The sequence below is a fragment of the Sebastes umbrosus genome, chromosome 18, assembly GCF_015220745.1.
Source record: "Sebastes umbrosus isolate fSebUmb1 chromosome 18, fSebUmb1.pri, whole genome shotgun sequence".
In the NCBI taxonomy this organism is placed as follows: domain Eukaryota; kingdom Metazoa; phylum Chordata; class Actinopteri; order Perciformes; family Sebastidae; genus Sebastes; species Sebastes umbrosus.
The window spans coordinates 15,011,788-15,083,876 of NC_051286.1; the positions used below are offsets into that span (position 1 = coordinate 15,011,788).

The window sequence follows — 72,089 nt, forward strand, 5'->3', positions numbered from 1 at the left end:
TTCAGACTCTGTATTCTGTGCTTCTTCAGATGCATTTGATTTGACAGACATGGCACTTGATTGATCTCTTTGTATCCCGCCTTCCTCTCCGGATTGGGCCTTGATTTGTCCTTTTGTGTCATCTTCAAGATCTTTAGACACTCTGCAATTACAAGCGTATGATTTGGGGGATTTTCTCGATGCTGTAGCTAACACTGCACTTCCAGCGGTCTCTTCCCTTTCAGGTCTACTAGTTCGAGAAGATGCTCTTGAAGCACTCAGTGGGACATCATCCTCATGGTCTGTTAACACCTCAGAGGAAGCACTAGAAGCAGATTCTGGTTGTTCGTTTTGCTCTGGTATTTCAACATTGACATGATCATTTGGGAGACTGTCAACACACACCTCACAGTTGTCTGGTGCGGAGGATTGCACCTTGCACTTTGGTGAGCAAGTATCACTCCTGATGGTGCAGAACTCCATAATTTCAGCTGCCTCAACAGTCTCCACACAAGTTTCTCTCTCCACCACTTGTTCTATATGCTCTTCGCTAGTTTGCCTTTCAACCACTGTCTTTGTAGAGACCATCGTATGTGAAGATGTACTTGAGCTGGAAGTCCGAATGCAGCGAGTCGCTCCCTGTGTCCCTGGGACGTTTTTCCAGATGTCGTAATCCTGGCAGTGTCTGCAGCAGCGAGCACAGTGAGGCTCCTCTGCATGTCTTCGCCTCGCCATGTAAGCCTCGTCTTGCTCACCAGCAGAGATGTTTTCAGATTCTGAATGGCTTATATCGCTAACCTGTGCAAAACAGGGGTTATTGTGTCCTTGCAGGAACTCACAGGTCTCGTCCGTTGTCTTTCTCACTTTGGTCGACCAATGCAATGTTTCGGCGTTTTGTAGCCGGAAGCGGACTTTCATTTCCATAGACAAACTGCCATCTTTATTAACGCGAACCCGTTTCTCTATATCATCCTCTCTCATTCCATCAGCAGTGTGCGAGCAGGAGTCCATGTTATCCAGAGAGTTGGTTCCATCCGGTAATGACATGTCAGATGACACCGACTGCCTGGTGGATCTGTTGTCAGATTCCTTCTTTGTTGGAAGTCCTTGGTTTACCATCAAGACACAAAAAAAGACAGAAGAAGAGAAAAAAGATGAGATAGCTCATTGTGTTTAATAAAATTATACTGAATATTGCATTGAAACACTGATCAGAATGTAACTAGTAATTAATTTAAGAAACAAAATTCAGAAATGTGACAATTAACTGTTTCTCCTACCTTCGTGTCCTTCATTGCAGCCACCGGAGCGAGACGTCACACTCGGAAGTTTGTCGTCTGATGTTTTCCCAAAGTTCTCCACGATGGACGAGTGAGACGGCTCACGTCCCACACAGACGAGCACACTGGGGCACTGCATGAGACTCTGAACGTTGTCAATCTGGAACAGAAGAACAGAAAGTATAAGTTAAGAGTGAGCCGGTTTACTGAATCAACTTCTATATAATAGTAACAATTTTTAAAAAAGTGATAAACTGAGGGATTGCAAGCATGTTTGATTTGAAACAGTTCGGATTAAATGGCATTGACAAGCCAACATTTTAATTAGATGGGGAATTTTACCAGGTAGATTTCTGGCTGAAATTAAATATTATTTTTTTTCTTTTGACTGTCAGTCCTTGTCAGCCTTTATAGGCACTGTAGGTGTGAGTAAACTGAATGCATAACACTTAAAGCTAGGGTTTATAGTGTTGTTCCAATGCAGTTTTTGTTATATTTGTTGAAATTCTCATTACATCCCGACAACAATCAATAACTCAAATGGTCTAACAAAAAAAAAGAAAAAAAAATCCAGTATCTGTGGCTGTTGCAGGAGAAATAAAGTAAGTAAAGTAATAAACCCGCTCGATCTAGTTGGTAACACTGGGATGGGTTTTTCGGTTCAATCGTTTTTAAAAACTAAAAAGAAAAGAAGAAAAAAACGTTAGTTAGCTAGTTTCTCAGGATTACCAACCCTACCTTTAAGGAAGTAGAATGAGGCGTATCTAGAGTTTTACAACCTTTCGACCTATTACTGTTCCTGTAAAGAGGCCTCCTGCATTAACAGGGACAACATGTATACTGTTGCCTTGTGTTTCTTATATAGTATAACATTTGCCATTGGGTGGACATTTGTAACCCTAAAACTGAGTGCATATTTATGAGACTGAGGTCATAGTGGGACTAAACGCTGCAGTGTTGGTGCTGTATTTTACCTACTGATCTGCAGAACCTGTCCTTTAATGCCCCCTGTTTTGTGCAACTCAATGCTCTAAATCCCTGCAAAAGGCTGTGAGTCAAGCTGTGAGTCAAAGACAAGATAACAATCCTAATCCAGGATGATCTCAGGGAAACGTCACAATGACGGTGCATTATTGCAACAGTGAGCTGCCATCGTCACTTGTAAGGGCAATGGGTAATGAATGCTCAGCAGCATTTCAGGAATGCTGAGTGCGAGAAAGTAGTAGGCTAAATGATATAGACAAGAAGACACAGTGGTCTGTGAATTGTAATCCATTAACACAACATAATTACTTTGATTTACTTTGCTTTAGGACACCTCGTACTTCTAAAATGTATAGTGCAATAGAAACACTAAGTCTCTCTTTATGCCCGTTGGTATTGCCAGGTGATTAACAAAAGTGGATCATCATCATCATCATCATCATCATCATCATCATCACAGTGGGGTGAATTAAAATATAAATCTTCTGTCTCACAGGTGATTAGCCTGAATGACTGAATGCTAATCTAAGGGGTGAGTGTGCACTGACCTGTTTTCCCTAGCATCTCCATGCAAAGGCCTAATAAAAGTAGCTACTGTATTTTGCAACACATTTTGCCATCTGATAAAAAACATGCATCTCTAAGTTTGCCGATTTTTTACATTTTCAGAGCATGTCATCTTTCAGGTTTTAGGATTACACATTTTTGCTAATTACTCATAAATCAGTTGTTTAAAAATGCACCATCACAGGGTTAAAAAGATGCTACTTCTACATCTTAAACTTCTTCTACATCTTAAAATAACAAGGAAACACAGATAATACTATATTAAATCAATATATATGTATAATTTCTATTGCATATTTTTATTTTTTATGAGGGTGAAGTAGTAAATAGATTGTATAAAACACTGCTCTTCCTATTTGTTTCATTTATTTAAGTGTGCTTTTGCATTTTCATGACAGACAATATTGAATCCTGCTGCTTCTGTTCACTAATACTGACAGTTATGCAACTCAGAGAAACACGCAGACTAAAATATTGAGAGTTTTGTTGATTTTTATTTTTTGCTTGTAAGCAGTCAGTTGTGATGAAAGTGCAGTTTTGAATTTTAAATCCGATGCCGGTGAAGGCAGATGAATGGCTTCATCCGTGGTCACACAAAGCCCAGGTGAAGATAATTAATTGCCGCTGTGGAAGACACATTTCTGAGACACCTCCGGTATCAAAGTAGGGGAGTGGAGTTTCAACGTTGACCTGTTTTCCCTTTCTCAAAAATAGCTCTGATTTGACCAAGATTAATGGGGTTTGGAGAGATACCCACAATCTGATGCATGTATGTGTGAGGGAATATCCCCGTTTCATTCCCTCATGCACACGCTCAAAATGTTTATCCTACTATACTTAGATTATAAGGAACTACTAAGTGCAAACTAAGTTAAACTAATATTGTATATTTGTTGTGTAAATGTCAACGAATTGCACACATCTAGAGTGGCGTTTCCTCGTAGATAGAATTATTACCAGTGTGATAAAATAACCTTAACAGCCAAACACAAATAAAACAGAATAAAATGTGGATTTGGATGGTAATAACATCAGTTATTGGATGTTTTCCGTATATTTTGGTAGGATTTTAGAGCACCACGTAGACTTTCCTACTTCAGAAATGAAAAATAGTTACTTGGAGATAACAATGGATTTCAAAGTAAGCATAAATCATCATATTATTGTAAAAAAGGGTGCACCTTTTAGAAGGTTTTAACAATCCATTGTCATTATTTATTTCCATTGTAAAAGATGCAGTAGTCTGAGTAATCTATTTTTATATTTAATGTCCAGATGAGTATTTTGTTTCAATACAGAGCCAATAAACATTTTATATATGTTTATAATGAAAATCCACCCAGGACATTAAAATGCAGTTGGAGGATATGTTTCAAAAATTGAATGTTGTTATAAAATAACTTTAAAATAGTGTGTTTGCAGTGCAGTAGGGCTGATGGTGGACAAAGCTCTCAACTGGGATTTAGTAGGGAATCGGTCCTGTCACTAGAGGCCTCTCTTTCACTCTTGTTTTCAATCTCAGGCATGAAAAAACAGCAATGTGTTACAACACTTTAAACCCACATACTTCTGAGAGTACTTTTTAAAGCCACGCAACTTGTAGTACTACTGTTAATTTTAGAATTGGCCAACCTTTTCAATTCAGTAAAACACAAGGGACGGGTATTCAGTTCGGGGTCAAGCACAGAAACTTCCTCTTGGAAAAAGAAGTTTCCTGAACACATAATAGTGTTATTAAAATCTCATACAACCCCTGTACTCTCGATCTCTGCACGTTACGTGAGAGAACTTCAAAAGAGGATGAAAAGTAAAGCTATCTTTTCATAATCTTCTAGTTCCAGGTGTTTATGACGTTACCTTGCGGCCCTCCAGAGTGCACAGCTTCCTGATGTGGTACTGCATGAGCTCCGAAACTTCCTCTAAGAAAAGGCCGAAACTGCGAAGACTCTTGCGGTGCAAGACGATGGTCTTCCTGGATGAGGGGTCGCTGTTCTTCACCAGCACCACCCTCTTATTGTACCTGTGATGATGGATGTGGCCTGAATGGGCCACAGGGTGCTCCTCCGGCCTGGTCGGTCCCCTGAGAACATACTGGTGAGGAGGATGATGGAGGTGATACGGTGTGTGAGTGTGACACAAAGGAGTCTCTAACGCTTCCAGGGCCTGAGTATGTCTATACTCGGAGCAGAGGTAGCATTCCTCAGGAGGTTCATGATGGGCCACCATGCCGTGGTGGTGGATCCTGGGGAGCCAGCTGGTGTGCTGCTTGAAGGGGAGAGAGGACTTGTGAGAGCCTTCGCCACCTACGGCATTGAAGCACTGGAAGTTGCGTTTGTGGGAGGACATTTTTGGGTGGTGGCGGTCTCTCTGCTCTAGCTGAAGGATGATCTCAGGTGAGCAGAAGTAGAGGGCAGGTTGTCAGGGGCTTGTCATGTTTTTCCTGCGCTGCCCAGGCAAAGGTGTTGCACCACACATCTGCATGGCTCCCACTCGTACCAGGCTGAAAGAGAAAACACGAGGTGAAAAAACAGAACAGGTCGAAGAACAAGCTAGAACGTAGCGATTAGTCAAAGGAAAAGTGTGTGACATCTGGCAGCATCTAGCAGTGAGGTTGCAGATTTCAACCTTTCCCGTGTGCCAAGCGCGTAGGAGACCTATAGTGGCCGACGTGAAAACTGCGAATGGTCCTATCTAGAGCTGTTGTAAGAGTAGCGGTGAATGTGTGTGATGTTGTGAGCGAACAAGGCAAAGCAAAAGAAACAAAAAGATGACAAATTCACGTGTCCTTTACAGACTTTTCTCCTGCGTACAGACGGTGGACTTGCCCATTTTAGCTTTTCCTGGTAAACCAGCATGGCTCCTCAGTTCTTAAGTCTAAATAAGGAACTAAATATGTGTTGGCGACTGGCATAAGGTTCGTCTGGAACAGAAAATCCTTACGAAGAAACACCTCTAAGGCTGTAGGTGTAATCAGCAAAATACTGTTCTAAGTTTATCTTGTGTCTAGAGGTCAAGGCAACTGGATTTACTTCTAGATATCTTAAGATAGTCTTTGTAGACATTAAGCCGGTGGACAATTATTTTGTTGGCATCTAGTCAAAGACTAACATGCTCTCAAACACTCTCTCATATAGGCTACTTTTCATACTAAATATACACTAGGCCTATCCAATTGACAGCCTGTGGGCCAAATCTGGCCCTTTAACAGCCTTAATTTGTCCCTTTGATCATTTATAACTATGAAAACTATGAAAAAAGTATTAAAAAAATTTATAAAAATGTCTTCCAATAAGACAGTTTATTACTGTTCATCAACGTTACCACTCACCCTGTTGAGAAGGTTACAGACTGTTAAAAGCAATACTGTTGTGTTTTTATTTAAATAACCTGCTAGTAGGCTAATTGGCCCATTCATTAGTTATGTCTTGTTAAGCACATCAATACTTATTTTGTTAAAAATGGTTTTAACCCAGGCTGTGTAAGCAGAGGGAATTTAGGAGAATCAAGCTGAATAAAAAAGATGTTAAATGCAACATAACATTGTGTTTATCAAAAAAGCCACCTACACATATTAAAAAAGTGTATTGATTTCACATTTAAATTAGGAAAATCTGAAATGTAAATTTCCGGCCCCCTGACACTTCACTGATTTTCAAATCTGGCTCTTCTAAAAAGGTAACTGAATAGGCCTGTTATACACCTTTTTACGTACACCGTGCTATTATATTGGTTGACACAAAACAGACAAATAGACTAAGAATAGAGTTATTCACAGTTGAGCAGCTGTTGAAATCACTCACCACCATTGCAGATGTCTCCTACATTTTAAAGCTGGATACACATGACAGGGCTGTTACATACTGTATGTACAGACTGCTGACAAGATCAAAGAGTAAATGAAGACAGGGATAATGAGGATACAGCCGCAAATAAATCCTCCAAGTGACTTTAAATAACAAGCTTAACTCTGTGCTAGCAGTGAAAGTGGACATTGCCTCGGTGATTGTCACTGTCACTGCAGAAAATACATCCTTAGCCAGCTTTTCCTGCAATCAATAACGCAAGGATTACCCATAAAAAGCAGCGATATCTGCAATAAGGACAATGCTTTCTCACTGTGACAGTACTAGGAGGTAGAGATAATTCATTGGGTGCAAGCCCACTAGGAAATACAAAATAAAAATGAGGCAAATTCTGTGGCTATAAAATAGGCTAAGCTTGACTGACGCATATAAAGAACAGGTTTGGCTGTTTTCCTTGTTCTTGTATTAGCAATGTTGTAGACAAGTAAAGCAGCAAGTGTTTTCTCTAGCCGAACATCTTGGCAGAGTAATTGATTGCTGTAAATACTCTTATATGTCAAGTTGCCAACCTTGGCCTTTTTGATTGTCTTCTAATTTGAATATTTTGTCCTCAGTTCACTGAATTCAGAGTTTTGAATATACTCTTCTAAGTGATGTTATAATATAATTCATATCATCTGTGTCCTACAGTAAAGCAGCCAAGCTAAACTTTTGTTTCATGACCTCGGGATTAAGCCAAAGCATAACATCCAATATGAAATTACAAAAATGCATGACTACCAATCTGTAAAAATATAATTTTACAGATGCTTTTTGTAGGATGCCAACATTACAGGTGGCACAGGAGGGTTTGTGATCATAATAAGAAAGGTAAAGGGAAGGTATATACTTATATGTAAAGATAACGCACCATACTGTAAGGCAGTTGCAGAATATAGTTATTTCAAAAACATTGCAGAGACAATTATTCTGCAAACTAGCTACTACTCAGCCTATTACAAATGCAAAAAGTATTTCTCTTTTTCTTTATTTGCCATGACCAGGAAACATATGTGGCCTTGGATCCCTAGAATAATGCTATTTATCCCTAAGGTGTCATGTTTGCCAACATGAGGCTCCTAAAAAAAAGTTCAAACAAGGAAAATAAAAATCACATCCTGCACACAGGCCAGCCTGAGTTCATCCAGTTTAACGTGGATCATTGCATCCTTTCTTTGTGCGAATCACACAAACAAACTCTACTACCCAACATGACTTTAATAATAACTTAATTGGATCTTTTGCAAGTAGAGATTCCAGTGTCATTCCTTTAGTTATAAGTGCATATTTATGTTGCTATGCAAGATAGTCCAGCCAAAATACACAGTATTTAGACTAAGTATGTATACTCACATGATCCACAAGCATAGAAGACTGAAAATAAATAGTCCCAAAGCCGCAGCATGTAAAAGATGTAAACTCCCAGAGAAACAGCAGAGCTGTTTGCAAGCAGAGAAGCGAGAAACCAGTTCAAAAGCCTCCCTCCAGAAGCAGGCCTACCTGCTAATCACACACATGGGAAGCTAAGGATAGAATGAAAAGCCCTGCTAATCACTCTGAGATTGGACTGAGATCTGCTGAGGCTTTGGACACATGACTTGGACTTCACCATTGCATAAAGGGAGTTAAACACGCTTTTAGAAAGCAGTTGACGGCTCAGTGATGATCTATGACTGGGCATAATGCTCCTTCATTCATCTGTCACCATTTATCCCTTCAATCAGCATTATACAGCTGCAGTTTCTGCTGGGTTTTTTAGGCTATACTTTTTCTGTGTTAAACCTGATCAAGATAGAATAGAATATTTTTTTTTTATTTATATACCAACTTGTCTTGTTATAATGGGAAATGATTCTTGTTACAATAATTTCGTATGTTGATATACAGTAACTAAAATGTACGTAATTTCAGGAATTCTAGTATGCTGTTGTAGGATATAGGTTAGTATACAGGTTAGTTGATAACCATGTCAATATGAGAGTTAAGAGATTGTATACTGACGTAGCCTACTTTTTCTTTTTTTAGTGTTAATGTAATTATCTGATTTGAATAGACTAATACACCTACATTTAACGTGTTCTTAATGTAATATAAAAACAGTCTTAATGTGTTATGTATATACATGTGTTAGGTGATTCATTGTTTTTCAAATAGGCTAGTTGTCCTTTTCCTTAAAAAGACAAATTAAAAAGACAACTTTAAAAGTGTTAAATTCCAAAACCTGACATTTTGATGATGTTTCAGGCTTTCACGTATTAAACTCCATTGTAGCTGTGCTTCGTTTATCTCTGTGACATGATGTACAGTTAAAAATGTGTCAGTGAAATATAATAAAATACAGCGCAAAAGTTTTGAATTAAGCTTTTAATGTTTGATTTATATCCTGCACTACTTTACACATGTATCGTGTTTTAGTATTCTAGATTGTTTTATTTAATTTGTCACGTAAAGTGTCTTTGAATAACTTGAAAAGTGGTCAATAAATACAATTTGATATAGTTATTATTATTATTATTATTATTATTAATAACAATAATAAACAAAATGTGTTACATTTAGCAACCTGATCAACAGCATCAGATCGACAAGCTTTCAAGGTTTTTTTTTCAGTCCCTCGCTTATTTCACGGCAGCTCTCCTAATTGCTGTGTCATGCCGTGTAATCATCACCAAGAAAGCAAAGCGGATACAAATTTACATATAACAAACAGAAAACAAAAGAGTCATCTCAAGGGTCATATTAAGACAAATGGGGGGGAAAGATGGCAGCGTTTAAATTACCTATTTTGTTTTCCATGGCACTGTGATACTAATGAGAGAGGCACTGCCCCACGGCTAATTGGCCTACATCCACACAGCTGTCTGGTTGGCAAAGCCTCCTCAAACAGACAGCCTGTTGTGACAGAGCTGGTGATAAAAGGCTCACAAGGCGTTTCACAAGATGTGAAAGGTACAGTGAGTGAAGACTGTACTTCCCTCGTCTAAATATCACTCGGGGTCAGCTCGCTCTTTTTTCAAGGACAAAGGAACTGCCACAGAATACACAAGGGGTTAACCCTTATCAGAGGCCCACAGACGGCATTGCTGATCCCTCCCTGTGAGTTTCAAGAAGTGCTTCATCACAGCAGCACCCACTCCCACAAAGCCTATACACAAACACACGCACAGCGGGGGCCAAGTCCCACCGTGCTGCTTCAGTCTTAAGGAGCTTGATGTGTCATGTCAGGGTGAAGGTGACTCGAGGAGGGGCAGATTTATCGTGTCCTGGACTCCTGACTCATGGGAAGAAAATAGCAGAAAGACCCTCCTGCTGAGTCATGACTGCAAGTGCTGAGAACGTGGTTTTGGTCCTCCTGTGGGCTTTTCCTGTGCGAGGAAGGTACCTCCCCTCACTTCTTCGAGTCAACTGTTTACGACCAGTCTGAGTCAGCTGAATGGAGTCATCATGAAGACGTGATTTATCTTTTCATTAAATTCTGAGGAAATATTTTTCCCCATACAAGGGCATTCACTCATCTGTCATCAAACTACTCCATCCACCGCCCCTGCCTATCAGAGCTTAATGTGCCACAAAGAAATGATTGCCCAGAAACTGTAGTCTGCATTAAATTGAATTAAATATGATTAGCAGGCATTTTAGTCTCCTGTCAGCTGTCCAGCCTTCCACCATGCTATTGAACACAGTCACAGCAGGGAGCCCTGAAGCTTATCATCCGTCAAGCTCACACGTGAGCACCGATGCTCCGGCTTAGCACTCCCCCCTCCTGGCTGCAGTTAAAATATCAGGGCTAATTAGTGTGCAACCTGCTGTGCAGCATATAACTCCTGCTACTGTATGTTAGTTACAATCCTACTAAAGCTCCACCACACACAGGAAGTTAAAGCATTGATAAATGGCCCCAGTTAAAGGGTAAGACTTGGAGGTTTAATCCCAAGTTCAAGGATGAATATAAGATGTCATGAATACTCTTACTTAAATGGTACACACGACGGTGGTCACAAATACTGCATTAATTTAAGCTAAAATAAAGTAGAAATTGCAAATCAAAAGTAATAGAGTAATTACAGACACTCACAACAAATACTAGCAACTTAATTTTTTACAGCAAAATAAATACAAACAGAACAGTTCTAGGTTTCAAGAAGTGTGTTTATCTGATACCAATAGTCTGTACACTGTAAAAAAAAAAAAAAAAACTCATTTTTTTTTTTACATTTTATTTCAAGAAATTTTACATTTTTTGTCTGTATTTGAAAATGACAGAAAAAATGTGTGATTTATATGTAAATGGTCTTAGATTTACAGTATTTTTTGTAATCACAATCGGAATTATCTGTATTTAAGCTTTTTTTGATCATTTTTAAAGAATTATTCTGTTTTTTAGACGTTTATGACTCTATTTTAAGGATTTCATGGAATTCTAAAAATATTTCTTGTAAAAATACAGATTTTTTTTGCAAAACTTCTGAGAGTTAATGTAAATTTGGGCTTTTGCAACGTAAAATTATATGTATCATTTGTGATTTATATGTAAATGGTCTTAGATTTACAGTGTATGACTATTCTAACAATAAATATATGTTAAAAGTAAATTATTTCTTGTAATATTACAGTAATAAAAGCTAATTATATAAAGATAATTACTGTTTTGTTTTTTGTTTTTTTTACAGTTTATTTATGTTAATTAACTGACAGTATTTTTCCGTTTTTTAACAGACACTTTCTGGCGCCCCTGCTGCCGGAAAATTTCCGTTATTTTACACTTTTTCTTTTTTATTGTGTATCTTTCCACGTTCAATGCAGGTGCCTATCTTAAATGTGATTTAAAAATACTATTTAGAAAAAAACAACACTTGCCAATATGAAAGCTGTCCATCCATCTGTTGTTTCATGTACTGTATACCTCTTGGATCATCTGTCCCTGCATGATAAAAAAAAGAGATGATGAATAAGTTTAAGTAAACCAAGAAAATACATAAGGAACAAATTCATTCATTCAGTGACAGAGTTTAATATATACGATTAAGAACCTGTGCCAAGCTCATGGTCATTACGTGCCCAGACAGGCTTTACCTCTGTTTACACTTTAACCTTTACCTGTCACATTTGAGGTCACAGTGAGGATCACAGGGACGGAGTATAAATATAACCAAGAGAAGGAGCCTTGACCACACATTTAAACACCGAGCACATTTGTACAATCCTCCAGTAGCAGGCCCTGGCTCTGTTCAAATCCTATTATACTTACAGAAAACCTCTGGAGAAGGCTAATTTTAATGTCCTGTTATTTTTATCCATGCTGTTCTTATTTCTAAGCTGTACAGATCTGTAAGTTTGGGGTTTTGCCAAGCCGAGGTAACAGATTTGCATGTGTTTCACTAGTTTGCTGTAATGAGGTTGATGCCATGCCATCAAAGGTTAACAGACAATATTGCTCCATGTGTTTAACACCACCTCCACCATAAATTTAGATATAACAATGTGTTAATGCATGTGTGTGTGTGTGTGCCCTGCATGCCATGGAGATATTGTGCATCTGTGTGCATGTGCAATAAATGTATGGCCATCACTATTTATATTTTCAGAACAAAAAGGCAGTGTTTTTACAACCTGCTAACATAAAACATGTAAGTTGACAATCCTATTAGTGAGAAAGTACTCACACAGCTCTCTTCAAAACAGGCAGTGAAGAATATAGTAAATATCTATGCTTTTATGCATCTCTAATAAGAAGAAATTGTTACAAGATGAAACATTTTTTCAACATAACTACATCTACATATCTCCATGGCAGTAATACTCATATGTTGAAATTAATGATTTCAGACAGTGCCTCTGGCTGCATTTTCTGCTCATGGAAATGGCATCTAAATAATGGTTTCTCTGGTTTTACTGCAAATATTAACAGTCTGCCCTGACCCAGTATATATGCTGTGCTATCTACGTTTGTTTTTTGAGTATGATAAACTAAAATAAATGACTATATAGCACAGGCTACATAATGTCCACCTTTTTTTTTTAAAGTAAGCCACTAAAACTTTTACATTTATTATCTTTACTATTCAAATAATAGTCATCAACGTTAGCATAATGACAACATCCTCTTTTAACACCATCTTTTGTGAAATACTGAAGCAGAGGTGAAACTGTGCTTAAAAAACATGTACATAACTGAAACAGTTGCAATGGCTTGGCATTTGGAAATATAATGTGTCAACATTGTGTTCTCCTTGTTTCATATCCGCTGATCAGTCATTTAGTCTCGTCTGTGGTGAGCGTAATGACGTGCATAACAAAAAACACTTGTCAGAAGTGGGATTCGAACCCACGCCTCCAGAGGAGACTGCGACCTGAACGCAGCGCCTTAGACCGCTCGGCCATCCTGACTGTGCGCGACAGACTGCCATCTTGATATATAAAGGGTGATATGACTACTGTTAGATCAATTTATAAAACTAAATATAGAACCACCAAACATATGAATATACATGCAGAAACGGTATGCATGATACTTTAGCTTAACTGAGTTAGCAACACAGTACCCAGCTCTGTCGTGGCTGTATGGGGATATGTCATGGTTAGAAGTGCTGCAGGCTGCAGCTTCTCTCATGGCCACTAGATGCTGACTCCTAGAAAACAATCAGTTCAATGGAAGAATCCACCAACTTCTCCACGTAGTCCGTTTTCAAGTGTATTTCCTTGTGTTTTGTCGCCATCCCTGCAAAGACATGTGCCCCAGTTGTGAATGGCAAGAGTCAAACCAAACTAATAAGCTTTTGATTGGTTCAAAGGTCAGACAAATCAATTTGCAGCTGTAGTTGAGCTAGTAACACGCTAGCAGTTAACTAATCAACACATGGGTCAGTAACACGCAAATTGAGAAACTCGTGAGATGGTTATGGTTATGCATCAACCTCGAATAGTTATGGTTATCCATTTACCTCGAATAGTTATGGTTATGCATTAACCTCGAATAGTTATGGTTATGCATTAACCTCGAATAGTTATGGTTATGCATTAACCTAGAATAGCTATGGTTATGCATTAACCTCGAATAGTTATGGTTATGCATTAACCTCGAATAGTTATGGTTATGCATTAACCTAGAATAGCTATGGTTATGCATTAACCTCGAATAGCTATGGTTATGCATTAACCTCGAATAGTTATGGTTATGCATCAACCTCGAATAGCTATGGTTATGCATTAACCTCGAATAGTTATGGTTATGCATCAACCTCGAATAGCTATGGTTATGCATCAACCTCGAATAGTTATGGTTATGCATCAACCTCGAATAGCTATGGTTATGCATCAACCTCGAATAGTTATGGTTATGCATCAACCTCGAATAGGTATGGTTATGCATTAACCTCGAATAGTTATGGTTATGCATTAACCTCGAATAGTTAAGGTTATGCATCAACCTCGAATAGTTATGGTTATGCATCAACCTCGAATAGTTATGGTTATGCATTAACCTCGAATAGTTATGGTTATGCATCAACCTTGAATATTTAAGGTTAGGCATTGACCTCTAATGGTTAGCCCAGGGGTCTGCAGCCTGCGGCTCCGGAGCCACATGCGGCTCTTTAGCCCCTCTCCAGTGGCTCCCTGTGGATTTATAAAAATGGAAATGAATAACTGTTTTTTGTTTACAGTTTCATTTTTATTTATCATTGTTGTAGGTCTATGGTACGACGGTACAACGGAGTATTAGGGCCACATTGAGGAAAAAGAATAAATCTTAATATTATGAAAATAAAGTCAGAAGTTCACAAGAAAAAAAGTCGTAATATTATGAGAATAAAGTCATAATATTATAAAGTAGTAATTTTACATATTATTTAATTTTTTTCTCGTAACGTTATGACTTTATTGTAATATTACGACTTTTTCTCTCTCAAAGTCATGACTTTATTCTTGTAATATTACGACTTTTTTCTTGTTAAGTTATGACTTTATTCTTGTTATATTAGGACTTTTTTTCTTTTAATATTATGACTTTATTCTGGAAAGCTCAGGGTTTTTTTTCCTCAATGTGGCCCTAATACTCCGTAGTACATTTGCTCTTTGGCCCTCACTGCATTAGACATATATACTATATACTTAGACTATAAACTGTGTTACCTTCATCACAATGCTCAAATGTTTTGCGGCTCAAGACAGATTTTTTGTTTATTTTTGCCTAAAATGGCTCTTTTAATAGTAAAGGTTGCTGACCCCTGGGTTAAGGTTAGGAAAGGTCATCGGGCAGCAAGTCTCGCTAGAGTTTTCGCAAGTTTTTGCAATTTGCGGGTTATCTTCTAGACAGGACATAACAAAAGTAATTGAGCCTTAAAAAAGTTGCTAGAAAAAATCTGAGCAAAGTTAGATCAACATTGTTGGCCACATTCTGCAGAAAAACATGACAAATTGACCGAGTTTAATAAATTAAGACTTATATCAATTTATCTATCTTCATGTCACTCTACCTTTCAATTAAGACAATAATTGCATCAAAATAAGTTATGGTTCAAACATATTTTTCTCTTAAAATTGGCTTCACATGCCATTGATGGTGGTGATAGTGTAGCCCACATATCTTATGCTAATGTTTAATTTTTATGTCTGAGAGGCACTCTCGCCTGTAGAATTATTATCCCACTACTAAGCAGAAATTGGTCAGTTTATAGATGGCATAAGTTAGCCTATAAGGTCATGGGCTATTGTAATTAATGGGTTTTTATTAGGTCCAAACATCTTGGGAAAACTGCCCTGTGAAAGTGCAAACTGTGTAATATTTTGCAAAAGCACAATATACTTAGCTACAGGGTCAAGTCTTGCAGTTAGTATAGTCTGCTTAAAAGAGTGATTCTAGAAAATGTCTTGATATCAGTTTATTTACTGTTGGTTTTGGGGTGAAGAAACATTTGAGGTGTCCAGGGAGCCTAAATATGAAATGGCTGTAGCCCATATATTATATTTTTGAATGTTGCCTTGTGTAATATGGTAGCATCTGTGTTGGAAAATGAATACTGACACTGTAAGTTGAGACCAATGGTTGAGAAGTTCAGGCTTTGTGTCCACGTGTAGGTCAACGTGGATACGTGACTGTAGCTGTTTTATTTGCTTATCACTTCTCTTATGTATTCCGCCATCTGTAATAAACATAGACCGATCCAGCTCATATCCTGTTTTGAACCTGTCAACATGGTACTTCAGTTGAAGTGTCTGAACTCTGGGGAGAGCTGTGTGAGTCATTTCCGTGTGTCTCATTTTTGATGTTGAGTCTTTAAGGAAACAGGGCTGTGCATCCAGCAGGAAGGGATTCCTCCGAGCTCAGACATCAACAACATCCCGAATATTACACCCATAATGTAAAGGTCGGAGGAATGGGAGTGAGCATGGAAATGATGCCAGAGTGACCCGTTGCCAAGGTCAGTCAGGAGCATTCTTACCCAGAAATTCTGAGTATAAACAGTGCACATCAAGGCAGCGGAAATGCTGTGTGTCATGACTGACGCACTTTATCTCTGAATAAGCAGTTGTAATGGGGTTTGTTGTTCCTGTACGGAGGAACTTGCATCACTGATCAGTCATCTTACATGACTCTTACTTCAGGCCCCTGGGTGATGGAGACTTAAAATTAAATTATCTTTGTGCACTTGCTTTTTTTCTGATGAATACTAATAAATATGAATTAAGGGCAAACAATTATTTTAAGTATCGACTAACCTTATTATCTGGGTTAATCTAGAAAAATTTCCAGAAAAAATGACAGAAAAATAAAATAAAATTGTCAATCTCAATTTTACAGAGCCCAAGGTGAAATTACAACAGTCTAACACCCAAAGATATTCAGTTTATAAAGCAGCATTTTTTCATATTTAAGAAGCTGGAATCAAGAAATGTTTGGCATTTTTGTTAAAAAAGGAATAATCAATTATTAAAAGATATTTTAAAAGTTGTTTTTCTTGTTGTTGTTCGGTTGTTGATTTTATGGTGATTCTCAACATATTCAAAATAATAACCACTCAAACTGAAAGTAATACAAAGTACAAATGTACAGTAGGCTTACATGTTCTGAAACCAGATCCACATGAGTTCAACATGAAAACTTTTCAAATATGAAAGAAAGGGGTCCTGAAATCTTACAAATATGGCCACATTTTTTGATAACTTTACAAGTGTATGGTAGCGCATGTAATTAAAAGACTTTTTTCGACATACTATAGTATGACTTTTTTTTTTACTTACTGTACTATGACTTTTTTCTAAATACTATACTGTGACTTTTTTTCCAACATACTATACTGACTTTTTTCGACATATGATTCAATGACTTTTTTTCGACATACTAAACTATGACTTTTTTTTTACTCTTTTTTTTCAACGTACTATGACTTATTTTCGACATACTATACAATTATTTTCCGACATACTATACTATGATTTTTTTCGACATACTAATCTATGACTTTTTCGACACACTATACTTTGACTTTTTAGATATGCTATACTTTGACTTTTTTTTGACATACTATACTATGACTTTTTATCACTCTTTTTTTGACATTCTATACTAAGACTTTTTTTATCGACATACTATACTTTAACTATTTTTTCGACATACTATTGTAGGACTTTTTTCACTCTTTTAGATATACAATACTAGGACTTTTTTCACTTTTTTTTCGACATACTGTACCATGACTTTTTTTCACTCTTTTTTTTACTTATTTTCCGACATACTATACTTTGAGTTATTTTCTGACATACTATACTATGACTTTTTCGACACACTATACTATAACTTTTTTTTCGACATACTATACTATGACTTTTTTCACTCTTTTTTTGACGTACTATACTATAACTTTTTTTATCGTCATATTAAATTATGACTTATTTTTTCGACATATTAAATTATGACTTCTTTTTTCGACATACTATACTATGACTTATTTTCAACATACTATACAATAACTTTTAACAATTGGTAACAGGCAGGCAGGTAACAGGCAAACAAAACTCCAATGATGAAAAACAATCTGACAAAGAACAGAGGAACTGAGGTGGTAGAAATAGTGGCTAACTGGGGAAGTGAGAAAAGGTAAGCAGTCTGAAGTGAGTGCAGAACTAATTAGGGACAGGTGAACCTGGCAGACAATCCAAAAGGTGGGAAACCACAGACAAGCTTAACATGACACCAGAGAAGAGTGACTTTCAAAATAAAACAGGAAACAAACTACAACCAAAACCCAGGACCATGACAGTCTATACTATGACTTTTTCATGACAGTTTTAATGGCATAATGTACTATGACATATTTATGGCATACTATACTATGAAATTTCTTTAATGACCTTTTAACATCATACTATGACTTTTTGTACTTTCTTTTTCAACATAGGCCTACTAAACTATGACTTTTTGTACTTTCTTTTTCAACATAGGCCTACTAAACTGTGACTTTTTTCAACATATGATACTATGGCTTTTTTATGACTATTTTCGACATACTTTACTGACTTTTTTTACAACATTTTTTTCTCACATACTTTACTATGACATTTTTTACAACATGCTATACATTTATGGCATACTAAACTATGACAGTTTTTATGACATCTTTACGGCATACTATACTATGACATTTTTTGGGAAATTTTTATGGAATACTATATTGGGACAGTTTTTTTAATGACATTTTATGGCACTATTCTATGACCTTTTTATAAAAAAAATGTCTGACATACTATACTATGACATTTTTACAACATACGTTGACTTTTTTAAGGCACATTTATGGTATACTAAACTATGACAGTTTTTTACCACATTAATGGCATACTATTCTACGACTTTTTTTGACATACTATACTATTACATTTTTCATGACATACCTTACTATGACACTTTTTATGAAATTTTAATACATTTTACTATACAATGACCTTTTTATGACATACTATTAGGATAATAAAGTTATTCAACTCAATTTAACTCATTGCGATTAATCACATCTGCTTCACAATATGATATAACTGTAAAATGGTATTCACACAAATTTTATGAATGATAATTTGTTGAAATATTTAAATCTTAATGGCTCTCAGAATTTCTCACAAGCTGTCATCAGGCAGCCTGGCTTGCTTTGACTAACCTACACAGTAGCTGTTAAAAGGGGCTCTCTCACACTGCTGAATTTATAACATCACTCATCTAAATCATTAGTGCGTCTGCGTTTCAGGATGCACGCTGAGTAAACTCTGTTGGTGCAGGATGACGGGGCCAGAGCCACGACGGCAATAGTATGCCCACTAAGATGGAAAAGATGGAGAGTGATTTAAGATCAAAGACATGGAGCCCCTTGCCCTTTTAAAGAGCAATATCCAAATTCACTTAAGACATGGTATTAGCTCATGTTTTTCAAAACTGTGAATGAAAAGAGAAATCAGCAACATCTCAAGACAACCAATTTTGAGCTTTCCAAACCTCGCAGGAATTAGCCATATCCTTTATATTAGTTTAACTGTCATGTCACATCCCAGTCTTGATTAAACAAAGTTGTCAGAAAATGAAAAACACTGCACTAAATATTATAATTAGCTCAATTAAAACATGAATCAAAAATACGTGATGCCTCTTCCAGTTATTTCCCACAATACGGGATCACACGCGGAACAGATAAGGTTGTTCTATCTCTTAAATGGAACAACCACATTGTAATTAGGAAGCACAATAGGAACATCCTCCTCCACATTGAGGTGAAGAGTTACACCACCCCTGGGAGAATCTGCAGCAGTCAAAAACAAGCCAGATATCGCTGCAGCATACACACACCAGTGCAAACCATGCTATTAGAGAGAGAGAGAGAGGGACCAATGCGGGCCAGGCTGTAGAAATAGGACATACACTGCAATTTTTGCATCACTTGTTTTAAAAAAATATTAAATCTGTGCTATTTTATAAGTTTATAAGTTTATAAATCACTTGACTTTTCAGTGTTGTTTCTAATTTGAGTAAACCTTTTAATGCACAATCACAACGCTCTTATTAAAGTGGGGAGTTTACTGAAATGCACATAGTTTTGGAAGACATTTCTCAATCCTTTTTCTTCCTGCAGAGGAGCACAAGCTTTAGCGTCTGTGCCGATTTGGTAATCAGGCCGCGCTTATGGGTAAATGGAAATCTAGCCTTCTCCTTCCCTGGGTTGGCAGCCATGTGTGCTGGCCTCCCTCTGCGCTTTTTGCTGGTCGCCTGTATCTGCTTAGAACAGGTGCCGGATCCCGTTCAGCTGCAGCATTCACAGCACAGGTACGGGTGGGAGGCCCTTGGCTGCTCGTACAGTCCCCCAAGTTTTCCAGGGGTCCCCATCTGTGTCCCCGCACATCCTCTGCCACATGGCACCTGTCCCTCGACGAGTCTGGTCCATTCTTCGTCCGGCGACGTACACGCCTGCCTGCCACCCCACACTCTGCCTGTTGTTGAGCCACAATGAGATGAAGAATAGCTGCACCCATAATCCCTTGCTGTGAGATGTGTGTGTGTGTGTGTGTGTGTGTTTTTCCCTCCTTCTTTTCCTCCTTTGGCCAGATTTAGGGCCAAGTACAAATTGTAAACAGGTTATTATGCTGCTGTAACACACTCCAACTGGAAATGCACTCCGACAACATTTAGTGTTTACTGATGTAAGTGTGTCTTTATCCGTCGCACAGAGTAGTTTAATTTGGTGTAAAGTTCACTGCATTTACGCTGATGAGAATGTTGTAATGGGTTTGTTGTTTTCTATTTGCAAGGCTTAACAGGAAAGACATAATTATTCTACCAGAATCACTTGGAATGGATAACTTTGCTTCATCTAATTGCAAACTTGTGATTTGTGCAGCTGCATATATCAAGTTATATAATAGTAAAGTAAGCCAACTGTCTTCATGCAGCAACAATACAATATAACTCAAACACACCACGACGTACACACAGTATCCATGGTATGTAGGTTTAAAGGGCATGTCAGTCTCAAGCATTGATATACCTTAGTCACGTAGTACAAATCAGCCACTTCCTCTTGACCTACAGTTAATACGCAAATAACGTCATATAGCACAAACGGTCGACCTCCAAATGTGACGCGATTGGACGGTTCCCTCGCCGGCTACACAATGGACGCTGGACCAACCAGACAGTCAGCCTCCTCCGTGCCTCCGGAGGACACGATATTTAAAGTGATCACTGCTCACCCCCGGCCCCAGCAGATGGATAATACTTTACACAGCTGTGCAAGCTCTGCGCACCCGTCCACACACACCGAGCCTCACGTTGTTACCTTGGTGTTGAGTTAAACCGCCGAGTTGTTTGTTTGCCCAGGGAAGTGACATGACGGCAGAGGAGGAAATAGGAAACATAACAGACTACCTGACAGACTCATTCCACGGGTTTGACCTGAGACTGGAACTGAGCCAGTCAGCAATCAGAGAGAAATAACAAGAGGAGGCGCTTTTGTTTGTTCAGCCTATATCCTTATATGCGCAAATATTGTAAATCTTATGATCCTGCAAATGTGTGAAAGATTCAATTAGACAAATTAAAGAGGTCACATCCCTTCTCACAGAAGAAGTGATACAGATAATTCCTGCAAGCGCCTGTGTATAAAGTGTAAAGTTTATACAGTTCACATCAATGTCATGCCGGTGTTTGTTGACACGTTATTTTCTCTTTCCTTTCTTGTTGATTTATTGCAGCTAAAACAGCAGCGATGGCTGTCTCAGGTTTTCGGCAGAAGCCTCTGACTAAAGGTTACGATGACTCAACTTCTAGGGAGGAAAGGATGGAGGCCGACAAGTTGAGTGTTTTGCCCTCACTTCCCCGAAAATGTAAAAGTCACAGGATCCACAAATCTTGGTAAAAACTCCTGTAGAGTTCTCTTCTGGGCATTTTGTCAAAGAGATTTTGGTGCACAAGTGTTATTATCCACAGGAGATTAGTGCTTATTAGGGTAGCTTGTCATTGGAAACTACTGTGTACTTAATGGTTTAGCGACCAACTTGCAATTACTTATCACTGCGGAGGAACCTTGATAAGAAGGTTGATCACATTTTTTTAAAAACAGCAGCATCCTTATATATCATTTTAGTAGGAAATGCATACTGTATATTATAGCTTATTATAGTAGCCACTGGGAAAAGATGTAACATGTATTTGATGGATTCGCTGTCCTGTGAAATCTATCTCCAATTTTGATTATTAAAATTGAAGTGTTCCTTTATGGCTTCAGAAAATTCACCTACTTCATCGGCTGAATAGAATTGGATTATCTGAAAAATCTGTTGTCACCAAGCTGAAAACAGGACCGTTTTTCTTAGTTTACATTGTATTTTTATTCCTAGCACAAATCTTTGTAATGGCCGTAATGATTTTCTGACTCATTTGGATTTGAAACACTATTAAAATATCAAAGTGTAAGGGAACAATAATGATATAATGATGAAAACACTTCTTTATTCTACAATTTATGTTCAGGTACCGTCTTATGTGAACTAGTCTGAGCCTAATGTGATGATGCTTTGTTGACGCTTGAGTCTTTGTCCTTGTCCGTGTTACAGTGGCCTACCCTGAGGTGGTGGATGTGATTGTTGAGACATTGCAGTGCGTCTTTACCAAGGGAGTCTGCAGTAGCACCCTGAGCTGACCCCGACAACTCTGGGGCTGATGGCGCACCAAAGACTACTTTCTCACCCCGTGTGCCTGGGGCCTCAGATCACACATCCAAAAAAATATGGTCGCACTCAAATGGACCCTCCGCAGAGTTTTGAACCCCCGCAGGCACAAAGGGTAATGATCTAACCCCGAAGAAATGAGCACGACATCGGCCCGGCTGCAAACACTGGTGTTTGATGAATGTTGTCATTCTGGTCTGTTTAATCACAAGGTGTGTCAAAGCACACGATCATGGTTGGGTACAGAGAGAGGTCATTTTAGGTAACCTATATATGTTCACCACAAGTGTTGTTTTCTGGTTTCAGAGTAAGAAAGCGGCTCATTGCTGTATGGACGTTTGAGGTGTGTCAAGGTACGACAGGCCAGGTTGACAAAGCCTCTCCTGAAAAATGGTTGGGTAAGTAAGGACGGGTAAAGTAAGATGCTAATCAGCACGGCAGTGTTTCCTCCCGCTTGCTGAACAGCGGGTTCCCTTCCCTCTCTCTGGCTCTTTAATGCAGGGCCCAGCCAGGCCCAAACATCCTGACGGAGAGAGGCTTTTCCCTTATCAGTCAGGAAACACCGCTCCTCCGCCACATCCTCTTTACAAGAAGCACGACTCAACTGTTCCCAAAAAAATGCAGGAAGACCAGCCAGACTCCAGGATTTGTCAAAAGCCCCCTGAATTCCTTTTATCGAAAAAGAAAAATTCAAGAGAACAGAGAGGGTGAGAGGGGAGGAGTGGAGAGGAGAGGAGGGGGGCTAAAAAAAAGAAAAATGAGAAAAATGAGGAGGGTGTAAAACAGTCAACGAAGCCCTGGGATTTATTTTTTTATTTATTCTGCACAGATTACGAAAGGTCTGCATCAGCAAGATAGAACACGGGTTGAGGGGGTGGGGGTGGACGTGGGGTCCGGAGTGCCTAAGAATGGCACCCAGAATAAGACGCTGGGAAAACAAAGGACGGTTGAGATGGAGGCGGGTGGCGACGGCTGTGCCTGTTTTACACTAATCCTCTGAACCGGGACGAAATGAAAGCGAGAGGAGACGGAAGGAGAAGGATGATGTGATGGAGGGTGGAAAAAGCAAGCAAGGGAAGTGGGTGTCAGAATGGGCCACTGTAAAACAGCTAGACAAGAGTCCAAAATAGAATATGTAGTGTTCAAAGATGGACAAATAACACACCATTTTGTCCCCATTTATGTGTGAAAACCTGGAAAAAAAATACTTTTCTTTCTTTTATTAATCCAGGATTCTGGTAGTATTAATTAATATGTATATGAGTAGGAATGTGTTTTCAAGTGTATCAGTTATTACCAATACCTCATACTTTGTAATTCTTTTGTTGTGGTGTGCATTATCCAAGTAGCAACTGCGTTAATATAAAAATTGAACTTTATTTTAAATTATTGTCTTTCACAAACCTAAAATCAGCATACAGTTATAGTTACCATTATTATTTTTCATCGTAGAGGTTATGATTATATATTATTAAGTACTTGAGAGGAAGTATAAACGCCTTTCTTCTTCATTATACACCGTTTCTGTTAAATTGCATAAGAAATGTCCAAACTAAAACCTCATTCAAATTACAACTACTGAGGTAAGACTCCCAAACTAATGAGAGAAGGAACATAGGATACAAACATTCGAATGAAAGCGTCGATAATAGCATTACAGTTAGCATTTATGCGAAACATCAAAGGTTTTAAATTAGCTTCTAAAGAGCGTCTGTACATGCCGCAGCGGCAACAGTAACTGGTGACATTTACAAGTGGACAACAAGTCTTTACGATTGTTCTTCTGGTTTTTAGAAATGTCATGACAACTGGAGGTGGCATACTATAGTATATTGTGTCTGCATCCCTGAGGTGTCCATCTCCCTTTCTTCACATTCCTCCAATTGCTCTTTGTTCTTTCCTCGGCTCCAGACAATCATATTGCTCAGTAATCAGTCCAGGTTTTAATCATGGTGAGATGATGTGCTTTTAGACGCTAATGTGGGATTTGAAATTACACAGGAGAGCACAGAAATCTTCGCCTTACTGACACCCAAGTGCAACATTATCCCAAATTTCTTCACCCATTTTAAACCCAGTAGTGTCTCTGACCAGCCACAAGTGTAATGGGTGTCGTAACCAAAGCTTACGAGATGCCGTAGTTGTTGTAGTAGGCCGCCGTTGCGTCCGCGAGCACCGAAATGAGGCTGGTTTCTGTGGTGCTACTGGGACACGCGGAAGCAGTAGTGACAGGCGCCAACTGGATGTGTCCTGTAACAGTCATGCCGCCGCCGCCCTGCTCAAGATGGAAGCTGGTCCCATTGGAGTTCAGGTACTGGTCAAACTCGTTGCGGTCCACCTCGCCCAGAAGCTCTGCCTGGCTCAGCTGGTCTAGAGTCTCCAGGTGACCCTGTGTCTCTGGTGGCGGGGACAGCTGACCCAGGTGACCCTGGTGGAGCCCGTGGTGAATCTGGGGGGAAAATGAGGTACTGTAGTAAGACAGCGGATGGCCGGGGATCAGTCCACCACCAGTTTGGGACATGTGAGAGATGTGACCTATGTGTGTGCCCCCACAGTGGATTTGGGTCTGGGTGTAGTCAGTGTGGTAAGGGGGCGGGCTGCCCATGTGTGTCTGATTCTGGTGGTGCTCATCTGGGCAGGAGGAAGAGCAGGAGGAGCTACCGGATGTTGAGTAGTAAGAAGGGGGCACATGCTCATGGTCCATGGCGTCTAAGGGGGACATCTCAGGGGGGGTGGGCAGACCATATGGGTAGTTGTCAAAGCTGCTGTTGGAACCGGCCGGGTCTCTGAAGCTTCTGACGCTGGGCAGAGCAGGGCTGGGGCTGGAGAACCTGATACCAGTGGGGCTGCCCTCGTCTTTGTCCAGGGGGTGACAGAGGACCCGCTGTTCGGGCAGGGCGTTCTGATCAGGGGCCAGACCGCTCAGGAGGAAGCCAGGGTCCACTCGCTTGCAGATGCGTTTCAGCTGTTTCTTCCGGCGAGGCCGATACTTATAGTTGGGGTAGTCCTGCATGTGCTGCACCCGCAGCCTCTCTGCTTCCTCCACGTAGGGCCTCTTATCAGGGGGAGTCAGGGCCTTCCATGACTTGCCTGCGGAAAGAAAAGACAGATTTATTTTTTTAACTTTCTTGAATATGTTTCAGTGCAATTTATTTTTGAACCTTTTTTATTCAATGTTTAAAGTCTGTTAAAACACAATATTAAAAATGATATATTTTCTAACACTATAACAATTTCTACAACTTGTAAAATATCAATAAATATGTTCTTGATCATTTTGAAGTTTTAGGCTTACCCTCCTTTATTAGATAATAATTAAGATATTACATTCAAATGAATAATGGTGGGATAACAATATGTTTTCCAAAATTAAATAGCACTATAAAACAGACATCACAAGAATAATAAGATAAGTCCTCCTTTACTTAAAACAACGGATCATAATTGTCATTTACTTCTCCTGTGAAAACAACAAAAAAAATTAAAGAAAAAAACATCAAACCATTTAAGTTGTTAATTAATTTCATGGACTTTCCTTCAAGTAATGAATGCCTTATTTTAAGAAAACACAAGTTCCAATTTTACCTTTATTTATGAAAGCTTAATTTACATGTATGGCTGTTGTTGAATTGGCTTTAAGATGATTTCGATGTGAGAGAGAGAGAGACAGATTTTGAGCTTAACATTAAGCACTAATCCAAGCAGCCTAAATCCAACGCAAAAATCATACATTTCTGTCTTTTTCTATGTCCAAAATCTTAACGAATTTTAAGGTTTTACGGAGATACATTAACTTTTAAATTTAGGGGATTCTTGGAGATGCGCTTCATACTATATAATGGCTGTGAAGTTGTGTGATTAATTTACTTGATTAATTTATAGAGCTTCTACAAAAAAAAACTGATCCAAGTTCTCCAAAGTGATTAATTTTTTTGCATCCTCCTGCAGCTTCAAAATGTCCTTCTCTTTTACTTTGATTAAACACGTTTATTTTTGTCTTTTTTAAACATCTTTATTTAAATTTAAAATTTAGGCTACCTTTTTTTGTGTTGGAAACAACTTTAAAACTTTGTATTAAACAGCTGAGGCCTGAGGGAACTTAAAAATGTGTGAGCTGTTAAAAAAAACAGCAGTAATAATAATAATAATAATGACACAATAATAATAATAAAATATATATATCGTAGATTAATAAAAAAAACAACTTAAGAAAACTTCATCTCACCCAACATTTTGCTGAGCTCTGCATTGTGCAGGTCTGGGTTTTGCACCGCCAGTCGTTTGCGCTCGTCTTTGGCCCACACCATGAACGCGTTCATGGGCCGTCTGATGCGCGGCTCCGGAGCCTTGTTGTCCACGGCTGTCCTGTGAGGACCGTGTCCATCAGCCGCGTCTCCGTCTCCTGGAGGACACTCGAAGGACTCCGGCCACGACGAGTACGCGCTGATGAGAGCTGCCATCATGCGCGCTCCAAAAACTTCAGGTGCGCTTCTCTCGCTCTGCCTCTCTGACTGAAGTTCTCCTGTGTTTTTTTGTTTTTTTTTTATTTAAAAAAAAAAATCAGAGATACTAAAGAAACAGCTTTTAAAATAATTTAAAAAAAATCCAGTTGTGTTTCACACACTGTCTAGATCACTGGAGCTACACAGTCAAGATGTGAGTACAGCAGGTTTCAGGAGAAACCACACATATGGTCAGAGATGCAGCAGCTCCTCCTCTGTGAGTTATGATTCAGTCTTTCCTGCTGTATGGGGGGAGCTCTTTATATTTGAGGAGCAGGTTCCAGGAGAAACCCCGGAGGACTCTCGGCTCCTCCTTTTGATTGCAAGTTGAGCCCCGTGAAAGGCAAGAGAGAGAGAGAGAGAGAGAGAGAGTAAGTGAGTAAGAGAGAGAGAGAGAGAGAGAGAGAGCAGCATTTCAACACCACTAACTACTTAAACTGGCCTCACAACAAAACAACACCTTCCACTGTGACAGACAACGAAACTCAAGTCACTGAGCAGGTTATGATTATTTTTAGAGGTAAGTTAAAGTCACATGGGACCAATTTTGGTCAAAACCACAGAAATACTTTGCAGCCATTACAGAACTCCTATTTCAAATTTTTACATCTTCATGCTGATGTGATGACTGAGAGGAATTTGGCAACAGAAGGGTTTTTTCCCCTAGCCAACAATGAAACCTTCTTTTTACAAACTCCTCTAACCTGTTCAGCAGTTTAGTCAGACATTACACAGCAAAACTGCACTGGTTAAAGTTGTCACAATTTCCAGCGTGACAAAGGTGTCATGGTCCATGCAAAACAAAAACACAACACTCCCCAAAAACACAAAGAAAACTTTTTTTCCTTTGTTTCTTGAATCAACAGAAATGTTCTAAATATATTTTTTTCCACGTAATTCCTGTTAAAGGTGTAAATGCGGAAGCCAATGTTAAAATCCCCTCAGAGGAGCTCTTTTTGGGTGCAAAATCAACGTGGAGCCTCTGAACACATCTGTGGGTGACAGAGGAGATAAAACCACTGAACACACACACTACAAACAAATCAGTTTCCTTCTGTGGCCATAAGCGGGTGCATATTAAATCCAGGAGTTCCTGTTGACAGGATACTCTTGGGCTGCTGCCATTGAGTAGCTCACACTCTCTCACACACACACACACTGCTCCAACACAGATCACAGGTCAGATCTTGGTTTGTAATATTTATGGGAGAGGGAGTAACCTGACTACAGATACTGGGGTTTTAACTAAAACTTTTTTCCCCCCTTAACTTCAGAGTTAAACCCAACCACAGGCAACATGGATCTTAAGTTGTAGTACATCTTTTGGTCGGTCGTGCCTTCCCAAAGCATCAAACTGAAGTGTCAGCTCTGCCCCCCCTCCACCACACAGGAACAGGATACGGCACCTGAAGCCACAGATAAAGCAGGCACATCGGTGATATATAGGGCCGTGCTTGCTGTTCTCACACGATGTGAAACTAATAAAAGTCCTAACAGAGTAAGTGTGAGCTGACGGGACGGCACAGGAGTGAGACTGTACGGTTTGTCAAGACTGCAGACTGGCAATGTGACAGACAAAAGTTTCACATCATATTTGCAATTTGGATGCAGACGCTCATGAAAGCTCAGGGTTGGGGGTTTTCTGAAATGCCTAATAGCTTTATGTGTTAACCGCTGTGTGGGTGGGAGCTGCATCAGCCTGCTGTTGTTTTCCCTTTCAGTGTAAAAGACATGTGGCTGCTGGAGACTTGAGGAGAGGGTTCATCTCTATGTATGAGATTTCACTATGGCAACATAATTCTGTCAGTTTATGAATAAATTCCTGTGTTAAACATTATTAGGCCATCACATTTATTATTGTTATTTCTCTCAGTCATACATTCCAATGTATAATTTTAATGTAATTTTCAAAATAAAAGCAGCATCATTATATGCAAATATGTCTGTAAACGGGGGGTGGTTGAAGAAATAAACAGTATATTCATACTGTGGCTTGTGACTTTTAAAAGGAAATAAATCCATTATTATTTCTTAACATAAAATATGAGCTGGAGAGACAACTTCTTTTTTTGTAACACGGCATCTTTAATTTAAAAAAATGGGTTTATTATGGACCAATGGGTCTTGTAATTAACTGAATTTAATCTGATAATGACAGTGTATGAGGACACGGAGAAAAAACACCTGAGATGCTTGCGGTAACAGGCAGGCCCTGTTTACATTAGAGTTTTTCGTAACTTACAAATCCAAAATAGTGACGAGGAAAGGAATGTCGTGTTGTTTTGACGTGCAGAACAGGACCGCTGTAGTTTCCTTTTCCTCCTTTGACTCATACCACCCACCCTTATTGCTTAACAAGACTGGCTTGTTCAGAGTTCATCTGTCAAGTCAAAGAAAAGATTTACTAACGTCATAAATCACATTTGAAAGTGGAAAGGGTGACGGTTGTGTTAGGAGATAGAAATCTGTTTTCAGATTACCTTTACAGCTGATAGGCTTATATACAGTACTCACTGCTTGACTGAAGTAAAGCTACTTCTCCTCACCACTCTCCTGTTTTCTTTATAAATTCAACTACATTTCATTCCACCTATGAAGGAAAAAAACAAACACACACAAATACATTGCTATTTGGATTTATTTAAAAAGTGATTTTATCCTGTTAAAGCACCAACGTTTGTTTTCTTACAGCTCATGAATGTGTCAGTCAAACGTTTTCCAGATTTCTAGAAAACTGCTTCCGTTCATATTCGTCAAGTCATACATCACATCGAGGAGATTAATGTCTTCTGTTTTTACAAAATGGCAAAAACTGTCTCTGGGTCACTTTCATTTAAGGAGATATCAGTTATCTGAGGAATAAGATGCTTAAAACTAATTGCTGGCAAGAAAATATAATTCACTGTGAATGCTAAATAAATAATGCTGATATAAGATGTAACACACAAATAATAGTATTTGAAAAAAAATCATTTTGATGTATTTTTTGTGAAACAACAAGCACATTTATTTTCCAAAATAGTTTGGTAGTATTTTGAAATTTAGCAATTTGGATCCTTTGTATTCGATAAGACATAAGACAGACACATGCTAGCACTCATCTAATCATTTCTAAATTTGATGGAGGCTCATTTTAAAAAAGTACATCAACTTATGTCTGTATGAATATATATTTCTGTCCGTTGAATATGAAGCTAAAGCCTGCAGCTGGTCAGCTTAGCTTAGCATAAACAAGGCTCAACAATAAGGATTGCCCACTTGCCGGGGGGCATGTAAAATGCAACTTTGGGCAAGTAAATGTAGCAACTCGGGCAAGTGGTAAAAAAAAGAATTCAACGCATCCTTTTCTTTTCCAGAGCTGATGACTGAAGTAGTTAAATTGAGAGACATCTTGCTTCCTTCTCATCTCTGTTGAGATTTATACATGTGCAGTACCAATCGGGAGACAAAAAACAAAGTTTATGAGCTAAAGCGCAAACGAGCATTTCATTTATCCTAGAAACTTATCCTAGGAGTTTAGTTGGGTGGCGTTAGAGGATGTGGGAAAAGCTCCAGATTCAATTACTTAAAGATTAAAATGACAATTAACTTTCGCTAACCGGGCAAGTGAAAAAAAACTTTAACGTTGAACCCTGATACGGACAGGAAACGGGGAAACCATTGGCCTGGCTCTGTCGAAAAGTTACAAGAAAGCAAACAAGTGTATTTCTCAAAATGTCTCAACTCTTTTGCAAGTCAAGGCATTTTACCATCTGCCACAACAATGTGTATCCCAGTGGACGACAGTACAAGTTTGAGGTTTTAATGGACAGCTTCAAGGATTTTTATGTGATCAAATGTCTATCCTCGTCACTGTAGCAAAGTGTTCTTCATGGACAGATTATTAGACATTTGACTTTCTCATAAAGGCAATCAGTCCGTACACATGATCATGTTCATGATAATCGGACAACACGAGTACCAAGTCCTCCTGAAGCCTGACGGACTGGTGGCATCGGAGGCCAGTTCTATCAATTCCATCCTATTCTTGATGTTTCTTTTTCTTTTTCTTGTCCTTTTTGGATTTCTTCTCTACCGGCTCTTCCTCTTTTACGACATCGTCCATCTCCTCTCTGCGTTTCTTCTTCTTTTTGTCAACAACCTCAGATTCTACAGTTTGATCCTCAGTTGGTCCGTGTCCATGTAGTAGCTCAGTTTCCTTATTTTGTTTTTCAAGCTTCTTCTTCTTCTTCTTGGACGGAGGCAGCTCCTCACAGTTCTGCTCTGCACCCGAGGTGGAGCTACAGTTCTCATTTGCAGCTCCTTCGCTTTCTACCATTTTCCTCTTTTTCTTCTTTTTCCCTGAACGCTCCTGCTGTTGGTCCTCATCGTCCTCTATTACGACGATAGGAGCGGCGGTGCTGTTCTCTTCCACCACCTCCAGATCATCTGCTGACTTTTTGCTCTTCTTCTTCTTCTTCTTCTTCTTTTTCTTTTTGGGCTCTTCCGAGTCGTCGTTGCTGATGAGGTTGGCACTGGGTTCCTCAGAGGGACTTTGTTCCTCAGATGGACCTGATGTCTCGTCGGTTTCCATTGAGGGTGCTGTGCTCTGGGCCTGTCCACGAGACTTCTTCAACTGAGCCATTCGCTGTGCAAAATACTCCTGCATAGTGAGGGTGCTTTTCACAGTGTTGGTGATGGTCTCTGTATCCAGTTTAAAGGCAGCAGGAGTAAAAGTCTCCTCCGTCTCACCCTGAGAGTCACTGCTGTTGTTCTCCTAGACCAAAAAACACACATGAGAAGACACAGTTAGGATTTAATGCAGCATTTAGAGAATCTACACAGAAATAGACACACAATGGCGGACCGAGGGAGCTTAAGTGATCGTCAATCATCATGCAGAGATTAACCAGGCAGATTTTAGTGAGTGGAAAATAGCCCAAAATAGGATGTTGAGCTAACAATAAGTGTTAAAAGGATCATCTTAAAATAAGCATTACTGGACCTAATTGTCACACATTGTGACATTTATCATCATCTTCTTAAAACACAATGTGGCTCCACACATCCAGCTGTGTGTCCTTGCACAGTCAGCTCCTTAACGGCTACCTCTCTGTCTGACTACAAACATACCATATTTAATAAATAAACCACACGTGTTGATTTCTAAATGCTGTATATTTGATGCGAAAGCAGTTCTGTAGTGTCACAATGTCATTTCACATGGTTTAGAAATATTGATTTCATTCATTCATTATACTGGATTCAATCAAAAGAATTTAATAAATTGCAAATTAAATGTGTGAATCAAAGCTGCCACTCATCGGAGAGTCACATCAAGTACACAGACATGTTCATGCTAGGATAAGTAAACTACTCTCCTTTAACATAAACGGTTAATTTAATTAGGAAATCAACACTGACAACAGTTCATATCTTAATTATTCAGTGCTTTAGGGAAACCATTGAATGGTAAACAATAAAAACATTTCTTTAAAAAAATACAATAATTGTGCAGTTAATAACTTTCAGTTTTTGATGAAACTTTCAGAGGTGTTGATTTAATTCAATGTCAATTTTCTCTTTTCTAAATGATCACCTTTTTGGGCATTTTGCCTGTATTAAGGCCTTTACACACCGGGGGCATGACAAACGATACGAAAATGTGAAATACTTGCTTGTGACTATTATATACTGTATATAGGGCTTTTATTGTGAAAAGGTAAGAACAGAAGGAGTGGATCTGGTCAGTGCTGCCTTTGTCAAGGTTGGAAGGAGTAATAAAGTTTGCGGTCTTGGTTCAGACTACAGAGCCTCTGTGTTATTGTTTCATAAATATAGGTGCAACTCAACCTGTTCCGCACAACCTGATTGGTTTAGTCGCGGTGCAAAAGTTCAGAAAAATCAACCTTGACGTGCAAATGAATTGCACAAAAAAAAGGCCTCCAGTGTGTAAAGGCCTTTAGACAGTGACACTGTAGATACAGACAGGAAACGTAGGGAGCAAGGGAGGGTATGACGTGCGTCAAAAAACACTTGGAAAGCAGGACGCTTGTCATTTCTAGCGTTGTAAAGCCAATATCTTAAATATCTTTCAGGCAACTCTGATGAAAATCTACAGATTATGTAACCAGTATTCTTCTTGGCCATTGCAGGTTTCTGGTGTCTGTCATAAGTCATCTTGATTCTGAGACTTTTCCCTCTGCAACATGACATAATCGTGCAATGTTTGCAAAAGATGAAATAACAATTTAGGCAGGTGTTTGTTCATGTGTGTACCTCCTCGATGTGTGTCTGCCAATAAGCAAAGAAACACCAGAAACAGAGATTTCGGTCAGGAAAACGATCCATTTTAGGATCAAAGTGGAAGCTGCTCGGAGCAAAAAAGGCTTCTACTGACTCCAGCGAGACAGTCAGGAGGTGATCCGTTTGCTAAAAAAAAACACTGAACATAGTTGTTAAACAGGAGGAAAGAGCAGTACTCACTCATTTGTTTTGGTTACCTGTCTCCAATCTGGGAACGCAAGTCAGTCTGGTCACCAGCATTATTAAACAGCGACCACTTTTCAACTGTGAGGTACAACACGGTCTAGATTTTAACTCTACAGCAGGAACAATTTGTCACCTCACCCCTGCGACCCATTTGTCTTCATTTTCCTAATGGCCTACTCAATGCATAATGATTTGTCCAGAAGAATACAGGAGCTCCTCCTGAGGATCGCACTAAACAATGCTTCCGCTCTGAGTATTGCCTCAGAGATGGCGAGGCGGACGGCATTTTTCAAACCCTACAGATTAGAGATGAATTGAAAACACGGTGTTGTGCCGAGTCACCTCTCGGTTTGGCCTTTTCAGCTTTTACATTGAGATTACACTACTTTGACCCTCAACGCTGATTGAGATAGACAAGCTGACTGATGGGCTGGTAAAACAATGTGGATGTAGATACGAACAAGTCTTGTGGGACCTAAATAGACTGAAATGTGACGTTACTACATTATGCACTGGGGTTCTTTGTATACTGTATCTATATTTGTTTGTTTTTAGGATTACCAAAAGTGCCAAACTAGCCACCAGGGACGTTAGTGAAACTCTACAAGCTATTAATATTAACCAACTAAAAGGCTCTTCATAGTCGATATAGGGAAACAACCATTGTTTTTGTGGCCTAATATATTGATTAATATGGTCAGAAATTGCTGCTCTGCAAATATACCCCTGGTTCAATATTTTTTGTTAAGGCTAAAAATGATGCATGTAAAATCATGATTTGACCAAGTATAACCGAGTATTACTTGACATGCCTATTCCAACACGTTCTCATCCCAACTCTTTACATACTGGCAATTTATCAGACCCCTCTGCGTCACTTTTCACTCGCAGTAAACACGTCCTTAATATTGTGAGTTAAAGAAAAACACCTGCTTAGGTTTAGGCAACAAAACCATTTAGTTAGGTTTAGGAAAAAACAACATGGTCGGGCTTAAAAATGGCTACTTTTGTACAGGGAAAATGTGAAAACGGTACACGAACGATCAGCTGATTGTAATGTAAAAGTGAAAAGTAACGTACGGGACACCAACAGCGGCCTCCTGGATGAAAGCCCTGTGTTATTGGACCCATCCAGCGTGTCTCTTAACTTCCTCACCACAGCACTTTCCCTGAGCGTTTAATATTGACGAGGATGGGTTTACATTGTAATTAATGGAAAGCCTGGTGCATCGCATACCGGCACTAAAGGGTGCCTTGTGCGGCGGTATCGAACGCCATTGGCCGCGACAAAGCGTCCGTATTTGACGCCCTGGGAATGAGAACGGGCTGCATATTCTGCTGACTGTATTCCATCTCCAAACGATGGATTCAGAAGCCTCTCACAGTCATGGAGCACAGGGTTGAGGCTAAATGACAAGGCAGGTGTTCAAACGGACCACAAAGTTTTCCGCCACCTCAGACCTCGACTAGAATAACCCCAACTTCTAACAAGGGGGGAGAAGGCCCTTCAGGTGAGGTGCCATTAAACAAAACTTTCCAACTTCCCAGAGAAAAATCTATACTCCCTGTTACTGCACAATGGCATCCTCTCTGCTTGGGAGAGAGGAGATGGGGCTTAGAGCTGACAGCGCCAAACAACATGTAACTGGGATTTGGGAAGATGGCTGGGGGCCACTTTAGAACTGCCTGTGAAATTACTCTCAAGAGAGGGTGAATGAGCGAGGGGGGGGAAAAAAGAGAGGAGAGTGACTGAGAGAGAAACATCTCCTTCATCAGGGCAAGTGGCTGGAGCTTGGTCCGTGGTTTGTCCTCACTGCCTGGGGATCTCCATTAGACCCTGATCCGACAGGACACGCATACGTACAGCGTATGGATATAAAGCTGCAGATCCAGTCAGCATTACTGGCAGCCCTGGAGATTTTTGTTTGACGAGTGTTGAGGGCAACATGTAACTAAGAAACAACTCGGCAGTAGTGTTTGAGATCTTCTTTCCCTATTTCCAGGTGTGTGTTATTTTCTCTAGTTAGTATCACTCACCATTTCTGTGTGCGTGCCATACCGTATTAGTGTACAGCAGGCATGAGACCAAACCCTCAGACCAGAATAAATGTATCTCCATGATTAAAAAAACAAAACAACAAAACATAGCAATCACAAAATGCCATTTTATGAATTTATAGTATATTAAAATGTAAGCACAGCTGCATCAATACTTTACCACGCTTAATTTCCTTAATACATTAAAGAAAAATATGGCAAAACTTCAACTTTTGAAGAGGGCTGCAACTAACAATTATTTTCATTGTTGGATAATCTGTTGATTATTGTCTCGATTAATCGATTAGTTGTTCGGTCAATAAAATGTCAGAAAATGGTGAAAAATGTCAAACAGTGTTTCCCCAAAGCACAAGATGACGTCCTCAAATGTCTTGTTTTGTCCACAACTCAAAGATATTCAATTTACTGTCATAGAGGAATAGCGAAACCAGAAAATATTCACATTTAAGAAGCTGGATTCAGAGAAATCTGACTTTTTTTTCTTAAAAAAATTACTAAAGCCAATGAATCGATTTTCAAAATAGTTGGTAATTTATTAGTAGTTGACAACTAATCGATTAATCCTTGCAGCTCTATGTATTATGTAATATTAAATAAAATGGCTGCAGTGCTAATTTACATTCCTAAATTGTTAATGGCCGGTCAAAGCACTGCACAAAGCAACTGCAGAAAGTCTACAGTTGTAATCAATGGTAGCTTTATGCAGTTAATTCTTCAGCAGAGGTTTGCCGTCCATTTCTATATTGTCCGTTTGTCAGTCACTAGTTTTACTCATTGAACTGGTTAGGTGAAGCCCTGGCAACAAAAGACCAAACCTTCAACATACAGTGCATAGTGAAGATAATAATGCCATAGTGGTTTAGATTTTTATCTTGTAATGCCCATCATTAAAAATAAAAAACAAAATTTAACATGACTCGTTTTACTATTCAAATACTAAACCAAACACATTTTAAAGTGGGATCTGTTCAAAAAGGGACACAACCATGTGTTGATGATTTATAAAATCTGTTTACATAATTGCTGGAACTAGAGAAGAATGATTGAAAAGGCCGTCCCCGGCTACAACACAGTGGGGTTGGAGAACACACCTATAACAAGTCGTGTCTACTCCTTCTCCTCCTCCTCATCCTCCTCCTCCTCCCGGACCCAGAACCCCAGGAAAAGGATGCGCTCTGTGCACTGTGTGCAGTTCTGAGATAAGGCTCCTTCGGCAGAGGAGCGGTCTGGCTGGCTATCGGGCCCTTCCTGCTCCGCTCTCTCCCCTGGCGGGGGCTGGGGCTGGGCAGGGAACACAGGGAGGGCCCGCAGAGGGTCCCAGAGAAAAGGAGAGGGTGGGAAGACATTCAACAGGCCGCCTCCTTCAAGACACTCCAGTTCCATCTCTCCCTGCTAATGTAGCCGATGGAAAGCCAACGGTAAGACATGAGCCAAGGTGCCAAGGTACCGAGGCCAACATATTCAGGAGGAGAGTCCATCAAGCCAGCGGAGGGATGGTGGAAAACGGTTCACTGGAGTGTGTGTGAAACTTTTATAACTCAACAAGGTCGGCAGAGAAATTTAATTGACTACTCACTAGATCTGAAACGTTTACAGAGGAAGCTAAGCTTCTACTTATGTCTAAAGAGAATACAATTACAGAATCAGTACTTTAAGGGATGTTTAAATAAGAATTTAGCACCTGATCTCAATCCAAGGCCTTTAAAACTGAGTCTTTGCTAATACAGAGTCAACGTATTAAACAACACACTTCAGTACTAGAATACATGAAAGTAGACCTACCTAAGTAGTAAATATGTTTTTTTTGACAGCTGAACGGCTCTGCATTTAGAAAATATCGCCCTTTAGTGGTTTCCTATAGTGTTTCTCTAGTTATATATATATTATCTATACATAGATGAGCTCTGGTATGGATCTGTTGAGGCAGGGTGGTTTGGTTTTAGCCTGAAAAATGTCCCTGAAATATAGCAAAATATAACAACTCAATTTTTGATGTTTGCAGTCTAGGTGGATTTCCTTAACGGAAACTGCTGGATGCTGTTAATTTGTTTGTATCTCCACAACCGGCTGCAGTCGCGATGGGTCATAAAGGACTGGACTGTGTGTAGCCAGTGGGTCCATTAAATGCTTGGATTGCACAGGACGGGCCTAATATTTTCATTCGCCCCACTAACACCTTGTTTCCACACAGTTTTGTTTTGTGTTCATAAATCTGTATAGTATATGGAGATATATGGCCCCTAGTGTTCAACGCAAGGAAATGCATCTCTTTATGGATGGAAAGAAACACCACCGCAGATATGGGAGAGAAGTTACTGCTTAGATATAAAAGTGTTTTTATATGTATGAGTTACTGTCCGTTTTCTTTCTGTCCAGTCTAGATGAGTCACATTTATAAAAAAAATTCAAAGTGAAAAGGTCGACGGCATGCTAGCTGTGTCACATATAAAGAACATGCATAGTGGTTCATACAACTTTTAACAAAGCAGTTCACAAAACTGCTAAATATGCCATCAAAAGTTTCACTTAGAACAAAATGGAAGTTAACATAACAGGAGGACGGAGGAGTTTCACAAACACATCGGAGATCATGGAGTTTCCTACAGGAATTAATGAACCTCCGGTTGATTCCCATACGTACACGGCGCTATGTGGAAACGAGGCGCAAAGGATAACAAATGGGCGTTATATACAGCTTCTCAAAAGGGTTAATTCTTTTCTTTGTTTCAAATTACATTATTTATCTTTGTGTATTTTAACTGTTGGACAAAATCAGGAATCTGAAGACATCCATCTAACTCACGAGGAGCATTTGTCATGACTAAATGGTTAGTTGCAGCCCTAATTCCAGACATTGCCAATTTAGCAATTAATAATCACCCTCCCTTTCTACTGTTATCACGAACAGAAGTCCTGGAAAATTGTGTAGCAAAGCAAAGCATTGGTATTTTGGCAGTTCCTTTTCTCTGCTGCAGTGATAAAACCAGTGAATGCGGTTGCTTACAAAATGGGTGTAAACTGGGCCATGTAAGTTGTTTTTTTATGCGTAACACATTACATTTTTGGAAAACCATTTAAGGGGAAACTTAGAAAGTCAAATAACTTATTAATTCTTTAACATTTCATATTAAAACCTGGCCAAGACCCCGATCAGATTAAAAGGAGGCAAAAAATAATAACAAAGTCAGCCTTCCCATGCACTACCAGCCCTTCCAAGTCCATCAAGTTACAGGTATGAGGTTTAAAAATAAGAGAAATAATGAAAATTGTGACTGTTTATATACAGTATAATACTGCAAGGTTGAGAAATTCACTCTTTCGATATATTAAAAGTTATGAAAGAATTTAAACAAGATAAATATGTCTTACAAATGAGCTTTTCAGAAAGGTATAAAGTCACCTTCTGGCTCACATGTTAATTAGCATTTGACAAAGCTGCAGTTGCCCATTTATTTTCTTAAAAAACTGCCTGTTTGCATTACTTGCCGTTTTTTTTTTTCCAATAATTTCTAGCCAATATTGGTTGGGTCTGTAATTGCATGAGTGTGCCCTCATTGTCCTGCCACAATAATAAATTTGGCGATACTCAAGGTCTATGGATCAGGCCCTGATTAGCCAGCTGTCTCTCCCTGATGAGCACACAAGTCCAGCAGCCCATCCTTCATGAGCCTGATGTGGGCGGACAGAAAAACAGGTGGATACCTTATTCCCGGGTAAATAAGCAAACCATTCGGTTGACCATCAATAATTTTTTTTAAGTAATGTCGCAGCCTCCAAAGTGATCATAATATTTTACTTCCTTTTAATCGGAAATTACACAAAGTAACAAAGTTAAAAACTATAAAAATGACGTACTGTAACATTAAACACCACACATGCTTCCACAAAGCAATACTTTTGCTAAAGGCAGACTTTCTGTGTGTAGTTAAGACAAAAAAATGCGGTTTGAAAAATTGCACTTTGTGCCCGGTGTGAGAACGTTTATCATAAGTAACAAATGAAGACAACATTATGCATGCAGCATGACTGCCCTGTGCTTGTTCAACATTGCAAACACTTGCCGACAATGCCCCCCCTCAAGAGCATAAGGTAACCCCACCCCAACCCCAGAGAGGGAAGATGCAGTGATTATTTTCCCCAGCTGTGATTTATTAGATTAAAGAGTCAGTGATTAAACGGTAGTCGGCGGCTGTAAACAGCCGAGAGGGCTGGAAATCTTTGGGCGGTTAGCTTCACCAGGCGGTAATTACCCTGGCCCCATGTATTCTAGCTTAGGCCCGTAACTAAGAGACGGACGCCCTCTTTTTCTTTTTTGTCCTGCGCTAATCTGTAAGTGTCAGCGAGCTGGCATGGCCAGGAGGGAGCAGTCCACAGAACTGCCAGGGAGGTAGGTGGTAAATGTGTGTGTGTGTGTGTGTGTGTGTGTGTGTGTGTGTCTTTGCAGCAGGGGTGTGGAGTGGGGGGGTCGCTTGGCGGGTCTTGATATTTTCGGCGGTAGAAGCAAAAGGGCCTGTCAACAAACATGCTAAAGAAAGGCCTCGAGCTTTTGCTTGAGGCAATTAGATGTTATCTGAGAATGAATTAGAGCTCTTCAGCTTCACAATAAGCCTGCATGAGTGCACCGGCCCATTCAAACTGCGCCAGCCACGCTGCGACAATGCACGTTTACACCGGTAACCCCTTTCAACAGATCAATGCTGCAGGTTGATGGACAACTGAGCCACAGAAGAAAAAATCTCTGCTTTGGTGCCATGTTTCTATTTATACTGTCAATTATACAATGTAGTGGAACTCAGCAGTAAATACAAAATAATCCTACAAATATAAGCTAATAAAACAAATACAAATATAGAGATTTGAAATAACACAAATGGAAGATAAAAATAGTAAAACTTGTCAGTCTGCTTACTTGCATGAAGTCAAGCTGAAATAAAACTAATGTCTTAGTCCTGAATGATTATAGCAACTGAAGATATGTTCTGTGTAGATCTGCCTCATCTACATCAACCATACTATTAATGTTGACACACTTTTAAAATAACAATTGAGCACGACCTCACTTCAATGTTGGTTCACGGGCCTCAGCAGCAACCTGTGAAACCCGTTCTAGAGTTGAAGACAATTTCTTTAGTGAAAAGACATTTCGCCTCTGCGCCGTCAGCAAAGTTTCGCCGCTCGACTCCGCCCACCGGCTCCCTGGCGCCTTGCCGACGCATCTGCCAAACGCTCGAGGCCCCCAGCCCGCGCCGCCCCTGCCCCATATTCCTTAAGATGGCGGTATCGGGGGAGCCCCCGCTGACGTGCGATCCTTCATGTGGACGACGCGTGGGCAGGGAAAAACTTGCAACAGGTGCCACCCGATGAGGCCTGATCCTCGGCCCTTTGTGCCTGAGCAGGAGTGGGAGTGGGAGAGGCCGCAGGGGTCATGCTGACCCGAGAGCTGGGTGAGCCATACCGACCGTCTGACTGGAGGGCTCAGACGTCAAAACAAGCCGCGTACCAAATTATACTCAACCATTTTTCTTCCCTGACACATTTAAGGAGTATAGAACTAATAAACGGGTCGATGTTGTAACAATTTTGAGGTATTCTAACATCTCTGTCGACTGCAAAACTTAATTAGTTATAGATATTTACTGATATGAATGTTATTTTTTTTTTTTACTGTACTGATCAAGAGGCTGAATCAGTAAACTGAAAATTACATTTTGCTGACTGCATTTAAATACACTAAAATGATATTATAAATGATGCTGGGGATTCTTCACAAAATCAATATAATTTACTAAATGTTAAAACTGAAATATTGAAATGTAATTTTATTTACTTAAACATTTATTACAATGACAAAGTTTGAATGTCGGTATCTACGGTATGGCCATTTTACAGTAATAATATACTTTTAGGTTTTTAGAAAAACAGCTTGAAAAGTAAGAAAAACAAACCAACAATAAAAAAAGATAAAATTTGGTATTTTTCAAAACACCCACAACCCCCCTCCCAAAAGAAACGCAGAAGCAAATGTAGGTGGAAAAATAAAACTATGGCTTGTTTCCACCTTTCAACTGAGCTGGCGGCTTTAAAAAATGACTAACTTTTGTTGATATATGAATCGGCGGGGAGTCTATTTATCAGCAGGCCCTCTGCGGTCGCCCGCTTGGGTCCCTCAAGTCACAAGCCGCGTCGCTCCCCTTTGACTGATTAATTAGCCAATCAGAGGACATTTTTCACTGGGCGGCAGAATGGTTTATTTCAGCTAATGCCGGGCTTTCGAGCTGAGGCCCGTTGGAGCCTCGTCGGCTCTTTCGGCCTGCCTGAGTGGCCGGGCAGAGGGGCAAGGGAGATAAATCAAGCCGGGCTGGCCCTCCATGTGGCTCCCCTAACTAAACCCCCAGAGGAGGGCACGGTGGCGGAGAAGGAGGAGGAAGGAGAGGGGGACGCAGGACGGCCAGGGGCACTGCTCGCCCGCCGATAAGCATGGGGAGCACAGGGCTGCCAAAGTGCCTTCATTTAGAAGTGGCCGGGGCTTTTTGATATCTCGGCAGAGAGAGCCTGTCGTTTGTCATGCTGTGAGTAATTGTGTTGAGGGGCACAAGAGGAAGCGGGAGATGGAGGGGGCTTGCAGGCGTGGGATGGGTGATGGATAACAGAGAGCCACGTAGATGGACAGGTGCTCCACCACTACCTGATAACCCTCACTGGTCAGGGAGTGTAAATAATGGCTTTAAGCATACATTTTCAGGTGGCTACACGGTATGCTGGAATGAGGTTATGGGTGAAATGGCGGTCATATGTTTATCCTGTAGATCAGGGTTTGTATTTAACAAATAATTTTGTCGGAAATGTGTAAATTCAATTGTATTTTTATTACCGAGGTCAGAGTTAGTGGACTCCATTATATTGAGATGTGTTTCTAATTTTTGTCTTCCCTATTTACATACATGAGGGAGGGCAGAATATTAGGAACCCCTCTCAATATAATGCAGTCCAGCAAAACTACACTACCACTAATATGACCATGATGCTAAAACGTATAAATGATTTAACACGTCTATGACAAGTGTTTAGAAAAAAAAATGGAACATGATTGGCATCATAAAAGATAATTGTATTGGATTGCATTAGATTGTACAGGTGTACCTGATAAAGTGGACACTGAGTGTATGTTTGGTATGCTTTTAATCATTTTAGTACTCACCTTTCCATTTCTAAGTAGGGCCGGGTATTAAAGCTCAATACAGTTTGAATATCTAAAATGTGTTTTTATCAATGATTAAAAAGTGTAAATTATCCAAAGTTGACAACGACATGCTTGCTTAGGCTTGTTCTATTATTCTTTGATCAGATATCTATGAGGATGAAATCATTGAAATTTTCTCAATAAATGCCTTTTTTTTTTTATTTTAAGCCTATGGAGCGGTCGGACGGGGACAATTTATGGTTGTGTGTCACACAGCTAGGGTCTTAAATTTTCTTTTTTCCTCCTGCATCCAAGTGCATCTATGGTTGTTTGAAGAATATCAAAAGCTCTCTTCCAGCATTTTAGTTTCAACTCCGAAAGACATTTTTATTAGGGCTGTCAATCAATTAAAATATTTAATCGTGATTAATCGCAAATATAATCGCATTTTTTATCGCTTCAAAATGTATCTTAAAGGAAGATTTGTCAAGTATTTAATACTCGTATCAACATGGTATGGGACAAATATGCTTGCTTTATACAAATGTCTGTATTTATTATTAGAAATCAATTAACAACACAAAACAAAGACAAATATTGTCCAGAAACCCTCACAGGTACTGCATATAACATTAAGAAATATGGTCAAATCATAACATGGCAAACTGCAGCCCAACAGTCAACAACAGCTGTCAGTGTGTCAGTGTGCTGACTTGACTATGACTTGCTCCAAACTGCATGGGACTATAATAAAGTGGGCATGTCCGTAAAGGGGAGGCTCGTGGGTACCCATAGGACCCATTTTCATTCACATATCTTGAGGTCAGAGGTCAAGGGACCCCTGCGAAAATGGCCATGACAGTATTTCCTCGCCAAAATTTAGTGCATGTTTGCAGCGTTATTTAGCCTCAAGCTTTAAAATTGATCCCGCTGAAACCTAAAAATCCCAAGTTCCGTTAATGCGTTAAATAAATTAGTTGCATTAAAATGTATTTGCGTTAACAGCCCTAATTTTTATACAAAACACATACATTAAAATGGAAAATGTTAGAAAGTTATCTTAAATCAAAAAGGGTGATTTTAACCCAAAACACAGCTCTACTGTCAGGGCAGGAGGTTTACACAAAAAAACGGTAGTTCAGGGTGAAACACGGATGAAACGTAGTGGCTACCTCTATAGAGCCAATTAACATGAAGGGGTTAATAATCTGTCCCATGTGCTCATTTGGTCTTTTCAACACATCCAGTGCTGCCTTTTGACGAACGGGGGCACGTGGGACAGCCGAGTGTGTGTGTGCGTCTGTCTGTCTGCGTTTCAGGGGAGCGTTGTGAGCAGCGATAAGAGGCGAGCAGGAAGCACATCACTGCGGAGGAAGGAAAACCCCAGCAGTGGGGGGGGACTGGTGGAAGGGAGGCTGGAGGGACAGCAGTGGGTGGTGGGTGAAGTGCTGGGAGATTCATGAGCGGGAAGGAGGGCAGTTCTGGAGATCCAGATTTGGTCAGGTCTCTTGGCCTCACCTTGTCAGCATGCAGATATGTGATAATGGTGCAAACCCTCTGCCAATCCACTCTAAACAGAGGCCCCTAATGTTGATATAGTCACTACTTAGCAATACAACTCTTTAGGGTACTGAGATTATTGCATGTGTGTATATTGTGGAGCGTGTTTTGTGCTGTAACAGTAATGGTGGACTACTGTAAGCACAGATCAGGGTGCGCTGAGGGTCACTGGCAGTGTCACGGACACACTCGCAGGAGATCCTGCACAATGCCTAGAGCTTGATTGGTCCATCACCCTCTTTACCCCTTCCCAGCAACCTCAGATGTTGCCGGGCTTCAACACAAGGCCTCATGGGATGCCATTGTAATTGTGTTCAGCGTTTTCGATATGGTCAATGGTGTCCCTCCTGGCTGAAAAATAACAACCCATAACCAAACGATTAGGGAGGAAATGACGGTGTGTATTGCTTGCATTTCCAATGTTAATCAGCTGGGGAGCAGCAGCCATTGTGATGCTATGGCTCGGCACCTGCGGGGGAATAGAAAAGGTTTTTTCTCGCGCAATTTATGGATTTTTAAGATGCCAATTTCTTCAAGCCAAATGCTTGAGATAAACAGAGGGAGCCAAACAAGAGGCTTTTCTGTGTCTCGGAGTCCAAAAGCTACATTTGTTATTGTCCTTCTGGCTCTGTATGGAGTCAGCAGAACTTTCGACACCGAAAATACCACTTCATTAAATGAAGATTTATTAATTCATAACGGAAGTGTCTGCTTGCATCACTTCTCGTGTCTTTATAATGATAATACCACAGTTTATGTTCATGAAAAATCAGAAAAAATGTCCCATCTGTTAGCATCTAAAACATCTTATATCTAAATATGCAGTACTTATCTAACATCGTGATTGTATTTGTCAGTATTTTCAACTGAGTAAGGCAGGTAATGGGTGGTGGGACTCAATTAATGTAAATATATAAATAAGTTCAACTGTACCTTTGGTGCACAGAAAGTTTTATTAGCAGATTAATTTTGTTTAATTTCTGACAAAATAAAACCCCATTTCAAATTAAATAGACCATAAATGGAAGAGACTAAACACAGGTTAATACATTAATAAGTACAGTTTTGTTTTTGATAAGTAAGCCAAAGGATCTTACCAGCACTGAAATGCAACTTGCACTTGTTTGAGCCTGTAAGCTACGTTTCAAAAAGCACGAGAGCCAGCAAAACGCCAAATGGCAAAAGTGACGTTTGAAGTGACCACCCACCGATGCCAAGAGCAAAAAAAGAGAACTTTTTTGCAAGCATCATCATTTGAGATTTCCGCACACCTCACCCCAATTTTGATTTGCCTTTAATAATGCCCGCTGGCATTATAACTACCTGGTGTGAGCGCTCCAAGACAGAAGTAGAGAAGAGGGGGGAGAGAGGAGTAGGGGGTAAGAGTGCAAATCCCTTAACTGGATTTAGGTGCTCTTGCCGCGATCGGTGGCCTGTTGGCGGTGTTAAAGCTACGCGATGTGACATGGCTAATCTAGGGCCACAGGCTGCTCAGGAGCTGGGCCCCGTAGAAGCAACTGATGGAGGCATCAGCACCAGTGGTCATCCTTAATCACCAAGACAGAGGCAGATAAGCTTGAGCCACCTGGCCAGAGGTATGTCATCACCTCCCCCGGTGCACACGACTGGGTTAAGAAAGATCACAGGGCTGCTCAGTTTAGAAAACTACTGTTTCACTGCAAAAAGAGTAAATGACACCTTGGTTTAGAAATATTCTCTACAGATATTTTGTAAATGTAAAATTACAATTTTATTGTCACACATTGTACATAGTAAAGCACAGCACACAGTGAAGTTTAGCTACTGCATTTAACCCATCCTGGTATACAGTATATTAGGAGCAGTGGGCAGCTCCTATAGAGCGTCCGGGGAGCAGTTTTAGGAGGTCGATGCCTTGCTCAAGAGGCAAACTGGCACCTTTCCAGCTGCCAGTCCAAACTCTGTACTTAGTCCATGCAGGGACTTGAATAGACAAGTCCATTAGGCTGAGCTACTTCTGCCCTGTGCTGGACCTTTTGTAACTGGATATATAGTGCACTTTGACAGGATAAAACTGACTGGATCTAATGAATATAGTCATATATTACAGGTATTAGATGTAACCATATTTCCTATTTTGGATATAATTACTACACAAAAGTCCTACAGACAAATATTTCTGATCATAAACTGACTGTGAAAGACAGTTGATCACTTGAACACACTTTGGAACTATGGAAATACGTTGTTTTAACTTTTAGGGTATTTTTTATTCAATCATTTTTAATTCCTGTGATATATTCAGATAAGTGTTTTATGTGTAGCTTGTTTTATGGCAGAAATGAAACCAAGCCAATCAATGGTGTGCAGGATTTTTATCGGATATAAAAAATATATATACAGTATATATATATTATTTGTTTATTTGTTAGAATCAATTAATTAAGATGGACATTTGGAAAATGCCTAAATTCAACTTTAAGGCAAGAGAGGATTTGTGGCTAATGTGAATAATCTTGATCTCTTTCTTACCTGCTCTTGGTGAATTGCAGATCTTCCTCTCTTCCCAAAGATACAGTTAAGGTCTGTTTCACTACGAGAGGACAGGTCCTTTCCTAGTAGGGAAAAATAAAAACAATTCAAAACCATACAGCAACTTAAAACTCAGTTTAAAACTAAGTTGTTGTTTTTTTTAGCTTGATTATTCTGGCATCTAGAAAGAACCAAGACTAATTCAAACAACAGGATAAAATGACAGAAATTGCCAATCCGCAAAACAAAAAAAGTCATTTCTGGCATAAACTAGTGGGTCTTTATGTTTGAAATGTGCCAAAAGGTGGCCAGAAACAATTCATAGTCACATTTAACACACAGACAGCAACAAAATAAATACATTTAAAATGCAGACATCTAAAGGGCGAATATTTCACCTAGGTAACCTGTAATGTTGAAAGCATGAGTATGTTTGTGTCTCTGTATGTGTGTGTGTGTGTGTTGGGGGTAGGAGGTGGTCTGTTGAGCAAAGGTTTGCGTGGTTTGCTTCTTGCTCCTGGGATAAAACGGCAAAGAAAAATAAACTGACGACAAGGTCTGCCACGCCACGCCTCCGGATTCCCATTTTCAAGCCGGGCCTCAAAGACTCCTGGAGCACACAGTCGTCTGTCTCAAGCCCAGGTCCTGTTCGTACAGCTGCATCCTCTTCCTTCAGCGGGGCTCTGATAACATTTGGTTATTTATTGCTTTTAAACCTCTATCTCCCCTACTCACGGCTTTGAAAGTCACTGCACATGCAGGTCTAAGAAGTAAAACCCAAGAAAGTATGTTGGAAAACTAAAATAAATGAGGAGGGAGGGGGGCCTGTGGTGTTTGTCATCTAGTGAACTCGGGTCAAACGTACTGTAAAATGATGCCCAATCTGACCTTTCTGCTGTTTGGATGTGGAAGTACCCGTCAAAATTCTCAGGCTTTCAGGTGAAAGTGCAAATAACAACGTTCGGATAAAAAAAAGGAGCCCAAACGTTCAAAAGGTGGCTGAATGCCATTACGCTGTCGTGCAGTGGAAAGTGTTAGTGAATACATGCTGGTTTCCAAGGACACAGTTGAAATGGCAACAACTGTCAGTACAGATAACTAGTCAAACCAGACCAACAGATCACGGAGGCTCTACGTAGAAACACACAATTTGACAAATAAAAATGTAACGTATTACTAAAAAAGAAAAAATAAGATTGATGGTGTCATATAAATGGTGCATGGATGAGGTATTTTTGTATGGCAACCAGGAAGTTAGCATCGCCCTGGTTCCCTCGACAAAAAGCCAATGGGATTTTTTTCCATTGGGTTTTGGATTATTGCAGAAAATAAACTCTGTGCCAAACACACGTTTATGATACTTTCACGTTTTGTTCAGCAAGATAATCTCCACAAATGAACACCACTTTTATGATTTTCGAAGTGTGAATGCAATCGTCAGAAGTTAAAAGCTAACGTTAGGCTATAAACAAACTACACCACGGTCGCATGAGCGCGAGTATACACGAGACCGTAAAGGCGGACGGTGTCGGCATGATGATGTTTTGTAGTCTCATTTAGCCACTTGTAACACGTAAAAGCTTAAAAATTCATGAGTGGGATATCTCAAATGTCCTCAAATGTCTTGTTTTGTCCACAACTAAAAGATATTCAGTTTACTGTCATAGACGAGTAAAGAAACCAGGAAATTAACAAGCTGGAATCAGAGAATTTTGACTTTTTCTCATAAAAAATTACTCAAACTGATTACCAAAATAGTTGCAGATTAATTTAATAGTTGACAACTAATTGATTAACCGTTGCAGCTTTACTGAAATGCGAACATTTGTTTTGTTAAAAAGCCCCAAGACTGCGATAAAGCCAACCACACGGAGCAACGGATGGAGAGCTGTAGTTAAATTCTGCATCAACCGCCCCTTGCTGCCCTGACAGGTGATAGATGGAGGTAGCAATTAAAACTGGGTTACTGGTTTATGCTGTGGGCCCCGGACCTAAGCAAGCAGAGATTTTGGTGCCTTTCCCCACAAACAAAGGCCATCAATCCTCAGCGCTGGCAGTGAGGGAACCAGCCTGAACAGGATATCAATAAAAAAGCAGGAGTAAGAGAGTAAGGAGGAGGCCTGCGCTGAGACGGAGAGAGAGATGTTTAGAAGATGGTTCTGTGGCCACAACATTTTTAAGCATCAATGCTTTTACAGATTTCATATCAAATAAATAATAAATGACTAAATAAGACTAGTATTTAATAAGCAAGGCATTGAATTAAGTAACCAGTTATACTGTAGATTAAGCAAATTATATCTCTTAAAATATTTTTATGACTGGATATGTAATCAGGTTTGTAAAATGGTAGATTCAATGGTTGACCTTTGACAGATCTCTGCACATCCAGAACTAGGAGTAGTACCTGACTTTTTCAACCTCTCATGTAACAAGCTTAGCAACACTAAATCTATTACCAAGCCTTAACTTGGCAACAGCTTCACAGGGAGGGGAGCCGACATCGGAGCAGTCAGTGGAGACATGCAAACAGGCGTGGCGGGTTACATGTTGCCAGGTAACCCTTTAGTTGCCCATGCCGATCCAGACCGCAAGCTGGACACAGAAATGCAATGCCAACAACAGACGGAGATCATTAGAAAAATGATAAACTAATTAATAAAATATGACTGTAGCTAGCTGTCTAATATCATTCTGAGAGGATCATACATATTTCCTACATGAGACATCCATCTCAAAACTGACAGTTCCACAGTCAAACTGCGCTGGCAGTTTATGCCTGTCAGACCACTTCAGGCAGGCGGAACAACTCAACTCTCAAGTTTCCAATCAAGTTACGAATCGTTTATGGACAAACGAGTAGTGCCAGCGTCCCTTCTGTTGCATGACAACGGTTGCCGCCTCCTTTAAGTAGAAACAAGTTAAAGCGGTGTTACGTTGCCAAAGACACGTCTACTACTACCTACAGAGCCACAAACTGGCTCGAGATTGAATTCCAGTGAAAACATTCCCACCTGCATTTCCCATTAACCGCCTCCTGCTCTACTTTCTGACAGTCTGACAAAATAAATATAGTGTAAGAGACCTGATTTCAAATGTGTTAATGTCACAAACAGTAGCAGCGTCAGCCAGGTGCTACCGGCTCTTTAGCTTCCCCATTTACAAACAGCTGGTGGTGATAATGGATGGGATCCTCCTCAAATGAATTAGAACTTAAAGTCCTGCTGGATCACTTTATTAACTGACGACAGGTTGGGGTACAAGTGTATCCTAATGCAAAGACGACAAAAGAGGCCCAAGTTCACAGTCGACACAAATGTCCAGTGATAAACAACAGACAAATGTGGCTGTCAAAATGGCAAAAACACTTGAGCAAGGTATTGTTTTCGGGGCTTTTTAGCGGGGTCAATGAGGCCGTTTTGGGGGGTGAAGAGAGGTGGTCCAAACAGAAGTGTAGCAACTCAATAAGCTCACAGTTTGGTGGGATTCACAGCACAGGGTTAACATTTTGATGCCATCAAGATTCATTTTGACACACTAGACAGATAGTGCCAAATGGAAATAATATCTTACATTCTCATCAACCCTTTGAACTCTGCAATAGAAATGGTCCGCCAGTGCCTGCATTGTTATTTTTTGCTTATTGTGATGTCATTTTTCGGAGTATCTTCAAATTCTTCATATCCCTGAAATCTGTACAACCCAAGCTAAAAGGTTATGTAAGTCAATAAACCATAACAATTGGTAAAAGTATTGAAATTGTGTCATTAATTAAAGTAATACAAAAATCAGACATGTTTTTTCATAAAACGTTATTAAATAAACACAAAAAATATTGATCCAAAAATATTTCTAATTGTAGAAACATGAAAAAATATTTCTTAATACTCCATAAGTTATTTGAAATATGCACATTTATTGTTTTTTTAAATATGCTCATTTCTATGAGCAGATCGAGTGCAATACTATTTTGATAGTTTTGTTACATTACGCATGTAATGTAACGTAATGATGTCATCACAAGTGTACATCGTGATGATGCGAAAGACAGAAGCCTTAACTTTCTGCTGCAAAAATAATGAATGCTCTAGCTATTATGGTTTTTATTTTACATCAATTTAAACAGGATCATACTAACAACGATCTCCCGCGGCCATTACGGGGCAATACTTTGTCGCCACCGCGCATTTCACCATGTTTTTTTACAGCACGCAACGTGATGATGTCATCATGATCGTACCACCTGATGACGCGGAAAGTCAGAAGCCTTAGTTTTCTGCTGCAAAAAGAATAAATGCCCTCGCTATTTTTATTTTACATTGATTTAAACCGGATCATGCAAACAATGATCTCCCGTTTTTAAAAGGGGTTAAGAAAAACTTAAAAAACACAAATCCAAATTTCCATTATGGTAAATGTGCTGTAACATTTAACAATGTGAAGTGATATGTAGAGATGGAATGGGTGCATTCATAATCAGAGCAGCAAACAGATGCAGACTACCAATATGGGACACCAACTGAAGCAAATGTGCCTCTGCACTAGTCAGAAAAATCTCAACTTGAGCACAAATTCGCTGTTATAGCAAATTGCATGACTTAAATAAAGTATGTATAGAGAGCGGGGGCAGACAAGAGAGCATCCGGAGGTAAATCATCACATCCCTAATGTCCGTGCTTCGTGTCTTAAGTGAGCCTCGTATGGTGCATCTGATCCACCAGGGACGTGGTCTTTTTCTGGCTCCTGCCAAATTAAGATCACAAAAACAGGGTGAGGAGGTCTGGGGAAGAGGCTGAGGCCATGTTTTATCTGGCAGGGTCATCTAATGGGTCACACAGCCTCTGGGAGGTGTTGTTTTTGGGGGGGCCAGTAAATGGACATGCCAGATGCCCCAAACAGGAAACAGGAAGTTGCTATTGAATGACGTAAAATATAAAAGGCTCTTCCAGGTGAGGCAAAAGTCCAGAAATTTTGTTTTCCCATGTATGCTGACCTCATGAGGTACATTTGAACCCAATGACAAAAACGATTATAGATTAATTACTTTGACACATGTTACTATTTGATGAGCTTGCACTACTTTCTGGCAAAAGGACTTGCAGAATTACTGTACTAAAAAAAAGTACTTTCATTAATATCAGTTACGTATTGCAAGTCCAACATCAAAACACCATTACTAATGAATACCCTGTCTTATTAAGAAGTTGTGCTTGTAATCACTCAACTATGCCAAAGCGAAGCAGCTCAGCAGTAAAATATGGGCAAGTGGTTATTCATTTTGGTCTCCAGTGGTCCTGAATACCAAATTCCTCCTCGTGCCTATCAGTGTACCGGCCTTGACCAGCAAATCTTGACTTCCTGACGTGTAAAGGAGTAATGAAAAGTAGAAAGAAGAGTTATTAATAACCTCCCCTAGCACTGACCCGGGCCAACTGACCCAGCACAGCCTGTCAGATCTCTGATCAGCACCTGTGGTCTCAGCCAAGTGCACAAGGCTCAACGAGGAGTTAAGGAGGCTTTCTGTCTGTCTAGGTGGATTGGAGGAAAGGTGGAAAACTAAAAAAATGGAGGCACACACTTGAGTTGTTGCTGGCAAAAAAGAGATGCTGAGCTTAAATCAGTGCACAGTTGTCCTGAAACAAAGAACCGTTGATCCAGTCTGGCTGAGTTTGATACTACAGAAACAGTTTTACATGTAGTCAATGTAATGACTGCTGGGAATGAGAAATGAAAACACTGTGTGCACAAATAGCATCTTCCTGAGCTATGTTTATCCCTCTGATCTCTGCCTGCTCCTGTAAGGACCTGTCGGCTGCCAAAAGATCAACTCACCTTTAGTGAACTTCATGTAATGGACCCTCTTTTTGGAGGTCTTGGACTTCTCTTCCAAGCTGAATCCTTTCGGCTCCTCTGGTGGTGGAGGTTCTATAGAAAAAATAAAAGAAAATATAACAAAATAAATATGGGCACATGTAGTTACAAATTTAAGATGTTCAGCATCATTTCGCAGCTTTACCAACTCGGAAAAAATAGTATTCTATATGTGCTTTGTTTCCCAGAACAGTGATAATGAAGATATGAATTGTATGACAGTAACTGTATCCAAACATTTTTTCTCCTAAATGTTGCAGTGCAGCACCCTCTACTGTCCAATGATGGACCAAACACACAGAAGAAGCTGCATTGTATTTGGTGTAGTCGCATAGTTTATACAGAGCGACAGTGTTGGGAAGGTTACTACTGACAGTAAGTATAAATCATGTATTAACTCTACATAATGCAGTGCCAGTGTGAGCCATATGTGACACATATTTAGTGCATGGCATATTTTATATTACTACTAATAGATCTAATCAACTATTAACAAAGTGCTTGAACACGCTGTGAGAGCTGTGGTGTTGCAAGAGGCAGTAAACTTTAAAAGGGATAGTTCTGGTGTTTTTAAGTGGGGTTGTATGAGGTACTTATCCATAGTTAGAGTATTACCTACTGTAGATAGAGGTCGGCCCCCTGTTTGGAGAAGCAGACAGGAGTTAACCACATTGAAGCAAAGCAATGTACTGCTGTGGACGGGGCCGGCAGCAAAACGTATTTTAGCCACCTAAAAGAAAGGCTTACCTAAAAAAAATCCTTATCAGTTTAAGTTTATGATATATTTTGAATATTTTCACTGATTTACCTTGCCATGAGACAGCTATACAGTCCATATATCCGACGGGGAACTGAAACCGCTATCTATGCGATTGTCGAAGCAGCCAGACTCAATTGAAAAAAACAGTAGTGTTACCTCGCAGAACACGGGGGTTGCTGGTCTACCGCTGCTTCGATTGGTTAGTTTGTTTGTGTTATTGTGTGACTTTGGTTAGTCCAGGTTCATCAGAGCACAACATAGCACAAACAAACTAACCGAACGAGGCAGTGGTAGACCAGCAACTCCCGTGTAATGCGAGGTAAAATTACAGGTCTTTTTTCAATGGAGTCTCGTGGCTTTGGCGAGAGCATAGATTGATACAACGGCTTCAGTTCAGGTAAAGTGGTGAAAATATAGCGTACACTTAAACTGATAATGATTTATTTTTAGGTGGGCCTTTCTTTTAGGAGGCTAAAATACGTTTTGCTGCTCGCCTCGTCCACAGCAGTACATTGCTTTGGTTCCTATATGGTAAGTCCTGTCTGCTTCTCCAAACTGGGGGCGTGCCGACCGTCATCTACTGTAGATAATACACTGACTATTGATAAGTACCTCATACAACCCCACTTCAAAACACCCAAACTATCCCTTTAAGGACCTTGTTTTTGGCATCATACTAAAATCAACTAAAACATTTTCTTTAATGCAACAGGGATTAGATTGTGAAGAACAAGTGACAGACACCTTTTTGAACAGTACACAGTAACACCCCACGAAGTTGACTACCACAAATAAATTCACAACCTGTTCATAAACAGTGCATCTTAACGCTGCTGTTTGTACATACCAGTGCTGCTGTTTTGACCATGGCAGTTGTTCAGTTGCGCAAGAAGCTCATTGAAATCATCTTGGTGGGCGATCCAGTTATCCTGTGAACACACCAGATGTCAACATAACGTAACAGACAATAACTTCAAAAGTAATGCGGGAGATAATTATGGATTTGGATACTCAGTTGCCAGTTTATTAGGTACACATAGCTAAATATTGCAGTCTAATACAACACACAAAATCAACCTCAATCCAGCCTTCATGAAGGTTTTTGTTGAAAATGTTTTAGAGAGGTGTCGATTCAACTGTGTGGTTATTTTGGAGGACGTAGTTTGTGGTGCTGTTGAATTGAATTGTGTAATGACAGGTGTTTCTATTATTTTGTCCAGCCCATTTAAATGAATGAGGGTAGTCTTAATTGCAGAAACATTTCTCTGTATAAGGTAATACGTGGTGCTTAAATCAGGTATTAAGGGGACAGACTTAGTATTTGTGGAGCAAGACTGTCATTTAAATCTGTACTGAAACACATGACATTTTAAAGAGAGACTGCAATATTCCTCAAGAAAAATAATTGTTGTTCAAGTAGTTTAAATACACCATTTCACAATGCATAAACTGCTCCCATGCATTAGAGGCGTCTACAAATAACCTTGTGAGTAATGTAGGCTAATCACTATGATCTGATTACATACAGTATTCTCTTTAAGTTCTCTTGGGAAAAAAATCCCTCAAAAATAGACATATTTGTTTATAGGAGGTGTTAAAATTAACAAACATGGAGAAAAATGAACAGGGCAAGAAAAAGATTTCATTCAAGTTTTAAGTCACAAAGTGTTAAATGTGCTCACCTCACAGCTGACACTGGTTCCAAGACCATAGTTGTTGTTTTTAACTTTTACTTTGATATGGTCAGTGGTGCCTTGCTCGGTTCTGCCCAGGCCCTACACAGGAAAAGAAAGGACATAACATGTGTCACACCAACTCATCCATTCATTCATTGCCAACGTCTTAAGACATCACCACTGTTGACCCGACAAGAGAGATCCACCTCACCTTGCCCTTGGACCAGCCCATTCGCTCCAGCATCTTCTGGCCGAATTTGGACTCATCTTTACTCCAGGTGCTGTTCCTGGGGTCGACAGACCACTTCTGTTTCCTTCGGGCTGGATAGAGAGCAGCAACATCATTACATAACAGACATCCAACAAAATATTACATAACGAACAGGACCAGTAGGATACTGCAAGGTGATACTGACTAGTCCTTAATATGCACACACAAACAACTTGTTACTGTACAGATAATGCATAAAACTGTTAACACAGAGATAGATATCAGACTGTGATACTGTCCTGTGCCTTTATCATTTAAAGGTCCCATATTATGCTCATTTTCAGGTTCATTCTTGTATTTTGTGTTTCTACTACAACATGTTTACATGATGTAATGTTAAAAGAAAAACTTTATTTTCCTCATACTGTCAGCCTGAATATGCCTGTATTTACCCTCTGTCTGAAACGCTCCGTTTTAGCACATTTTGACAGAATTGCAACAGAATTGCGAACAGCTTGGGTCCATGTGTACTTCCTGTCAGCTGATGACATTCACATACACTGCAACCAGGAAATAAACTGGGACACATTTAGAATGTTTACGTTTAAACCTGTGTCAAGGGTCTAAATAGTGTATATTCGTGACATCACAAATGGGCAGAAATCCTGACAGCTTGTTTCAAATGCAGAGTTTCTGAATACGGGCTGTGTGTATTTCCCCTGTGGATTGAGTGTTTCGATACTTTCACAGTATATATATATATATATATATATATATATATATGACTTAAGCCTGCTTTATAATAAAAAAACATGAAAATCTCACTTTTTTATAACATGGGACCTTTAAATAAACAGTATACACATTTCAAAACCTTATAGTATAGTGATCTCACTTAGTCAATAAACCAGATTTCGGCCCAGATAATCAGGACAATGAAGTGTCATGTGCATGTAAACAATAGTTGACAACTGTCAACATGAATCAGAGCAGAAGCAATACTTTATACCCCATCATCCGACCATTGCTTTGAGAGTACAACATGCCATAGCTTATAACAAGTTTATTAAATAGAGAGCAGACACATGAATACAAGTATTAGGTCAGTACGGACAATACAGTTAGCTAAAGTGAGCTAATGACAAGTTACTGGAGTTAAGATGCAGAGATAGAAGAGAAAACACGTGTTTACACAGACTGCTGTGCTAATGCTAATGCTAATGTTAGCTACCGGAATAACTTAATAAATACGAAATACTGAAGATTTCCAGAAGAAAGCCTCTCGGCAGCTGGTAGCAGTGTTTTTTAGCAAACACAAAACATAAAAATACATATTGTTAAAGTGAAAGAAAAAGGGAAATATCCGTTAAAACATCCAGAAGAAATGAACTTACGCTCAGCAAGCATGGACATCCTGGGGTCCTTAAACAGCTTGACGTGGGTCGCGTAGGGCTCCCAGAGAAATGCCTGAAGACAATATATCACCATGCTGGTTGTTTGTCAGGATAAACATATCCTGCTAAAAAAAAATATTAACTGTCTCATTCCATACCTTGAAAGTATATTAATTAGTGTATTATTTCAACAATTTATATTATCGTAATTTCTTTTTTTCAATAATATATTTATTGTTTTTTTTGTTCATTTTGAAACAACAACAACAATAATAACATTCTCGGTACAAAGAAACTTAACAAACCTAATATTAATATAAAATAAGCCAGTATAGATACAGGAAAAACATATTATATACAAAAAATAGGTAAATAAGTAAAAAGAATATACACAAGTAAAAAAATAAAATTAAAAACAATAAAATAAGATAAAATCTATTTATATATACATATATACACTGTATACATATATATATACATACACATATACGCACACGCAGTATATACACATAATATTATCGTAATTTCTTGCATTTTTTAAGTTTCACTGAAATTGATTATCTTCTCCAACAGAGAGCGCCATATAGCCACACAGCCACACAATGAATACATGCTACGTGTACTGCTGGGTCACTCAGGTTCAATGAACTCAAAACTACAGCCCAATAATATAATATATAATATTATACAGTATATCATATTGATTAAATATATTTTTTTTATTCACCAGAAATATAACAATTTACAATTGTATGCATAAAAACAAATGTGCCTACCGCAACATATATTATCATTGAAACAAAGATAAAATATTTTTAAAAATGCAGGCTAATTTAATGACTGCATCTCTTCCAATATACATTACATGTATATGCCAATACAAATATACTGTATGTAGGCCTATCAGCCAATATCAGCTGATATCAGCCCACTCCTCAAGCTCCACCCAGAACCATGATTTTCCCAACTCAAACAAGCATTGCTTAATGTGCTCTTGCAGACAGACAATGTCACAATGTCTGTGATTCACTAAGCCTCGGGTGTACAAGATCACATTTCAACCGGTTTTAGCTATAGAGCTGCTTTTTGTACAGGCCTACTGACAGAAATATCAAAACAAGGGATCATGAACATTTCAACACAGCGAAAAGAACCAAGAACCTGTTTTAAATGATGGGAACACGGAAGATGACGAGCATCACTTTGTCCTGTCTGAATATGGCTCCAAATACTCATTTAGACTAGATTTCAGGAGCAGCACTTCCACCTGGACCAACATGAATATTGAAGTCCCATTATGTAACTTGTAATCAACATATAATACAACATACTAACCTAAATAAACTAAATAAAGTAGAAAGCTATAGCTACCAGATAAAGGACATTAATAGTAGCAACAAGTGGACAGTGGTAGTTTCTAGGGTGTTACTGGGTGGTTACTTCGGTTTCACTTCTAGTTGCTGTTAGAGTGTTATAGTATGGAGCCCTTGTGTTTGCAGCTTCAGATTATAAACTAATTCCAATTAAACTCTGTAAAAGTGAGCGTCCTTGAGCTACTTATGGGTTATAAAAGCTTTCCGGGGACTTGTATAAGTCCTATCAAAAGGAAAAACATTAGACTTGATATGACGCTGCCAGTGTTTACATTTCTTGTGTGTCTGGGCACCAGAAACGGCAGCAATATTTATTTATGCTAAAAAGCCTCAGGAAAATGTTTGTTTTGAAAAAAGGCTGACTTGAGTCACCTTCAGGAGTTGTTTGCCCCAGGAAGGAGCCCATATTTAAAAGGTTTATGTCACGAAGGAATCTTTTTTTTCCAATGGAAATTCTTGAAAGAGAAAGATTGATATTAAATGAAGAAACAATTTGATTGTAAAAGTTTTATGTGCGATACCTGCAGGGAAACACTGTGATCAGACAAATACAAAAACTGACATTAATGTGTCTCAGTGTTATTAGTTCAGATTTCCTCTCTTAAAAACTGACACCAGTCTAGTCTCTGTAACACGTGTCATCTCCTGAGATGTAATTATTTTTATCTTGGCATTGCTAGTCTGTACAACAAAAAATTGTACCATACTGCAGCACCTCTAAATACGCACGTCCACTGGACATATCCACTCTTTAGTTTTTATTCATTTAATCTAAGTCTAATCAACTCATTTAGAAATAAAAGAATGACTTTTATATATATATATATATATATATATATATATATATATATATATATATGTTAAATCCATCCATGCCTACATTTTCTTGAGCTTATAGATGTTCAACCTAATGGTCAAACCTTAGGTGTGACACGCGTGTCCACACGTGTGTCAGGCGTGTCGCCTAAGTGTCAAGTGTGGTTGTGTCAACCCTTAAGCTTACAACCCTTAAGCTTAAACTTGAATATATATCTATCTCCTTGGAAACTAAACTCTGTAAAATGATAATGGTCATGTACTAGATAAGGTCAGATATTGACAGTATTATATGCCACAGCATCTTGTCCTACATGCACATCTTTACTCGTTAAAGTGAACAATCACAGTTCCTGTTCAGGAGCAGACATCTTTGTTTGTTTCTATAATGGTCAAAGCTGAGAAGTGTGAAGCTCCAATCCGACCCCAAATCTGCTGTTAAATTTACCACCTCTAGCACGGGATTAGGGTGAGGTTGTGTAACAGTGTCAGAAGCCTGAAAGGGATCAGCGGTGACAGCGAATACTGTCAACCTGACTGTGTGCTATACAGAGGAGCTGACAATAGGAATCATGATACTTTGCGGTATCGCGGCATCTGACCTTCTATTTTTTTTTTTCCTTCTTTCAACTAACCTAGAAATAGTACTCTGTATCTTGCAGTCATTATGTCCTGATTTTGAATGATTTTAAAAATTATTTAGTATTCCCTCGCAATGTAAAGGTCACAGCAGGTCAAACACATTATTCAAAATGTACAGCTCAGGGATCATTGACGCGCAGAGCTCATAAATGTGACCATGATCCCAAAGTCACAATTGATTTTCTGACCATCATAGTCCTGTTCCAGACTACTGGAGCGGTGAAAACGCCATCAATTGGTTTTGTAAAAGCAATAAAAAAACAAAACAATGAGACAACAGAAGACATTAAAAGCATGACGTCTGTAATAAGTGCTAAAATATTTTTGCTTCTTAATGAAGTCACTTTTGTCACAAATAAGAAATAAAGAAGCAACAAGCCTGTACTGTTTGGACTCTACAGTCGGCCTTTACATCTCTCTTGAGGCTAGGACGGTGAGAAGAGGTGGTGGTGGGGTCTTGGGCTCTATTACCATGGCAACAGGTCTCCGTGTGGAATAACAGCTGTAGCACAGACTGTTATGGCGTTTCTGGCCCACTGCCCAGCAGCCCCCCCCCCCCTCCGCCTCCCGGGCCTTCTTTATGTCTCGCCCTTCACTTTCCGTTCAACGTAAGCCGCTGCACACTGTGTGTGAATCTTATTACAGGATGACGAACAAAACACTGGGGGCCAAGGGGACCGAGGGAGCCTCCTGATTGGCCGGAGGGAGGCAGGCCTGCAAGCGTGTGTGCACACACACCCAGGGAAACTGTCTTACATAAGAGGCAAGGTTTCCCTTACTAGAAAGAGAACAAGAGGTAGAGAGTGGAGACCATGTCACGTGCCTCCTTGATTCTGTTTTGAAAACACCTTCCTCCGCCCCCCTCCAATGGAAAGCTTCGTCTGTAATGGCACACATGTTCGGTGACATTCACAGGCGTGCAAAACAAGATTTGTATGTAGGAGTGTGTAGCCTCTGAAACTGGTCTGCATTACATTTGCTTGCACATTGTGCCTTTATGTGATGTGAATCCGGAATATAAATGCTGATTTTCCAGTCATCTTTAAGTTAAGTTCTTTAATCTTTCTTTTCTTTAATCTTTCCACCAACGAAAGTATATGGAAACATAACTGGCAATAGTATAACTGATAAGGCTTAGAAAGTGGATAGGAATAAGCTTGAGATTTCTATACCGTAATTTAAAAACGGCAAGTCTTCTATTTCAAGTCATGATGACCTAAAGGTCTAAAATCTGCTGCGGTTTTAAGACAGAGAGGTTTCTGTATTTAGCTGCCATGTATAGTTTTGTGGCAAAAAAAACACTATATATGTATATATATATATATGCATCTAAATCTCTCTCTTTGATTATAGGGCCTGTAAAACGGGGGTTACATCCTCACAACATTGTGGTCAAAAGGATTTTTCTGTCTGAAGTGCCACTAACAGAGCGAGAAGCGCCGAGAGTTAATGTTCATCTTGGTGACGCCGATGAGTCTCAGCGGGGCCGAGAGGCCGAGCCCCGGGGTGACCGGACATTCGCACAGCAGGTCCGACAGCTCGTCCCTCTCCTCCATGCCAAAGGTGGCGTCGTTGAGCATCCGGCGATGCAGGTGGCACGTCTGCTCGATCTTCAGCTTGTTGATGTCGCTGCGGAGCCGCATGAGTTGCCTCGCCAGCTGCTGGTCCTGCAAGCGCATGTCTGTCTGGTGGAGAGAGACGGAAAAACAGTGGCGCTCAAACAACCTGCTGATTAACTGATCACTTGAAGGTACTATAGTACTATATATAACAATTTACATGTATTAATCGCTTTGGATTGCCGTTGTGTGAACCGATTGTGATGTAACTTAAAAACTGAGACCTTCCCCGACTTTCTCGGTTGCCTATAACAGCCTGTGGACTGATTTCTATGTAAAGGACTCGGGATGGTTTTGCTTCGTAACGTTAGCTGATGAAGTAATTTGCAAATGGCAAGCTAGTTAGTATCATGGAGATTGGACATTACAGATAGTAACGGTTTTGGCCTCATTGATGTTCTCGAATCCCTGCAGTGCACCCGACGGCAACTTGCACTGAATCACATCAGACTTCACTCCAGTCTCTTTGGGGGCGACTATTTTCCCCTCCGGCTCCACTTGGTTCGGATCTTTTCCAGTTCCGGACCCTCTGAAGCTCTCCGCCTCGAGCCGGGCTTTCCATTCCAGGTAAGAAGGTCTCCTGGTCTCCAGCCTCAGTTTCTCCGTCAAGGCCTTCAAGTTCATGAGATGGTCGTCTGCGGGCAAATCCACGTCTCCCTCACAGTCTGCCTCCTCCGGGACTCTAGCCTTGTCCACAATAATCTGAGGAACTGAGGGAGTGTCCATCATTAATCTGCTGAATACAAAAAGCTCCTTAAAAATGTGTCAAAATAAAAAATAGATATCTGCTCTTCATTGGTGGCCTCTTTCGTTGTTATAAATGACCATAGTTGTAGGTTTCCGTCCTTTCTGCGTCCACTTTATTTGTCAAGAAAGTCCTTTAAACCTCCATTTGTGTTTTGGAGGCCGAGTGTCTTTAGGTCTGCAGAGGAGAGGAGAAGCAAGTTATGAAACATTTGCTGACTATACCACCGATAACCACATCCAACTGAGAAGCAAGACTACACCTCAACTGAACCCATTTTATAATTAACAAAAGACCACAAAAAAAAAAAAAAATGCTGCTATTTTGCATTCAAAGCAACAGGACATACCAGTAAGTATGATTAAGGTACTTTAGAGTCCATTTCCACAAGGTGTTAACTTTGTTTTTATCTTCCCCCGTTACACAAGCTGCAAAATCTTTCGGAAAACAAAGATAACATTATTTGCAGAACTTCTGCTGGATGTGAGTGTGAAATCATTCCTACTTACAAAAGATGTGTGAAAAAGCCTGCACACACTTTCTGAAGCTTTGTTGAAATTTGTGATTGAAAATTAACATTTTTCATATGAGCACACATGCAGTTTTATTGACACACATTCACAGAGGAGAGGTCCTCATTAGTGACGAGTGTTTGGTTGAAATGAAAGCCTGCGTGCTCTTCAGTCTGAGTGGTTCATGATTGAAAACTCACCTTACTTAACATTTAATTCAGAGCTGAATGAAGCGAATCTCTCGCTGCACTCAGGCAGTCCGTGCTCTTTTCTCTCTGCAGCATGACTGCAAAACAAAACCAGGCAAGGTCACCCGCAACAGCTGCCATTACTGACACAGAGAAATTGAAGAAAGGCGATCAGGCGTGTAGTGAAGGACACTGCTGTCCTCAGGGTTACAATTTATGATCCCATTCGCTGAAGAAAATACAGCAGCTTGGGTTTAGTACATTTATTGATGTGCTGAGGAGGACACTTTTCTCATTGGGCTTAGTTTTTTTCTGCCTTCTGACCAGACTATGGCTTAAATATCAGTATGTATATGCTCACAATATTAACCCTATACTGCCATCTACTAAATCATTTTGGGGAATAGAAAAGTGGATATTTGTATCAGTTACACACACTGGAGAAAAACCAGACAGTTTAGTGAAACTTCATACTATAATTTGAGTCTGTCTTACTGCTAATGTGTGACTCACTTTGCAATAAATATGAAATATGAAGGCAGTATAGGGTAAGATTATGTTTTTACCCAGTGTAGTATAGTGTACACTATTGTACTGTTCATCCACATCCCATATTAAAGCATGCAATTAACTTGTTTTACCATGCTGAAACAACTTATCAACAACCTAATCTGTTGTAGTCAGTGTACATTATATAATTTAAAGTCAATTACGGCTGCACATGCATAATGATTCTGAGTATGATTCACAAAACAGGAATTTCAGTTTGAGGCCAAAGAGTTCAGCTGCAGCCTGCACAGGTCAGGAGAAAGACGAGCAAAGTGGGTTTGTGTCGTGCAAAACGGCATCTTGACAGCTGGATGTGTTTTCTGAAATTCCCACGTACGCAAACTCTTGAGATTCTTCTTCAAGTCGTGCATCACTTTGAGTCGCGTCTGGTTTAGACACACGGAAGGTTATTAATAGATATAATTACAGGTTTTAGCTGCCAAAGGCACAAGATTAAACTTCACATGTTGTACTGGAACAGCGTCTGCATATTTTCTCATTTATGCAAGCTGACAATACTGGTTTCAACCTGTTCAAAAACGCAGGAATTTCATTTCAGCTGTCAATCACTCGCGTACTCCAACAAAACAGTCAAACTAGGCAACGCTGATCAAATATGAATCAATATTCTGTTACTGTAATGCCTATTTCTCACCTCAAATGTTTTCAGAAACATCTTGTAGTGTACTGTTTAGCTGTAAAATGAGAAAGTTTGTGACCCGGCAGCCATGTTGAGATCAGTTGAGGAAATACCAAGCACCGCCCACCAGCTGGAGCAAATTTTCAGCTAAACAGTACACTACAGGATGTGTCTGAATACATTTGAGGCAAGAAATAGGCATTACAGTAACATTATATTGATTCATATTTGATCACCCATACAAAAAAGAAGTTTATTAAAGTGTGCTATTAGTATACTTCTTTAAACTTATAATAAAGGAGTATGCTTTCAGTTTGCTTTTTACGTACTTATTAGAGATGCACCTAACAAAATTAAGTAGACTTGGTTTACACCGACAAGTACACAGAAAAGTATTTGTAGTACTACATGTTCACTTAAAGAAAACTTACAAGTATACTTGCAGTTAAAACTATTAAAATAGTAGTTTATGGAGAGTATATTTTAAAGTGTATACTCTCATAAACTAAAAAGTAGGCTACAAGTATATAACTAGTAAACTGACAGTATACCTATAAGTTCACTTGTAGTATAGTTCACATTATAGTTGCAGTACAAAATACAACTTGGATGTAAACTAGTTGTGTACTCAAAGTTTACTTAAAAGTATACTTTTATGAACTAAAAAGTTGACCAATTCCCAAGAAGTATTGAAGTAGTACACTTAGAAGTATACTTCTAGTACACTGATATTAGTATACTTATTACATAACGTATACTTGGGATTATACTTGAACTATACTTACGTTTACTTCATTAAATAAACTTGAAGTATACTTCTTTTTTGTAAGTGCAGCGCTCCTTAGTTTGACCATTTGATCAGAGTTTGAGAGTGATTGACAGCTGCCTACGTTGAATGAACAGCCAATAGGAACGCTCTCTCTCTCTCTGAAATGACCTGTGATTGGCCAAAGTCTCCCGTCACTGACTCGATTTTTTAAAGCCTGAAAACAGAGTCATGAGGAGGTGCAGAAGTCTAGTTTTCTCTCAGAACACTTTAATTACAATATGCTGAAAGCTATTATCGAATTTTTGCCCAATGATGCAAAAAATATTCTGCCTACTGCAGGTTTAATAAAGGTCAAATTCATCTGAAAATTACATTTTAAAGTGATCCTGCATGTCTACAGAATGCCCATTGAGGTCACTAAATGCCTGCTCCGATGCATCTTATGTGCTGTGGGTTACACACTGCCACTAATGCTGGAAATTATATCCTTCTAATGCTCGACAGCTTGCATAACTCACAATCCAGTAAGACTGCTTGGCTTCTTTAAAACAAAATTTAAATCATTTAACAATAAGTGAAGATGTTCTCAGGAGATAAGTGTTCACTGTGAGGACATTTTGTACTCAAATATTAACCAAGGCATGTAATCAAACACCCAGAGGGTGAGAGCTTAGGCAACACTGCCTGCGGCAAATTTATGTAAGAGTCTCGATGAACTTGTTAGATTAAATTATCTTGTGCAAGTGTGAAAATGACATCAGAAACAGGCAAAGGTCATGTGGAAAAAGGTTTTATTGTCAAGGCTCGTTGTGTGATCGAAAGTACAGACAGACTTTCACATAGAAACCAATTTTATAATTTCTCATACAAAATGTTAAAACACAGAAAACCACATAGTGTGGCCAAACGGGGCATCACATTTCCCTTTTGTGTCAAAATAATCCCACAGAGTTGATGTAAAAGAATAAAATAACATAAAAGTGGACAGAAACAAGAGTGTTAAGAAATGCTTTGACTCGACGAAGCTCCCACACGTTTAACACCAACAGACAGAATAAATAATGGAATAAACAGAAGAACAATTCTTAAGGATGACCGCTCCGCGCTGCTCCAAATACAGATGCACTGTATCAGAAATCGCCCCTGCAAGTGATTAGTCTCACTCGTCAGTAATTTTAAGATATGAATCCGTCTAAAGTGCAAGGACACAGTTTGTGTATTTGTACACCTCTCAATAGAAAGTCACTTGATTTTAGCCCCAGAATACCTGAAAACCCTTTGAAATTTAGCAGAAAACAAAACCCTTTGGAAAACTGGTGGAAACGCTTACAAATACACAATGCAACATTCTCAGTTCGCTAAATAGATTTTTGCAACATTTGCAAAAGATTTGCGCAATACATCAACATGCAAGGCATCTTCTTTCTCATCCAAACAAGTTTCCACAGGCCACGTTATCCCTGATACTGCTGACAACCTTCCACTGTTCTTCGCCCCAAATCTCAAGGCAGAAAAAATGAGGGAAAAAAGAGCGAAGCAGGGATAGATGGACAGGAGCGGGGAGGATTGTCTAGCCCCGCACTGACCTTTACATTCTGGAGACACGGTGGCTTTGTGCCAGGCAAGCAGAGCCCTTCTGATTTTACAGAGAGAAGTGAGAGAACGACTATGTACAGGCCAAGTTTCTCTATCCTCTTTGGTCAGTCTTTACATTATGTACAAAGAATACTCGGACCGCCGCCGTGCGCCCTCAGCTGGCACGAGCCATGCGCGTCTCCGCGCCGAAGAAGTTGAGCATAGTCTGGACGAGCTCTGGGAGATCGTAATCGTGCTTCCAGCCCCAGTCCTTCCGCGCGTTGGAGTCATCGAAGTTCATTGGCCAACTGTCAGCTGGAAAGAAACACGAGTGAGATCATGTTATAAAACCATGCTGGTTTTGATTTACAGCCTGCATCAGTTTATCCGATTAAAGTTAACCAACTTCAGAGCTGTATTTAGCCTCTTTTCCTTAAAGCGAGACTGCAACTTTTGAAAGATGAAAAAACTCAATGTTCCTCTTGCAAATGAAAAGAACAATTCATGAGAAATAAAGCGCACCCTTGCTCAGTTTAATACACTCAAAGGTTTTGCTGCTGCAGTCTTACTTGGTCTGGTATGACCAGTAGCTTACGGTGGCTGTTACCTAACCTACAAACTTGCTTGTTGACTTCGTTCTCTACATTTTAGCATGTCACAGATAACAAATGATGATATCTTTAAAGTGTCAGACTCAAGAGAATCCATGGAAATGAAGGTAAAAATGTGCATTTTTCCTGTATCTATCAGTTGTTGCCATGGTGAGTGTTCAGCAAAAGTTTAATAGTTTAACAAATCAAAAACTTACCAATGGCCTGCCGTACGTGGTCAACGTCATATGTGACCTCCAGCTCGGGCATCTGCTTCTGGAGCTCCTGGGTCAGTTCCTCGGGGGTGAAGCTCATGGCGTTGATGTTGTAGGTCCTCATGCTCAGCGTGTCAGTCGGCGCCTCCAGCACCTCCAGCGTGGCGCGCAGGCAGTCGTCGATGTACATCATGGGCAGCCGTGTGTCGGGTCTCAAGTTGCACTCGAACTTGCCGCTTTTGATCGCGTCGTGGAAAATCTGGACGGCGTAGTCTGGTAAGAGACGGATATAAAACATTAGGATTACACAAATTCAGAAAAATGATAACCTATACAAAAAAAAAAAGGAAAAGGTGCAACAGTGCAGAGGTATTTGAACGTGTGGAGGAGGGTGTGATAGCTGTTCAGACAAGTGAAAATATGGCTTCTGGCCTAAAAATACAACAAGCCACAACAACTCTCTGGAATAAGTCGGTTACAAAACAAACTTGTTTCATGTCCTGTAGGTCTGAACTTCATCTCTCTCACCTGTTGTGCCGCCGCCAGGCGTGGAGTCAGCAGAGATGATTCCTGGGTAGCGGAGACAGCGGAAGTCCAGGCCGTAACGGTGGTGGTAGTACTGTCGAAGAACAGAGAGGAAACCATTATTAAAAAAAACATACTGAAAATATTCAATGGGTTCTCGTGCTACATTATATGTAGTAATTCAACAATTTAAAAAATAAGAAGAGAAGATGTTGGTTTGGTTCATGTGGGGACGAAAAGAAAGAAAGAAATCTCAGATCTTACCTCTCCCATCAGCTCAGCGTGGACTTTGGAGACGCCATAGATGGTGCGAGGTCTCTGCACGCAGAGATCTGGCGTGGGGTTGCGGGGCGAAGTGGGGCCAAAGGCACCGATGGTGCTGGGGACAAACAGACGCAAGCCGTGCTCTGCTGCGATGTCCAAGATGTTGTGAAGCCCTGAGGAACAGACAGAGAACCAGATTATTAGGACGCCACACTTGAAAGGGAACATTGTCATGATCTTTACACCTGATAAGATGTGAAGAAGTGCCTACCGGTGATGTTTACAGAGCGCGCCAGGGCCACATTAGCCTCTCCAACAGCGCTGAGGAGGGCGCTGTAGTGAACCAGCCAAGTGATGCGGTTGTTCACCACAATTTCCCGCAGGTTCTTGTAGTCCAGGATGTCGGAGTAGATGAAGGGGCCTGATGGTGATAGAGGAAATTATAAATCAACTGTTCAATTCATCTTATAAAGTATTTATTTGAAGAAGTAAGTATACGTGGCTTGTGTTTCAATGCCAGCTTTTAATAGACTCCTCATCTGTCCTTCCCCTTTCTTAGAAGCAATTCTCAAACCGCAATTAAACAGCTCTTACTGTGCCGATGTATAATTACTTCTTGTTTACGTGTCTTCCAGTTCAATCTTGTTTACAACTCAAAGTCGTTACATTCATTACGTCTTTGGACAGCTCATTACTGGACATCAGCAGAGCAAAGTCAACCGTGCGTCACGTATCGATTTGGAGGAATTTACCGACCACATTTTTCAGGTTGATGTGACTTCCTCTTGCGCATGAATGACAGAAAATCAATAAGGCTTTATTTGCCAACTCTGGTCTTCCGTCATTTGGCAATAAAGCTATGGTACATTTGTAACACATTAACAACCTTCATTGCCAAACAACTGAATTTTTAAGGGGTTGTGGTGTTAGTCAGAGCTACACTTCAGAACTCAACTTTGTGCTCTTTGAGGTGATGAAAGACTGTCTAGACACTTATTTGCCAAATGAATGCAATCAGATACGCTGCCCTGCGTTCTGGCCTGTGTTGAAAGTAAAAAATTAACCATAGAGAAAAGCTGTCTCTGACTAATTTCAGCACAAATCTGTAGCTCTCCTAATACAGCACAGTATTTGAGTTGACTCACCGCTGCTGAAAACATTGCTTGAAGGTTTCCTGATGTCAGACAGAATGACGTTGTTCTTTCCAAACCTCTTTCTGTGAAACAGGAAGTCAATGTTATACAACTCGAAAATGCACCGGAAACTGTTCTCACACATTGTTGTGACGTATTTGGCAGTCGCCGTCTGTAATCAAATGATGTGCAATTTCATTGCAAAACAAAAAAATTAGAAATCTTACCTCAACAGTTTGGCAAGCCCCACTCCGAGCTGTCCCAGGCCACCTGCATTAGACGGAGAGAGAGAGAGAAACACTGAGCGTCATGCACACATCAGCAGCAGCTAATAATCATCAGTGCTGGTTTCCATGGAGACTGAAGTAACTAAGAGTGGGCCATAAGAAAGAAAAAAAAGGTCAGAGCACTTGACGCCTACACTTAGTTTTTAAACTGTCATCCTTTTTTCTTGTTAAAAATCCTGCTGGTCTTGAATCCCTGCAGAGCACACTAATCTCAATCTTGCATGATAATGACCTCTTCTACAATTAACAGGTGTCAAAAACCAGATGTACCTGTAATGAGCACTTTGGGGTGGTCTGTTTCGGAGAAGGACACGGAGTGGAAGCTGGCGTCAGACGTCACCTGGCGTGGGGAGAAGCTGATGTTGCGTACAGCCACCGTTAGGGGCTGGCAGCCGCACCCCGGGGTGCTGAGCAGGGCCAGCTTGGCCACCTTGCTGAGGGTTCTGATGACAGGCATGCTGGTGTCTGCAGAGGAGGGAAAGAAAAAAGGGTGAAATCTGTCAAATTCCACAGGCATGGACTCGCTTTTCTAGTCTTCAGACCACTCAAAGCTCTTTAAACTACATGTCAGCATTCACACACTGATGGCAGAGGCTGCTAAGGTGCCAACTTTGCCCATCAGGATCTGATCTAAATACTCATTTGGGGTTAAGTGTCTTGCTCAAGGAGCCGAAGCAGCCAGGGATCGAAGCACCGACCTTCTGATTGGTGGACAACCTGCTCTACCCTCTGAGCCACACTGAGTGACATTCAAAGTTTTTTTTTCTCCAAGCAGCAGTACAAGTTATTTTCCCTCACTAAGATATTTTTAATATGTTTTAGCTGCCATAATCTGGTGGCCTCTTTCAGTACATTTTCTGGCTTGAAGGTCTCTGTCAAGAGATTTTTGGCTCCTCTCCAGACCTCAGGCGCCGAGAGACAGACAGTCAGAGGACTGGCACTGAGTGAGACCTTTTAATTTACTCTCGGTGAAACTCGCACAAGTGACGAATCTACAGGAAAAACAGCAATGGAAACGACCTGAGATGCGAGACAATGCACCAGCAGGGAGGACACGTAGGCTTCAGTTGAATGCAAATGATTAATTTTTTTACTTTTAACACTTTTATGTTGCATTACTCTATATTTATATTTCATCATGCATTTTCTTTTTTTTAAGAAGATGGAACACACAAGTCAGCACATTTAAAGCTCTCCAAAGTGCAACCTATACCATAATTTAACAGCTGCAGAAGGTTTTTTTAAACTAAAGAAAAGCAGCACTTCCTCTTCATTTGTTCATCATTTTGAGCCACGTCAACTTTTGCATCATTTTCAGAAGTGCACTTACCAGTGTCGAGCTGCGAGCTTGCAATAAAAGAGGAAGGAAGAGAGTAACTTGAGAGTCTTTATACTGCCCTGCCTTCAGAGGAGAGCCAATCAGAGAGAGAGGGCGTTCAGTATAGTAGACGAAAACACAGCAGGTCGACTAGCACTCACAGGATTTTGGAAATATTTTTGGAACTTTTTAGGGGTCTTTATTTGTCTTAGAAACCTTATAGAGGATTTGTCATTTTGGAGTAAAATCATCATGTAATGTGTTCAAGACTCTTCCTATATAAGGGGAGATAATATATTTGAGCATCAACAGTAAAACTTCATGTTTTAAGATTATTTTTGCGCAACAAAAAAGCAGTGCGCTCTTGTTCCATCCTCCATGTGGCACCTGATGCGCGCGCCGTGGTGGATCTTTTTCAGAAATGTCTATAATGTGGCGCCCCTTAATGAAAGATTATTTTCCACGTAGATGATGATGATGAGCAGTCTGAGGAGCTTGGAGATTTTTTTTTTTTTTGAATGAGTGATAACCAGCTTCCTCGCACTCCTGATGTCCGGGAGAAGATACATGTAGATCAGATGAAGGACTACTCGGCTGCTAAACAGCTTCTTTCCCACAGCAGTCAGACTGCTCACTCAGAGCATGTGAACTGCATTAAAGACAATGTTCCTTTAATAATATTTTTAATTTGTAAATTGTAACTATTTATTCTATTCTATTTTTTAGCGTGATTTTAGCTTATTTATTAGTGCTCTTAGTTATTAGTTAATTACTTAATAGTTTTCACCAATTGTTTTGCACTGAATTTCTGAGTGGTGGATGTAAGAAACACAATTTCGTTTTTATGTGGAGCATAAAAATGACAAATAAAGGAATCTTGAATCTTGATCTTTAGATAGAACACATTTTTTAAAAAATGTGGATCTGTGTGAGTCAGTCAGCCATTCAGACAAATGAAACCAGGCCAGAAGCTGTCTGTTGGCACACAGCCTGAGCTCAATATACTTCACTGTTACACTAAACAGCCTGGTAGATAATATAATTAAGTATTAATTAATTGATTTGGCTAAAAAAAAAAAAAAAAAATTATAATTATATATAAAAGAAAGGCATTAATAAAGGCAGCACGTGGTCGCGGTAGACAAATTACGCACATGATTGGACACATTGACACATTGTTTAAAACACATTTCAGTTTCTAAATAATAGAGGAAATGTAACAGGAGCAGTTTACTCACCAGTTAGTTCTTGAGAGGAAGAAACTCCTGTTCTGACTCGCTTTATGATGAGATGGTGAGATGCTGTTTCCTCTCTCTGAGGCGCTCTGACGTGATGCGCCTATAGCTGCTGTGTTATCCCTGCTCGGTGTTGCATCAGCTTCGTCTTCAGGCTATATATCTGCGGCCATCTGGTTTCAGAGGAAGCCGGCTTCTCTCGGATTGGTGGAGCCACGGAGGTGCGGTCCTCCCTCACAGACCACTCCCATCGAGAGAGCCACCACAGCAAACACCCAGCAATCCGATTTGTGCGTCCATTCACTGCCGGTCTAATCTGAGGCCACTAGCAGCTGGACACGGTTTTACGCGTTGTCTCCAAAAAAACTGATTCTACATGAACATGTCCTCCAAGACATGTGAGCGCAGTGATTGATAAACTACTGGGTGGAGTAGTCTCATCACTGATGTGCCTTATATTATATTATGTTATATTATGTTATATTATATTATATTATATTATATTATATTATATTATATTATATTATAATATATTATATTATGTTA

General features: G+C 39.8%; 3 protein-coding genes, 1 long non-coding RNA gene, 1 other non-coding gene and 1 pseudogene across 5 annotated transcripts; 1 reads left to right on the forward strand and 5 right to left on the reverse strand.

Annotated features, from left to right (window-relative positions):
• Positions 1–12,956: 12,956 nt before the first annotated feature.
• Positions 12,957–13,039, reverse strand: trnal-cag. Its single transcript has one exon. It is a non-coding gene; the product is annotated as a tRNA-Leu (tRNA).
• A 10,672-nt stretch (positions 13,040–23,711) lies between these two features.
• On the reverse strand, positions 23,712–27,103 carry sox7 (SRY-box transcription factor 7). Its single transcript, XM_037751671.1, has 2 exons — positions 26,580–27,103; positions 23,712–25,444 (listed from the first exon to the last, which is right to left on the reverse strand). The coding sequence occupies exons 1-2, from the start codon at positions 26,815–26,817 to the stop codon at positions 24,480–24,482; spliced, it is 1,203 nt and encodes a 400-aa protein (XP_037607599.1). The 5' UTR covers positions 26,818–27,103; the 3' UTR covers positions 23,712–24,479.
• A 2,377-nt stretch (positions 27,104–29,480) lies between these two features.
• LOC119477554 lies at positions 29,481–46,550 on the forward strand. The gene is made up of 3 exons (XR_005204252.1): positions 29,481–29,640; positions 41,960–41,964; positions 46,537–46,550. It is a non-coding gene; the product is annotated as an uncharacterized LOC119477554 (long non-coding RNA).
• pinx1 (PIN2 (TERF1) interacting telomerase inhibitor 1) lies at positions 30,702–56,680 on the reverse strand. The gene is made up of 7 exons (XM_037751670.1): positions 56,549–56,680; positions 55,155–55,264; positions 54,950–55,042; positions 54,115–54,196; positions 52,469–52,561; positions 46,637–46,719; positions 30,702–31,612 (listed from the first exon to the last, which is right to left on the reverse strand). Exons 1-7 carry the CDS (start codon positions 56,640–56,642, stop codon positions 30,878–30,880), a joined length of 1,290 nt encoding a protein of 429 aa, XP_037607598.1. The 5' UTR covers positions 56,643–56,680; the 3' UTR covers positions 30,702–30,877.
• A 4,096-nt stretch (positions 56,681–60,776) lies between these two features.
• Positions 60,777–62,119, reverse strand: LOC119477553 (annotated as a pseudogene).
• Positions 62,120–65,175: 3,056 nt separating this feature from the next.
• Positions 65,176–71,703, reverse strand: tdh (L-threonine dehydrogenase). Its single transcript, XM_037751672.1, has 9 exons — positions 71,547–71,703; positions 69,261–69,455; positions 68,931–68,973; positions 68,716–68,786; positions 67,842–67,991; positions 67,571–67,743; positions 67,310–67,400; positions 66,785–67,054; positions 65,176–66,291 (listed from the first exon to the last, which is right to left on the reverse strand). Exons 2-9 carry the CDS (start codon positions 69,445–69,447, stop codon positions 66,152–66,154), a joined length of 1,125 nt encoding a protein of 374 aa, XP_037607600.1. The 5' UTR covers positions 69,448–69,455; positions 71,547–71,703; the 3' UTR covers positions 65,176–66,151.
• Positions 71,704–72,089: the final 386 nt, after the last annotated feature.

Coding starts and splice junctions, on each gene's coding strand:
- pinx1 (XM_037751670.1), bottom strand. CDS start 56,642: ATGGTGATATATTGTCTTCAGGCATTTCTCTGGGAGCCCTACGCGACC. Junction 46,720..52,468: donor TTACATGAAGTTCACTAAAG/GTGAGTTGATCT, acceptor TTTCCCTACTAG/GAAAGGACCTGTCCTCTCGT. Junction 31,613..46,636: donor CTGCAATTCACCAAGAGCAG/GTAAGAAAGAGA, acceptor TTTTTGGTCTAG/GAGAACAACAGCAGTGACTC.
- sox7 (XM_037751671.1), bottom strand. CDS start 26,817: ATGATGGCAGCTCTCATCAGCGCGTACTCGTCGTGGCCGGAGTCCTTC. Junction 25,445..26,579: donor AGAGCTCAGCAAAATGTTGG/GTGAGATGAAGT, acceptor TTCTTTCCGCAG/GCAAGTCATGGAAGGCCCTG.
- tdh (XM_037751672.1), bottom strand. CDS start 69,447: ATGCCTGTCATCAGAACCCTCAGCAAGGTGGCCAAGCTGGCCCTGCTC. Junction 68,974..69,260: donor CCCCAAAGTGCTCATTACAG/GTACATCTGGTT, acceptor CGTCTAATGCAG/GTGGCCTGGGACAGCTCGGA. Junction 67,055..67,309: donor GCCTGGCGGCGGCACAACAG/GTGAGAGAGATG, acceptor GTCTCTTACCAG/ACTACGCCGTCCAGATTTTC.